General features: G+C 43.7%; 2 protein-coding genes across 3 annotated transcripts; one reads left to right on the forward strand and one right to left on the reverse strand.

Annotated features, from left to right (window-relative positions):
* Positions 1-38,138: 38,138 nt before the first annotated feature.
* DNAJB9 (DnaJ heat shock protein family (Hsp40) member B9) lies at positions 38,139-48,687 on the reverse strand. The gene is made up of 3 exons (XM_014601100.3): positions 48,562-48,687; positions 43,413-43,640; positions 38,139-41,319 (listed from the first exon to the last, which is right to left on the reverse strand). The coding sequence occupies exons 2-3, from the start codon at positions 43,627-43,629 to the stop codon at positions 40,886-40,888; spliced, it is 651 nt and encodes a 216-aa protein (XP_014456586.1). The 5' UTR covers positions 43,630-43,640; positions 48,562-48,687; the 3' UTR covers positions 38,139-40,885.
* An 80-nt stretch (positions 48,688-48,767) lies between these two features.
* On the forward strand, positions 48,768-60,629 carry THAP5 (THAP domain containing 5). 2 transcript variants are annotated; one of them, XM_059725987.1, is made up of 4 exons: positions 48,861-48,939; positions 49,404-49,588; positions 50,823-51,012; positions 59,133-60,629. In XM_059725987.1, the coding sequence occupies exons 3-4, from the start codon at positions 50,869-50,871 to the stop codon at positions 60,087-60,089; spliced, it is 1,101 nt and encodes a 366-aa protein (XP_059581970.1). In that variant the 5' UTR covers positions 48,861-48,939; positions 49,404-49,588; positions 50,823-50,868; the 3' UTR covers positions 60,090-60,629. The 2 variants fall into 2 exon arrangements, with proteins under 2 accessions (XP_006263757.1, XP_059581970.1); XM_006263695.4 differs by lacking the exon at positions 49,404-49,588 and having other exon boundaries at positions 48,768-48,939.
* The last annotated feature ends 6,536 nt before the right edge of the window (positions 60,630-67,165 follow it).

Consider the following 67,165-nt stretch of genomic DNA (forward strand, 5'->3'; position numbering starts at 1 on the left):
CAGGCAGAAGCGGCAAGCCCACCACAAGTGTATGCAAGTGCAAAAGAGCATCACCCAAAACCTGACATGTAGGCCTCAAAGGAGAATTGTGTTCACAAGCAGTATCACAAAATTGATATTTTTGTTGTTATTCAATATGTTATCTAGGGCAAGACCAGAAAGACAACTCGGTTCATCTCATCCAACCTCCTGCGTTATGCTGAACTTACTTCTACATCATTCACACTGCTTTCTTGATAATTAACTTTTTCTTAAGCTTCTGAAGCAATGGCATTTTGGTCATGGCTTCAACAATTCATATTCTTTTCTAATGAGCGGGTTTACAATTAGCTTATACTTCCACCATGTAGAAACTATATGGATGAAGGACATGTGCTTCATAATTTGCTATCATTTTCTTCGTGTCTGTGACAGGGGGCCATCTTGAGGCCAGTCTCATCATTGGCCCACCCACCTGTCTAGGTCAGTCTGCCCACCTGACTCACTGGCCACACCTTTTGTTGGAATTGAATAGTTGTTCCTAGGTGGGAGGCTGCCCATTTAATGCCCTGATGCCAAGGGCATAATATACAGCTCCAACCTCCCCTTTACCATGTCCCATGCCTCACACATGGCATCCAAAAATCACTTTCTACTCCCCTGGCCCCTTAGCTGGGCCACGCTCAGCCTCTGGCCCACATTTGGCCTCAGGTGTCCTCAGATGTACCTTGGCTGGATGCCCCCTCACTGAGGCCTCTACTCCAGCCAGACTATGAGCAGTCCTTCAGGCCCCCATGGATGCTACTGTACATGGCCTCCCACTTTCACTCCACCCCCTCACTGAGGCCACTACTCTGCCCCCTCACTGGGGCTTCTGGGCCCTATGCCTCATAGATTCATAGATTCTAGGGTTGGAAGGGACCTCAGTGGGCCATCTAGTCTGACCCCCGCCCCCAAGCAGGCAAGAAAAGGGTCACCAAACCTGGGATCATGTGATCCCAGCCAGGTGCCTGTCCAGTCTCCTCTTGAAGACCCCTAAGGATGGGGCGAGCACCACCTCCCTTGGAAGCCCATTCCAGATCCCGAGCGCCCTGACCATGAAGAACTTTTTTCTAATGTCCAGTCTAAGCCTACTCTCCAGTAGCTTATGGCCATTGTTCCTTGTTGTTCTAGGGGGTGCCCTGGTAAACAGATTGTTGCCTACTTCATTTTGCTCTCCCCTTATGAATTTGTACGCCACCACAAGGTCACCTCTCAGCCTTCTCTTAGAGAACCTGAAGAGATTAAGGTCCCTTAGCCTTTCCTTGTAGGGCCTTCCCTGCAGGCCTCCAATCAGACAAGTGGCTCTTCTTTGGACCCTCTCCAGGTTGTCCGTATCCTGCTTGAACTGCAGCATCCAGAACTTGACACAATACTCCAGCTGCGGCCTGACTAGTGCCACGCAGAGAGGGAGAATCACTTCCCTGGAGCTGTTTGTGAAGCACCTACAGATGCACAAGGTACAATTGGCTCTGCCGACTACTTCATCACATTGATGACTCATGTTCATCCTGGAGTCAACCGTGACTCCAAGATCTCTTTCTGCCTCAGTGGTGCTGAGAAGGTTACCCCGCAGCCTATAAGTATGATGGCAGTTCTTTCTCCCTAGATGCAGCACCTTGCACTTGTCCTTATTTAATTGCATCCTGTTGCTCTCTGCCCACTTCCCCAACCTGTCTAGTCAGCCTGGATCTGGTTCCTCCTCTCCACGGTGTTAGCTTCCCCACATATTTTTGTGTCATCTATGAATTTGGACAGGGTGCTTCCCACCCCAACATCCAGGTCTCTGATGAAGATGTTGAACAGCACTGGCCCCAGAACTGAGCCCTGAGGGACTCCACTGCACACATCTTTCCAGGTTGACACTGACTCATCCACCATCACTCTCTGAACATGACCCTTGAACCAGTTTGCTACCCAGTCCACCATATAATCATCCAAGGCAAATCTCCTCAGTTTATTTATAAGGATGGTATGGGATACCATGTCAAAGGCCTTCTTGAAGTCCAGATAAATAACATCCACCTTGACTCCTGTATCTAAATATTTGGTGGCCTTGTTGTAAAAAGAAACTAGATTAGTCAGGCAAGACCTGCCTGCTATACACCCATGTTGGTTACCCCTCTGCATCACATTAGCCAGCAGGCTCCCACAGATGTGTTCTTTGATAATTTTTTCGAGGATTTTCCCAGGGATAGAGGTAGGGTTGACTGGTCTATAGTTCCCCGGATCCTCCTTCTTCCCTTTCTTAAAGATTGGGATGACATTGGCCTTCTTCCAATCCTCCAGGACCTTACCTGAGCACCATGAGTGCTCATATATCCTTGCTAGTGGTTCAGCTATGACACTCATTAATTCCTTCAATACCCATAGGTGGAGTCCCTCCAGTCCCAGTGACTTGAACACATCCAATCCCTCCAAGTGTCTTTTTACCATGTTGGCAGTGACTGTCGGTCAGCTAATGTTCCCCTTGTTGGTGTCCATGATGTACATTGAGGGTTCATCTAGGTTCCTATTTAAGAAGACAGAGGCAAAAAACTCATTGAAGAGCTCTGCCTTGTCCCTGTTATCTGTCACTAAGCTCCCCTGCCCATCCTCTAGGGGTCCTATGCTACCCTGCACCCTCTTTTTGCTCCCAATGTACCTAAAGGAGGGCTTTTTATTGTCCTTAATCCCTGCAGCTAGCCTGAGTTCTAGAGCTGCCTTGGCCTTCCTGACTGACTCCCTGCAGGTGCAGGCCAAGGAAGTGTACTCCTCCTTGCTAGCTACCCCCTGCTTCCACTTCCTGTATGCTTCTTTTTTTGCCCTTAAGGTATCCTGGATTAGCTAAAAGGGCTTCCTGGCCTCTTTGCCCCCTTTCCTTTGCCATGGGATTGTCTCACTCTGAGCCCAAAAAATGGTATCCTTGAGGAATGACCACCCATCCTGGACCCCCAGAGCATCTAGGCTCTTGGTTCCTAGTACCCTGCTAACCAATTCCCTGAGCCTATTGAAGTCAGCCTTTTTAAAGTTTAGCACCTGTGTTCTGCTAGGTATAATGCCCACCCTTCTCTGGATAGTGAATGTTATCATTTGGTGATCATTGTCCCCTAAGTTGTCTTGAATCTGCAGGTCCCCCACCAGATCATCCCCTGTGGCCAACACCAAGTCAAGCAAGGCATTACCCCTGGCCTCCTTGGGCTTCAGGTGTCTGTCAATGTGCCTGGACCCCTAGCTCAGCCTACAGCCCACTCAGACCTCAGGTGTCTGTTGATATGCCTGGACCCTGATCTGTTCCCTTTGAGGGGTTACCCACCAGGTGGTGGGGGCTGAGGCTGTATGGCACCCCACCTTTCACTGGGAAGGCACAGGTGTGGAATTTCCTGGAGACTGTCCCGCCACAGGTATCCCCACCACACCATCCAACCCAAGCAGGGTGCAGTTTCAGGTCTTACCCAGGACCAGGAACCTCCTCCATCTGCATAGTGCCTACATTGGCCTCCAGGTGTTCCAGGAGCAGCAGATTTCTATCTGACCAATGGTACTTCATCAGCATCTCTGTAGCAACTACTGGCTCTGCTCTCAGGGCCTGGTCTGCCCAACCCTCCACCAATCAGGCAGCCTCCTCACTACCATGCGACTGCCCGATTGGGTCTGCTCCCACCTGCAGACTGGTTTGCACCCTGCTCAAGTCCTTAAAGTGGAAGGTACCCAAAGTTGCTCTGCCACAATGTCCCAGTTATGAAGTCATACAAACAATTCTGTCATGTATGTTCATAATTTATCATAGTTACCCCCATGTAAGTGGTATATATTCATCCATCATGGATCGGACTGTCACCTACATCAGCTGGTTTCCACCCAGTAATTAATCTCCAGATCCCAGTACCTTACTATTCCAGCTCCCTGTTCATATCTAAGCAGCCACCTCCTTTCCCAAATCAATTCTCCAGAGATATATTTCTTTCCTCCCCTCAAATGCAGAATTTTCCCTTGAAAAATACACTAACCAGAGATTCAGGGTGGGCAAAGATCCAACACCCCTGGAAGTTTTAAGGTCCAGTTTCTTGAAGTGAAGAGGTGAGAAAAGCCCCTTTTGAGCACACAGCTAGAGAGAGAAGAAACTTACCTGCCCCGCTGGAGCTGACAACACAGATGGCAGCCACCACAGGAGCCCTGCTTTATTAGCAGCTGTTCCCTCCAGATTGGCCCTCTCCACAGCTGTGCCAGTACTTCTGGCCTGCCACCAGGACCAGAAGAGGAGCAGGATGGACGTGGGGGTGGAACACAATGCTGGGAGCATTGGACTGGAGATAAGACCTGGGAAGATAGGGAGAAGGCTGATTTTCAGCTTAAGAGTTCAGGGGAGCTCCGATCATCCAGGACACCACCACTGAGCCTGCACCAGCAAAAGCTGCAAGAGGAGTGTTCAAGAAGCCACACTGGGAGAACGAGATGGCAACACACCAACCAAGGTTTTTTGTTTCAGTTTCTCTTTACTTTTTATTTCTGGCAATGAGTGCCTATTAAGCTGGGTCCTGCCTCCTGGAAAAGAGAAGGAAAAGTCCACAACAGTCCTGGGCAGGAGGGACATGAGTGGGAGAAATTGGCTCCCTTACTCAAATGGAGCCAAGTTAATAAGGGCCAGCAAATGAGCCCATTTCCCATGGGGAACTGGTCAAGTGCTATACAAGCACTGAAGACAGATGCAAAAGTCTGCAAAGCTGAGGTAAATACCCAAGTGCAGGTGAAATTGGCTGGATAATCTTCTATGTTTCTTTTGGAGTTTCTCTTATTCAAGAGGGCTGGGCCATGGGGAATCACCTGGAGCCCTCAAGACTGACTTGTCTTGTTGCTGGAGGTCACAGCCAGCAGTCACAATGGCCCTAGGGCCAAGAAACTTACCTGAGTTTTAGTTTCCTTACTTTGTGTTGTTCTTCCTTTTGTTTCCATTTACCAAGCTTCGACAGAACGAGTCTCAAACTAGATTAGCCACTATATCCTTGAGTCAGGCACATAGGTGGTGGAAGTGGGGGGCTAATGGGACTTAGCCCCACGAATGCCGGGCAGTGGTAGGGCCACAAGGCAGCCCAGCTGCGGTCTTCCTGCAGCTGCAGCAGGGGTCAGGAGGTGCATGCAGGTAATAGTGAGGGAGGGAGTGGGGCTAGGGCTGGGGGAGGGGCAGGGACTTGGGGTGGGACTGAACCCCAAGTAGTTCATCCAGGGGATGTGGCTCCTGCTGCTATGCATGCCCGAGGAGGCATGGGGGGGGGGGGGTGCATGTCCCAGATCTGCACAGGGCAGGGCGGGTTGCCACTGTGGGCTGGGGCTGGGCTCTTCCCAGCAGGGGTGGAGGCAGGGAGGTCAAGGGCAGTGCTGGGAAGGGGCTGCAGCCACCCCAAGATTTGCCATAACCCACCCTACTCTGTTCCCATTGCTGCTGCCACCTTCCCAGAGCATGGCCCTGGCCCCAGCACTGCACTGGCCCCAGCTTGCAGTGGCAGCCCACCCTACCCTGCACAGATCAGGGTCATGCACCCCCATACCTCCCAGGACATGTGCAATGGTGGAAGCTGCTGCCCCTTCCCATGCCCCCAGACAAGCCATGGCTCTGTCCCATGCCTCACATCACTCTGGCTGTGTAGGGCCTGGTGGGGTGGGTGTGGGGGTCCCAGGCACTCTAACCCCTTCAGCCTGGAGGATCGTCCCACTCCAGCCCCCAGCTCTGGGCCCCCCCGGGTGGTGCATGGCCAGGGCCAGGCCTGGGATGGCATAGCCGGAGCAGCGAGGCAGCCAGGGCCAGTGTAGCCAGGGCTGGGAGGCATCTGGGGCCAGTGCAGCATGGTGTGGTGACAGGCAATGCCACTCCCCCCTGTGGCCCTTTCCCCTCCCCCCACAGACTTTCCTGTGGAGGGGGGCATGTGTGCAGGGGTGTATGCATGCTCAGCCCCCCCCAATTTTTTTTTTCTTCCACCACCTATGGTCCAGCATGAGAAGACCACCGGCCTAAGGAATCAGAGAGAAGGAGGAGATCATGAACGATGCATGCCCCCAGGGGCTGGGAGGTGGGAGCATGATGGTGGTAAGTGGGGAGCTCCCGCAGATGCCACCAGTGCTGTTGGTGGTGGGGGCAGGGAGGGGTGGCAAGCACCGACCAGGGTCAGTGACCACCCACAAATGCTGCCGGCAGTGACGGTGGCAGCCAGTGGTGATTGCTGACTGCCCACAGATGCCACTGGTGTTGTCGGAGGCGAAGGAGGGGTGGCAAGCAGTGACCGCCCACCTTTTCGTACCGGGTGCACCACCACACTTAAGGGGTGCACATGCACCCACTATGTGTCACCAATGAAGGAGATTACCCATAGAGAGCCAAGGATATAACTCATGCTTTAACAACTTTCCTGTGGGGGGCACAGGAACTTTGGCAGGCTGTAGGGGAGGCAGAGAAAAAATCAGATCTGGCACACCTGGGACAACTCACAGCAGATTAAATCACCTCCCAAGAAAGAAATCTTCAACAACAAGATGTAGCAGGCAAGAATCGGGTGACCATTGCTAAGGGTTAGAACTGGGCATGTCCACATGCCCATGGCCCAGCCTCACAGCCCTATCCCATACTATGCCAACACTTGAAAACCTCCAGGTTTTTAAACAGAACCTGTATTCTTTCAGAAAGGAAGATTGTGAAACAACACTTGCTTGCCTAAAAGGTTACAATGTATGTTAAAGTGATTTCATTTTTATATGGAAAAAACTATTTAAAAATCAGTTTAGATTTCTTTTTAAAAGATGTCTGTCTCTCATTTCTGGACAGTTAGAAACATTGGAAATAGTTCTGGCTTCATAGGAGAAAAGGATACAAAGTGTCATACAATTTAAAACAAAAAATCCCATACCTCTAACCACTTCTAGATTTCTTATAAATACACATATTATGAAGAATATGTGATTGATTGTATAATAGCAATGAACAAGTTATCTTTGCTCTTATCTAGGATGATTTCTATAAATTATGCAAATCTTATAAAATCCACATACCATACTTTCATACCCTTCCTAGATATAACCTATTTTTCATGAACCAGCAAAATTCTCAATTTACTTCTCTAGTATTTTAGCTCCTTTACTTTTTTTATATCACCCTGGTATAAATATCATGTTTCTTGATAATACACACACCATTCTGTCTCTGTTCTCTGCATATCACTGAATAAATAAATCCTAATCTTGTTTTGCTATTAAGTTTTAAATGCAAAATGGTACTTAGCATACACTTTACAGCTGTATTGCCACAGTAAATTTTTTTCTACTTATAAATAAAAACTTTGCAAAGATTCATAAACTCTTGAGCCTGCAGCTGTTCATTTCACATAAGGTGATGTTCCCTTTTTAATTCCAGCTGTCTTCACCTTTTTGTCTGTTTAATGCCACAGTTTCTGCAAATGTTAAATTCAAATCACTTCCTGATTCTGAAGGAAGGAGGTGGGAGGAGGATGCTTATGTTTGAAAATCTGCGAACAGATCATCCACTAACAAAATTAGTCATTGACTACAAACAGACCTGGAACAACTTACACTAATGCAGTTGCCGGCCCTGGATTTGTACTAAGTGTTCTACTCAGTGTTCATTACTACTCAGGCAATATTTTCATTGGCCTGACAGTTTTTGTGAAAAAAAAAAGAAGACTGCACCATAGAATAAGGCCCTAATTATAATTCAGTTTTACTTCATTTGGTGTATATTTTTGCAAATGTTACCTAAACAACCCTGCCATAGGCTGATTTCTATGTACATTTTCTCTCTGAGTTCTAGTTATGAGATTTCCACTTGGAGCAAACCAGAATTACTCTGTGTACTATGACAGAAGTAGTTGTTACAGCAACAGGCAACGTATGATACAGAATACCTTGGGCCAAATTCTGCTATCAGTTCTCCCACTGCAGTTGAATCAGTTCACTAGAGAGATTTAAAACCTTGGGACATGAATCAAACAAAGGTTATTAAAATGTCAAATTGAAGCAGCTGAACAGAAAGATGAAGAAGGGTTTTGATGTTTTTGAAAGTATCTAAAGTGCTATTGAAGTCAATAGGGTTGCCTTGGTGTGATTTACAGCACTGTGATCCAATGTACACGGCATTACAAAAATAGCACCAATATTTATACCATTTAAATATATATTTTATGGTACAGTTACTTGTGTTTCTTGTGTATAGGTTCCTTGAATCTTATCAGAGGTTCTTTGAGGACTTGGACTGAAACAATTCTCTTTTTCTTCCAGCATTTCACCAAGTATATTGCTATGTATAACTTATAATAGCCCAAATTTTCACACAGGCAGCAGTATAATCTTCTTACTTGTTCAATGCACCAACTGAATTTCTTAGTCAATCCTATACCCTAAAGCCTAAAATAATAACCTTTTTTCTACCACTTTTCCAATGAAAAGACAAGCAGGACTGTCTAACAAGAGATACTGAAAGCTGTGTTGATCAAGGTAACTACTTTTCAGGAATGTCTGATACTTATTTAATTTTTAGATGCAGTATGTGCATAAACTATGCAAGTTGTATTAATGAAGATCATCTCATGTTAAGAAGTTCTCTAATTTGCACAGTTATTAAGTATAATGGGATTTGCTTGAAAAATTCTGGCACTAGGAAGGAAAGTACATGTGGTAAATCCTATTATAGCCAAAGGTATGGGTTGCTTTTTCATGTTTATTTTTTAATCCGTCTTTGGCAAGAACAATAAGACTTTCATTGGGGGTGAGGGGGGGGTCTTGATTGCCATTTTAACAATTCCAATTTGATACAGTATTTCAAAGGAGAAGAGGGCATCTTTTTAAGTCCTTTTTAACTGCTTTCAAATCTAACATCAAGAAGGTCTAAAGAAAAATAGGAATACTGATCATATCAACTAATTCCAGACAACAGACCAATCAATTTGTATCTCTCAACTTAAAGAACACAGCAGGCTGATTTTCCAACTGTCTGCACTCCTCAAACTCATTCTCATTATGAAACAAACTCCCAATGTTAATGCTTTCTGTTCCATTACCACTGACATATTAAAAATCAGTACACTAAAAAAAAAGATTTACAACCTTGGGATATGAATCAAATATGGGTTATTAGAATGTCAAATCAAAGAAGCTTAACAGACAGATGAAGGTGGGTTTTGATGTTTCTGAAATGACATCTCAAGCACTGTTCATTGGAATGAAAGAAGCAGTCTGAAGTAAAACTGCAAAGATTTTAAGCTTCAAGTCACAGTCATTAGTAGCCATTTTACTTTTTTTTTAATTTTTGGTTTGTTTTGGGGTTTTTTTGTGGTTATCTTGGGACATTGCATCCCCCAGTAAAAACTGACAAACAAAAAACTTACCCCATGGAAGGCCAAGAATATGAGTTCTTCTCACAGTGTCCCTTCAAAGGTAGACATTCATAACCTGGACTCAATAGAAAGTGACACTTAATTTGGCAGTCCCTGGTCTTTGGCACCCAAAAGAATAAAAATTCTTCGTAGTATGAGACATATAGTTGGAGGGGATTCACTTCATTGACAAGTCATAAGCAGCCTAGGTCTTTGGCACAGGATTCAATTTCCAATTTCCTGTTCTGCAGTTATTATATATCAACTACTTCTGTTTCACACAGTATTTTTTAGTCAAAATGTAGGCTAACGCACCTGAAAACACCACTCTGTAAATTCAGATAAATAGAAGTGCAGCATATATAAAAGTAAAACTTCACTGTGAAATGTAAAGCGGCATTTTAGACATCACAATACCGGCAAATCAGCTGGGGATTCAAAGAAATTGAGTTAAGCACATAGGCCCCTGATACAGCCAGGGGATTCTGAAAGGCTGTTCAGAGAGCCTGGATGCTGAACAGAAGCTGTCCAGAGTTAACCAACAGGAAATTTTGAGTACAGTGTTGAGTCTAAATTCCTACCCTCTCCAAATCTTTGGCACCTGAATCAAGGTTGCAAAGTAGTTGCTCTATCCATTTAGGACCAAAGGATGCAATCCTCTTCTGAGGTAAGGGTGTTCACCTTTAGTATAAAAGGATACTGTATTGACTCAAATCCAAGATTGTGTGGGAGGGTTTCCTCCCATCAACATAGGAAAAAAGCCTTGTCTTAGATTCTAGTACCAGTCCAGACCAGTTGGCAGCTGCGACTGGCACCAGAGCTGAAGCTGCAGATGCCAGCTGCCCTGAGCCACGGCTGGAGCCAGAGCTGCCATCACCAATGCTGGCTGGTGAAGGTCAGGAACATGGCTGGAGCCACCACCACTACCTAGAGTGGTCATCATAGATGACAGTCCAGTTGTCCTCTGTCCTCTATTGATACGAAATCCAACGCCTTTATGTCTCTCTTGAAGAGAAAAATAGAGGACATAAAGGCATCATGTTTTATATCAATAGAGGACAAAGTAGCAGAAAAACAGAATGCCCTCTATGATGGCCACCCTACCACTACCTGCTCAGGGCTGGGGCTGGGGCCAGAGCCACCACGTAGGGTAAGCAGCAATGGGGGGGAAGGGCAGGAACTGTGGGAAGCAAGTGGCAGGGAAATCAGCAGGAAGGGCAAGTGGCCAGAGGGAAGAGACACTGGAGGGGGCAGGTGGCAGTGAAGGCAGGTACCCTAGGGAGAAGGGAAAGGGGTGGAGGGACAAATGGCTGGTGGGCAGGCACATAGGGGGTGCACAAATTGGGAGGGGAAAAGAGGATAAGTGGCAAGAGAACCAAGGTGCAGGAGGTACAAGGGACAAGGGTCTGACCACCTGCCCCCCCCCCCCCCCCCCGCTTTCCTTGCCGCTTTCCCCCCTGCTGGTCTCCATGCCACAGTGGGTGATGGGGGGAGAGGGATTTAAGATGACCCTCCTTTCTATACATGGAAAATTATAACTAATTTATAATTTCCCATGTTTAGAATCTAATTATTGTGGAATCATCTTAAATTCACAGTTGTCTTGGATTCACATAAATACAGTAATAGTACAGCACTCACTTAGAAGTGAGAAATCTATGTTCTGCCCCTCTCTCAGTTTGAAGTGACTAAAACCAGTGTCTCCCACTTCCCAGAAGGTTGCCCTGACCACCAGAACAGTCTGGGTGGGAATACCCTCTATTCCCACTGAGGTTGGGCCACTACAGCCACCTTGTACATTCAAATCATCAGATATCTGGATGTGGAAAATTCCTAAAAAACATGCACAAACTCTGTATTTGTTCACTCTATCATTATGTAACATTTTTCACCTAGATATATGAAATTTTTTTAGACTCATTTCTTTCTAAAATGATTTTCAGAATAGCTTTAGCCCTAAAAACAGCAATGCCATAAAAGAACAATGGACATGAGTGGCTTTGTAAGAGATGCTAGCAAGAGTGGCTAAAATAAAAACTACTTATTCTTGTATCACAATAATTCCTAGAGCCACCAATGAGGGATCAGGGCACTGGGCACAATAATGAAAAATGTGCCCTGCTTACTTTCTTACCATGTTATAAAAGAGGTTAATAACAGAGAGATAAGGCAATGTAACAGTGAAATAAACATTATTAGTGTAATAACCAGGAGAAAACTGTTCCATTCTTTGTCCCATTGTCCAAATACCTCTTCTATCCAGTATTAGTAGATTCTGCACCACAGTAATGAAGGCTAATAATCCTACACGCTCAATCTTCACACAGAAACTTATCTCCTGTGTGGTTTAAAGTATAAAGTTTATAGCAGATATATTCTACGCAAGGGGCTGTGATATCCCATTGCAGAAGGAATGAACTCACTTTAATTGGTTTTCCATTACATTCTTTGCATCAGTGACCAATTAAGATATAACAGCTCTTAAGAGGAAGCTACGCTACATACTGTTATAGCACATACTATATGATAGGATCACAGTATTATTGCACCAAAACTAGCTTTTTATCATTAGATTTAAACTATTGAATTTTTAATTGGAACTAGAGACACAGAAGGAGTTTTAGCACCATTTATACTTCAAGCCAAAGTGGGAGCAAATAGCTTCAGATTAGAGTTCCTGCTCCATAAAGAAAAGTTATTGAAAAAAGGTTTAGGTTACTGTGGTTATTTAAGAATCCATTTTATGGGAGGACATATAGAATACTCGGTACAATAAAAAGGTTTTAGATGGAAAGAAAATATTCCACAAGGCACTCTCACTTGTAATATCCTATGTTAGGAAGTATTTCTGTATTTCATTGTTCTTATGCAGCCATTTTAATGATTATCTGTGTACATTTGTTTAATTGTAACACCATCTGAGTGGCATGGTTTTCCTAGAACATGAGAATCAAGAAGTAACCAAAATAGCTTTTAGCCGAGGCATCATTTTTGAGTGGGCTTCACCAAGAATGGGCACGGTCAGAGGAAGAAAAGGATGATGCTATTCACGGAAAGCTGCAGAAAGTAAGTTTCTTGAGACACTGACCTTGCCTTTTCTTTTTTTTTCTTTCAAAAGGTGGGGGAGGGGAGGGCCAGGCATTACCTGCCATATTTTGAGTAATATTGGAAACAAGAAATAATAATGGTAGTACTGCTAACAATCTGCTTGGAATTGCAGGCATACTAGTCAAGGAACAACAATAAATAAGGTTATGTCCAAGTGAGACTCTCCTCTCTCTCCTTCTTTAGAACAGCAGTCATCATTACATCACAAGCCTACACAAAGAAATGGGTCTTGATGGAAGAGTTCCAAGTGAATCCCATTCTTGCAGGGTCCACCATGGTTGCTCCCAGTACTCCAAGGATGCATGGGAAAGAGAAAGGGCTAAAAGGTGGGTATCCACCAATGAAAAAGATTGCCATTCCTAAGCAGAAAGTTATACTGTGGCAGGGAACGCTACATTACCAGGAACCATTCTGTGGTTAATGTGCTTATAAATTAGATGATGAAGCTGTTTGCTGTTTCTTTTTAATTGTAACTGGAGACACTCCAGGAATTTGTTACTAGTTAAGTAGCAAGCCTCAGCGAGGTACTAATGTCCTCCAAACCTAAACATTTCCAGACTGGAGTTCAGCCCTTATTCTATAAAACGCTACTTCTCTGATTAGTGTTTAGAATAGCCTTTCCTCTAGGGTAGCGCAGCTCCTTACGGCCTCTGTCTAGAAAGCACAAACAGTAGCGAACTGAAGCTTAACCTATCAAGGGTTTTGAAGATTCAGACCAGGATATCATATCTGAACATGAGTTGCATGGAGTAATAGTGCATAGCACTGATGTGATATGTACTATCCATACTCTTTATTGCTCAGGAAGCAGGTTCTTTCTGTTATACAGCTATAAACATTGCAAGAAACATTAAGTTCTTGTAGGTAACAACATTGAGGACTGAAAGTGGCAAAGTCCATATTTAAGACAAAGGAACACCTCGAATAGCTGGAGGCTGGTAAAAACATTTCTTTCAACTTTAAGCTGTACCATAACGAAATATGCAATGAGAGCCCCGGAGTAAGTCCTCTTTGTATGAAAGCAGCACATCTACATCTGTGGTTTGTAAGAGTCTAGCTACAACAGCGGCAAGACCCTTAGTGCAGACATACTTCAATAACAGAATGCAGAGCATCAGCTAGCCACATCATGGAGACCCAAAAGAGTAGAACAGTTTGTTATCAGAGAAAAGTAACTTACAAATAGCAATGATAAAGAACACTATAACATATTATGCCCTTTATACAGCTCAAGATGTTAAGTAGGTTAATTTTAAACTTTTTATATGAAGAGATGCAAATGCCCTTTCAGTGACCCAAAACACACACCACCTGCTGTAGGGTTGTGTTTCTTCAGGATTACCACCTGCTTCTTTAAAAAAAAAAAGTGTCTGTTTACATTTAACTTGGTTTCTAAAGATTCTGTAATCTTTTTTAGGATGCAGCTCTCCATATAAAATCTGCATAGAGTTGTGTGACCTTTTCCTCCAAACTAGAAAGAAATGGAGTGTATGAATTCTCTAGTGCAATTAAGTCAAGCTATAAGAGAACATAAGTATGTATACAAATCTGGTACAGATGATGCTAAACTAAAATTCCATATGCAGGCTCTGCAAATGTTGACAGTGACAACGAGGAACCAAACTTCAAGAGAGACCCTCTACAGCTAGGGACAGACATTACACACAAACTGGATTAAATGATCAGAAACTGGTTTAAACCTGTAATAGAACAGATGTTCAGTGCACATAAACCAGTTTGAAAATGGATGAAATGGGTTTGAGATAAACCTGATTGAACGTAGTATCAGACTTAACTGATTTGGGTCAAACTGATTTATGCAATGTCTGTCCCAGACCCCTTCCTGGTTTAAGTTCAGTCAGACTCCCTTAGCATCCCGGCATGCTCTCTTGGCTGGACAGGGCTCTCCACCCCACAGCAGAGCTGGTCCCTCCCCTCTGCTCCCTGGCTGCAGCTCCAGCAGAGACTTGCAGGCACAGCAACATCTACCTGGCTTCCTCCTACTCTCTTCCTCCCCTCACTGCTCCCTGCTAATCAGGGATCCCCCACCCACTCTGCCTAACACAGACACACAGCTTTAGATGGCAGACCACATGCTGGCTATGGTCTGTGCTATGGCAGACAGCAGTGTCGGCTGAGGGCTTTTTGGAGCTACTCAAAGCTCAGTTGGTAATGTCCCTTGTTCCTTCTTTGTTTAAGAAGAGCTTAAACTAATGAGAGAGGCTGTTTTCTGATGGGGTGATAAATGGTGATAACAGAGCTGATAAATGCTCTGTTATCAAGGAGGGGGTGGGCTTCCTTAATCATAAATGCCTGGCCATGCCCCCCTCAGCTCTTCTCAGCTCTGTGGAAGGAAGGGAGGGCTGCTCTAGCACCCCCTGGCTTCTAGCCTGAGCCACTGCAGGGATGCGCCTGCATGTCTGGGATGTCTGTGCACTTACAAAGTGATTCAGCCAAGCCAGGTTAGACTAACCTGAAAACTTTGAATCAATTCAGGCTCAGGCTTTTTGAATGTCTGTCCCTAGCCTACATATATAAGGCAAACTAAAACACTAGATCTGATTACTGACTTCCAAGTGCTCAGTATCCAAATCCAGACTGTGAGTTCTGCAAGTGCTTGGTGGAAAAGATGTGCATCTCCACATTTTAAACCTGATATTCATAGTGAAACAGAGGGGACAAGAACCAATGGCAAAGGAAACCAAAGTAAAAAAGCTTACATTTGACTTACATGATGTGAAATGAATGAGTTTTCCTAAGTCTGAGCTTTGCATTATGGGAAAACTTGTTTTTTGACAAGGAGAAAAGTTATTGCAGCCCACCCTCACAACACCTTTGTTGGCCCAACATACTGCCCAATTCTGTGTGTTTGCGAAGATGTGAAACAACCTCATTCAGGAGGAGCATCTCATGAATACAGCTCACATATCTACTGTGAAGCAGCCAAGCAGAAAGATACTAAAAAAAACGTTTCAGAGTTTACAGTCATATGCAGGTCAAAGGATAAATACATAGCAGACAGGGCGGATTTGGAAGAGACAAACAGAGAGGTTCACCAGTGTGGCACTTGCATGGGCCTATTAACACTTGTGAAGTAACTATGCCAGTTAACCTGCTTCTAAACTACTGACATTTTGTCCCCAAACACAGACACGGACACCTTGCCTTCAGTTCACAGGCAGCACACCCAGAGCAGTAATGACTAGCTGAGATACCTCCTGCTTTACAGGTTTCTTAGCACCTTTTCCATATACTTTCCCAAGGCATCACACAGGGGAGTCTATGCACCTAATCAGAGCTTCAAAGATTTCATTAAACACTTGGTAGTTTAAGTACTTTTAAGAACTTAGCCTTATGGGTCTAATCCAAACCTGCTGAAGTCAATGGAAAGACTCCCAAGACTTTAATTTAAGAAAATATAAAAACACTTTCAAGCAATTAGTACATAATAGGTCTAATAGCTAGTGTAGTTAGGGAACAAAATCACAGGTGTGTAACTGACAAGCAGCTATCAGGAAAGTGTTACTGAATCTTTTCCCCCCTATGGAGTTTTTAGTGTGCACATCAAAACGAAATTTTAAAGGTGTCTAAAGATGTATTTACTGCATATAACACAAAGCAGCAGCTGCAAGAGGTGCTATTTTCCTTTTGGGAACTTTATGGTTTTAAAACAACTTATTTTTATATAATCCTCATTTTTAAAATTCTGTGATCAATTTGCAACCTAGAAGTATGGAGCAGCAATAATATATCAGGCCAACTCTCCTGTATGTATGGGAGTGGTCTTTTTTTAAGTGCACCACTAAGAAATGTAGTGCACTGTAATAGGTACCAAAGTTGTCCAAAACATACAGAAGTGCGCACACACCCATAAAGCAGGGGAATAGAAGACCTCTCCTACTTCTGATGGGCGCCACGGACCCTTCCTCAGAAATCTTCAGGGCCTGGCTCTCCCCCACCACCATCATTACATACAAGGTACTCATCCTTAGTTTCTTCACCTGTAGCGTGTCCTTGCTCTCAGCCCAGCTACTTCCACCTACAACTGGCAGCAGGCAAATGCCTCCTCTCTGGACACTGACCCTGCCCCCATAGGAGCTCATAAGTAATAAAAGCTGAGATAAGGGCGCTGGAAACTGTCTTTTCTGTCTGTCTTATCCACTTAGTACACAATGCTAAGTGGATAATGAAGCATGCATGTGCGTATGCTGGGGGAAAGGGTAATAAATTTTTCCTCTATTGCTGACCCCCCAGTGCCCTGCCCACACTAGAACACCTGCTATGACTCCAATGCAGACAGCAAGTACTGTAGCTGGTAGTGCTAAGGCAATGTGAACTGCAGTCCTACCCTTGTAGTTCAAACTTCCTACAGTGGCATCTGGCTGCTGAAGTTCAGCACTTCAAGCTAAACTGGAAACAAACTTCTTGTAGCCACGTTCATATTGTGCTTATGAGCCGCACCCAAGCATGATATGCTGCTCCAGGCAGGCTGCTTGCTAAACCAGAAGCTATGTAGCTACATCTACGTGACAATATGGGCAACCTAACTGGCATAGTCACTGCCACTTAAAACACTGCAGAAACAACTACACTACTTCCCCTCTGGCTTATGGTAGGTTTACTGAATAGATACAGCCTGCAAAATCATAAGAACCTGGAATAAAAATCCTATGACATCAGTGACAAAAGGATAAGAAAGAGCAGCACAATCCTTCCCCTGGTTTTCTCTTTGGGGCAAATGTAGAGCGGAAAGATTCTTGCTAATCCTATCATTTTTCATTACAAAGATAACTCAAAAACAGACCTTAAAAGTAACAATGGATATAATTTGATGTAGAAATCTAGCAGACATTCCACTATTTGTTGCTGCAGTGTGTGCTATTGCATGCAATCCTTTCATTGTAAGACGTTTCATAACAGCTACCGTAGTAAAATGCTTGCTTACAAGGTTTAGTGTACTGTCTCCATCCAGTGGAGAAATTGTAGAGTAACTTTTTTCTGACATTTAAATTTTTTTCACATTTACATAAAGTGTGAAAGACTTCTCTGTGGTTATCTTGTACTGACTCTAATTTGCAGATGTGTAATTGCATAACTAAATGAATACATCATTTACTGACACTTAAACATACACATTCCATGTTATAAACCATGCTACTTTACATTATAACAGGAACAGTAAGTACCTAGTTGCAGATGCATATCAATTCCAAACCTCCTTTCAACACTCCCATGTTCAGTCCTTACACCTTGCCATTATGCATGACAATTTTCTGACCCAGATGGTTCTCTCCTCTTAACCTTTTACAATTTGCAGAAAAAAAGTATTCAGTTATTTTGGAGCACTGGGAGATTTTAAAATAAAAAGGTCAAAAATCTCTCTATTATAAGAGACATTTTTAAAAAGCAGCTTTGGCACTAAAAGCATTAGTGATTGAAAGCTAAAATAACCCTCCTAAGAAGTGCTTTCGAGTACTATGGTCCTGTTGATGTGTTATTACTTCTGTCTGGTAGCAGCCCCAATGTGTTATGTTTTGCACAGACTCAAAAGGCTGCATAAGCCTCACCCTTGGCAACTGGGCGAGACATGTAAAGCATGCTAAATAACTGTCAAAAGCCTGAAAATGGGTAATTTTCAATATTTAGAGCAAAAGTAAGTTTCCTTCTGAGTAGAACTGAGGCTAATTTAGACACCTGGACTTACACTTCTGACTAAACCAGTCTGCTGCTGAATCCCATTCAAGGGTACCTTGGCATCACCACCGGCAGGGGAAACTGCTCTGTGCACCTCATGAGGAGCCCAATCAGAAAGCAGCTATGGCAGGAGCTGGCACTCCTTCCTAGTCCAACCCTTAATGCTCTTCCAGCAAACAGAGGCATACAGGACAGTTTCACCTGGCAGCAGCAGGAAATAAATCATCCAGGTGGAACTGTCCTGCAGGCCTCTATTTCCAGGAGAAGCATGTGAAATGGTGCTGGGAAGGGCTGCTGCATGAGCCAGCACTGCATTAGAGGACATAAATCAGTTCATCTGATCCCCTATCTTTGGGCCACTGTAATGAATAACTAGGTTTATTGGAAAAACTTAATGATTAGGAGGGGGAGGGGCTTCCATATAAGGAGAGACTAAAGAGGTCAGGCCTATTCAGTTTAGAAAAGAGATGCTTGAGGGGGGACATGATAAAGAATTACAAAATAGTAAATGGTGAAGAGCATTAAATAGGGATCTATTATTGACTCTCTCTCTCAGTGCAAGAGCTTGAGGTCAAGGGGTTATAAAATGAAACCAGTAGGTAGTAAATTTGAAATTAACAAAAGGAAGTTCTCTCTCACACACATGTAATTAAACTGTAGAGCTCATTGCCACAGGATGTTGTGGAAGTTGACAGTTTAGCCAGATTCAAAAAGGGACTGGACAAATTCTTAAAGAAAAGATGTATCAGTAGCTATTGAGCATGGGAGTTAGAGATATAGGCTCTGAATCAGAACTTCCTAGACTTTAAATGCTGGAAGTTGCAAGTGAGAGAGGAACAATGGAAAAAAACTCTGGTCATACCCAGTTCACTTCCCCTTTCAGCATCCCCTCTCTGCCACTGTGTGACACAGGATACCGAGCAACAAAACAGCAGTTCTTATGTTCCTATGTTCAGGCTGGAGTGCCAGTTCCTGCCGCGGCTGCTCCCCAATACGGTTCTGTACGAGGCTCATGAGACTGTTTCACCTGACGGCAGTACCCTGGAGGAGCACCACCGATGTAAGCAGAGGCAGTGGCTTGAATAGGTTGAGAACTGCTGGATTAGACTGTAATGCCAAGACTATGGAGGAATCTTTTTTTCTTCTAAAGGAAAATGTTCACACTTATGTTTTCCTCATTCAGGTTTAAGTAGTGCCTTAAGATTGCAAATAAGATAGAAAGGCTGCATCCACACAGGAAGTACACTAGGAAGGAAATGGATGTAGAGATCCTCCCTGGACTCCTCTGTTGCAAGTGGAAGAAGGAAGAATTCTTTGCAAACTGTTACCACACTCTTGGTGCCGTAGCAATGGAGGTGGAGGGGGCAAGTGGGGCGATCACCCCGGGCACCAAAGCAAAAAGGCGCCAACAGGCACTGCCCAGCTCAAGCGGGTCACGGGACAGAGCTGCAAGCAGCTCTTTGGGGGTGTGCAGGGGATGGGGGAAGAACAGCAGGCTGCTGCTGTGTGTGCTCCTGGGCAAGCATGGGGGGGCATGTGCGAGGTGAGGGCAGGCTGCCACTGCAGGCTTTGCCCCAGCACCAAACTTAGTTACTACAGTACTGCCCACTCTTGCCTTTATATCTGAGGCTGGCATACGCCTCCACCTACTCCCTATTCATTTGCTATGAAAGAGAAGAATACAGGCTGCAATGCCTGTCTCCCAAACTGCAAACTGGAACTTGTCTATGTACAGCAAGGTTCTGCACAACAGTGGTGCCTGCTGGCACAAATAGTTTCTTTTGTCTACACCTTACCCTCCTTTCCCTCAAGCTATAGTTGGCAGTAAAATAACTGCTCTAGGACCCCTCACCAGGAGTCTTTCCTATGACAGGGGAAGTTCTGTGCTGCCCCTGTTTGGTCACACACAAGCTGGGCAGTACAGCACCACACTAAACGATGTATCTGGGGGTAAGCGGGCAAGTGAACTGAGCATAATGGTATTCCCCTGGGAAACAATGCAGGGGAGTCCTGCACTGCTTCTGCCCAGCCACAGGAGCCGTGCAGTTCAGTGCCATGCCAGTGTATCTGGGGGGCAGAGAACGAATAGAGTAAGCAGGATGGTGCTTCCTGCTCTCCCCTGGTCTACTGTAGTTGGCATACCCTCACTGCCACCCTCTTTTCTCCTCCCTCCTCTGCCCCAGGTGTTCAATGAGCTCCCTATGCCACTGATAGATGTCTTGCTCAAGTTAAAGAGAACTCATTCCTCAGCTTGGGTTATCATGCACACCCCAGCAGACATAGATAGCTATGCCAACAAACTCCCCAACATAAAAGCCACTATGGCAACAGAGGAGTGTTTTGTTTCGTTTTTTATCAATGCATCTCTACTGAGGCAAGGTAGCTAGCAACAGAAACTCTCCTTCTGCTGACAAAAACTGCACCTCCAGTAGTGACATTGCTATACCAACTGAGGATCTGTAATACAGACAAACAAGTTATAGGAACTATTAATTGCAGTAGAAATGAAAAATGTTCCATGTGGCCTTAGTCCTTCTTTATAAAAGAGCCCAGAGAGATGGCAAACTTTATCTTCCAGCAAATCAACTTGAAGTCTCCTCTCTAAAATAGTTCTCACATCATTCAGTTCTTGATTTCCCCCACCTTTCTCTAGATGTTAGTCTTTAGTTTCTAGAGTTTCAATAGTAGCTTTAAACACAACAGTCTAAAAATACAGAAAACAAAAATACGGTTTTAGCTTTTCAGAGAAAATAAATCAGTTGTTCTGATCCCCTATCTATGGGTCACTCTAATGCAAGCCAAAATCTGGTTTGATCCTTTGATGGTACCAAAAAATAAAGTCATTCCTATCCCCTCTCCTTGATTTTCCTTAAACATGGCTCTGGCACAGCTGAGAATTTAAGTGTTTTGTGTTTTGAAGTGGTCACTGAAACCTGCAGAAACAATGCACTGTACATGGTCTACATTTTCTAGGTGTCAGGGACTTTGATCAAGCAAGCCTGCCTGAGCAAAGCACTTGAGTTACCACACCTTCCCCCGATCCCTGGCTAAATGAGACTGCTCCAATTCTCTGCAACCAGACTGGCCGCTTACTTCATAGCTTTGAAACTGGTAAAAGTTGGCAGCATATATAATCTTTGCAGCTCTTAAAGATATGTGTCAGTGAGCTATCAATCAGTGTTCCCTTTGGCAGCTCAGTCATGCCTTCAGCAAGGCAGTTTGTAAAACTGTGGAGCCATAAAGAAGTCAAAGACATGTAGACTTCTGACTTCCTCCTCCAGGTCAGCTCCTGAGGTGGGGAAGATTAGAGGTTGAATGAGACCCTTAAATAAACTTTTTCCCTTCAAATAACTTAGTTTAGTCCAAAGAGGCTATTTGCATAAGTAAAGTTATATATATATGGGGGTGTATATATATAAGATATAGAGGATCCTATAAGAGAACCAGCAGCTTCTTTGGGAAAAGGTTTCCCTTAGGACCAGCTTATTGGGAAACAAGAGCTCCTGTGGGATGATTACCAGTACAGCATCTACCACAAGGAGGCACCAGCAAATACCGAGGCTAATTGGTTCACACCTTTAACCAGCTAATTAACTATTCCCTTTTTAACCTCTGTCAAAAATATCCCTCCTTTATCTATGAATTAGGTATCAGTTATGACATACTGGTAGATAATTTCCAAATCCCCTCAGGTTTTCAAGCAATTCACACATCTCTTGGGCTCATCAACCCAATAATTAGGGATCTACCTAGTTTGCAGGGGCTGGCCCCCCCCCAATTTCATGGGGAGAATACAGGCCTGGACTGCCATTTTGCAGGTGAAGTGCAGCAGCCCCCTGCATGCCTCTGGTTAGCTGAGGGGCCCTGCCTCTTGCTGCTGATTGCTTACAGGGGCTGCCTGCCATGTGGCCCCACCCATAACTGCTAATTGGCTGCAAGGACCGTCCATCACGCAGCCATGCCCCTCACCACCAATTGGCAGAGAGGGCTGGGGCCACATGACAACCAGGAGCAAGGGGTGGGGCAGCCACCTTGCCTGCAGCCCTTTAAGCAGGCAGCCCCCACTTCCCACCCCACCGGGGTGCCACAGCATACCATGGACTGTTGGCTCCCTCTAAGGAGCCAGTGTTTTCTTTTCCATGAGTTTTTTTCTTTTTTTTTCCCCCTGCAGATTCCACATGCATTGCCCAGATGTCACGGGCAATGCTGGATTTCACAGAATATGTGAAATCACAAATTTGCTAGGTCCCTACCAATAAGGCCTGGCATCTCTCCACCATACATGGCAGCACATAGCCACTCTTGGACACCCAAAATCTATCTGTGCCCTGATCATTAAGTCAGTTTCCTTCAATATCTCAACTAGCTTTGACCAGAGTGTAAAAGAAGAGGAGCTAATTGCCTCTTGGCTGCCTTGGTTGCTATGGCAACTCAGATTTTCCTCACCACTTAGCAGTGTAGCTTCAGGCCCACCTTTATCACAGATACAAAATTTGACACTTCTGGCACATTCCTTTGCTCACTGTAGCATGTCTTTCCATCTATGCCAACAGAGAGCTTCCTCAATACTGCGGCTCAGCCACTTGCTTTGGAATAAAAGTACAGTATAATGCCTGAGGATCCAGTCATTAAGGCCCAGCTCCTCAGATCCATAAATCTGGCTTTTCAAAACTAATGTACTTACAATGCTAAGAGACAGTACTATCTGCATATTTTTGAGACAGAGTGGTTGAAGGCATATAAAAGCATCTTAATGACTAATACATTGATTAACTAAAGAAGCTTCAGGGTATCTTAACAATTAACCTCTGCAAATTAACTAAAATTGATTCTACGCATGTAAAAATTCATTGACCAAGATCAGTTTCGTTGGTTAAAGGGGCAAAAGAAGATACTGTAATTAAAACCAATATTGTTTCTTCATGGTACACTAATTTCCCAAGACAGAAAAGAATGGAAAGTGTACATAGTTTCTGATTTTGAAGAATACTGTCCTCTGCACATAGCAAACATATAGTAACAAGTTATAAGATGACAAATAGAAATAAGCTAGGCTAGAAAAGAGATATTTTGGACAAGTTCTTAGAATATGTCCAAGTATTTTTAATTCTTATCTGATTTTGTTACTTCCTATTTGCCACAGATTTGATTAATTACCTGTGAAGAGAATAGGTTTGTCAGTCTAGACTGAGGAGAATCACAAATATGGGCATCAAAGAAAAGAAAAGCAAAGAAAGGAACATTAATGCATCTAGTGACAATCTGAATCTCACCTGTGCAAAAAAAAGATTTACTGTGAAGAGCAGCTGTACCAAATTAGAACTAGGGAAAATAGTGAACAGCATGTTAGACCTTAGTTGATGTGATATGATTGAAAATAAAACAATAATATTATTGAGGACTAGATTCATATGGCGTCACATCTCAAAACAGAGGGATAATGCCATTCTGATAAGCATGCACTTGAACATGGCACTTATTTTTGGACAACAAATGGGACAGAAACTTATTTAACAAGCTGGAGGAAGATCAGGGTAGAGCAAGAGAACAAATTATTAGCAGGTAGAGAGATATAAATATAGTTTGTCTGAAGAAATACAAGCATTTGCAAATATTTGAAAAAAGTAAAGATCAAAGGAGCACTATTATTTAACATAATATACAACTAATATTAACTACAAATGCACCAGTGCTTTCAAGTTTAGCGATATTCTGACATTTGTTATGAAACCGACAGGCAAAAACCTGCACAATAGAAATTCCTATTTACCATTAATTGACTAAGTCTATATGAACCTAAAAATCAAACTCTATCATTGCAAAATTGCTAGTGCCTGGTTTATGCTCCAGCTTTCTTCATGAAAAGCTATTCATGAAACCCTTATTCACAGCTGTAAAAATGTGAGATTCTTTGCTCCATAAGATGCAGCAATACTTACAAGAACCAAAAGAAAAATTATAAAACAAACATCAAGAGAAGAATCCCAATAAATTTCTAAGGGAACAAACGTCCAATAATGCAAAAAATAAATAAATAAATAAATAAATGGAGCCCTCTCTCACAGAAAATGGTGGAAGCCTTTTTGCTTGTTTACTGGAATCTGAAACAGAATAAAGCCTTCAAAAGCATTCTGTAGGGAACAAGCCTGCTTTTTCAGGAAGGTTTACTAAATGACTAATGGGTTTTTTCATGCCTAATTTCTGTACTTATTTGCCTTGGGAATGCAGCATTATAGCTTTAGAATAAATGCAGTCACTACAGGATGTTTCATTGTGTTCTATATGATGGAGTAAAATTACTGATGTGTAATGCAAGATTTCTCTGGACCTCTCTTTTCCCCTGGCTAGAGCTCAGGTAATCAAATTTATGATCCTTTTTTTAACAGACTGTTTGTTGTTCTTGGGAGGTGTGACAGCTGTTCTTTTACAGTACTTAAGGAGTGTAAAGTGACAGTTAGCCACACACTGGAAATAAGAGACATGTCTTCTGGATACAGCAGACATAAATAATGCATATCTGCATGATTTCTGCAACTTGTAAACACATTAATGTGGTCATACTCCCTCTTTCAAATTTACAGTTCTTGGCATCTCAGTACTTTGTTATGTTAGCAATAAGAGGTTTCAGGACAGCTGTACTATGATTACCTGTTTTTCATATTGACCTATTCCAGAAGTGGGCAATTATTTTGGCCCGAGGGCCACTTAAGGAGTTTTAGTGAGCTGTTGTGAGCTAGATCAGCACCCCTCCTCCCCATCCCTGGCCCAGGCCCCAGCAGCTGGGATGGGGCTGCAGGCAGGCAGGCAGGGGCATCCAGGCATAGGACAGGAAGGCAGGCCAGGGTTGGGATCGGGATCATGGGGCAGTGACAGCACAGGGCCGGGCCTAGGGCAGAGCCACAATTCACTACATACACATCTCTGCAACAGGCACTGGTTCTGCAGGCAGGGGTGTACGGGGAGCAGATGGTGGTTCTGTCCTGGGCCCCAGCCCTGCACCATCACTGCCCAGTGATCCTGGAGACCAGCTGGGACCCACATGGGGAGTGCATGTGGCCAGGTGGACATGATGGGGCCATAAGTGGGTGGGGAGCCACAAACAGCAGCAGGACAGATGGGCAGGGCCAGAGATCAGGATCATAGGGCAGTAACAGCCCGCTCTTTGGCGAGAGAGGCAGTGAGCTGCTGGGAAGAGATGGCCTCCACCTCTCTCCCCTAGGGAGGAGGCTCTTCTCAGCCAGACTGGCTGACCTGCTCCACCGGGCTTTAAACTAAGCCCGCTAAGGGATGGGGGGACTACCGCCACTGCTGGCCCACTGAGCAATCCTTGCAAAGCCAGCAGGTCAAGGCACTTAAGGGAGCCCACCCCTGCCCTAGCCCTGGTAAAATCTGTGGGCAAGGAAGGAGCCCCCCAGGGGGCACTTGCCTGCCTGTACACAAATGCCAGGAGCTTGGGGTATAAGCAGGAGGAGCTCATCCTCCTGCTCAGTGCAAACAATTATGATGTCATAGGGATCACAGAGACCTGGTGGGACTCCACCCATAACCGGACCACAGGTATAGATGGCTGTACCCTGTACAGGAGGGATCATGTAGAGAAAAGGGGCAGGGGTGTAGCTCTCTATGTTAAGGAAAGCTACACGTCCCTGCAAGCCGATATTGGTGACCAGGGTGGACGACTGGAGACCCTCTGGGTTAAAATCCGTGGGGAACACGGCACAGGGGACACAATGGTGGGAGTCTACTACAGAGCTCCCACCCAAAGTCCTGAGCTTGACCAGGAGTTTGCCTGGGAACTGGCTAAGGTGGCATGCTCCAGGACCATGGTTGTCATGGGCGACTTCAATTACCCGGACATCTCGTGGGAGGATCGCTCAGCAAAATCTGAGCGGTCGCAAAGCTTCCTCTCGTGCGTGGATGACCTCTACCTGACTCAAGAAGCCTATGGGCCAACGAGAAGCAAAGCGCTGCTCGACCTGGTATTGGCTACTGGGGATGACCTAGTCGGCGACCTAGTGATCGATGGGAAGCTGGGTGACAGCGACCACAAGCTGATCACCTTCACCATCCGCCGAAAAGCTGGCAAGTCAGTCAGCAACACAGAAGTCCTTGACTTCAGGAAAGCCGACTTTGACAAGCTCAGGCGGCTTGTCAGTGAGGCCCTAAGGGACCATGACCACAGGGAGAGGGGAGTTCAAGAAGAGTGGTTGCTCCTCAAGGGAGCGATCCTCAATGCACAAGCTAAGTCTATTCCAACTCGGAGGAAAGGCAGCAAGAGGGCACAGCAGCCCCCCTGGCTCTCCAGGGACCTAGCAGACCTCCTGAGGCTAAAAAGAAAGGCCTATAAAGGATGGAGGACGGGAGTCACCTCCAAGGAGGATTATTCTGCACTGGTCTGGTCCTGTAGGGAGCAGATCAGGAAAGCCAAGGCTGCAACTGAACTCCAACTAGCTTTGAGCATCAAGGACAATAAAAAGTCCTTTTTCAGATATGTGGGGAGCCAGAGGAAAAGCAGGGGCAACATTGGACCCCTGCTGAACCAGATGGGGCAACTGACAACTGACGCCCAGGAAAAAGCCAACCTATTAAATAGGTACTTTGCGTCAGTCTTTCATCAGTCCCACGGGACACCCATGCCCGCTACGGGACAGGGAAGTCCGGGTGAGGGTGATCCCCTGCCCTCCATTAATGCTGACTTTGTGAAGGAACATCTTGAGAAGCTGGATACCTTCAAGTCAGCCGGCCCTGACAATCTTCACCCCAGGGTACTCAAGGAGCTGGCGAGCATCATAGCCCAGCCTCTAGCATGGATCTTTGAAAACTCTCGGCGCTCTGGTGTAGTGTCTGAAGACTGGAAGAAGGCCAATGTGGTGCCTATCTTCAAGAAAGGGAGGAAAGTGGATCCAGCTAACTATAGGCCCATTAGCCTGACTTCTATCCCAGGGAAGATCTTAGAAAAGTTTATTAAAGAGGCCATCCTTAATGGACTGGCCGACGTCAACATCTTAAGGGATAGCCAGCACGGGTTTGTTGCGGGTAGGTCTTGCTTGACCAATCTCATTTCCTTCTACGACCAGGTGACCTATCACCTGGACAAGGGAGAAGAGATTGATGTCATATTTTGACTTCAAAAAAAGCCTTCGATCTGGTTTCCCATGATCACCTCTTGGAGATACTGGCCAATTGTCGCCTTGGGTCCTCCACGATCCACTGGCTGCAAAATTGGCTCAGACCCAGAGGGTAGTAATTGATGGAAGTCACTCATCATGGTACCCTGTGACCAGTGGGGTCCCCCAAGGCTCTGGCCTTGGACCCATACTGGTCAACATCTTCATTAATGATGTGGACGCTGGAGTCAGAAGTGGACTGGCCAAGTTCGCCGATGACACCAAACTTTGGGGCAAAGCATCCACACCAGAAGACAGGCGGATGATCCAGGCTGACCTGGATAGGCTCAGCAAGTGGGAGGACGAGAATCTGATGGTATTCAATGCCGATAAATGCAAGGTTTTCCACCTTGGGAAGAAAAACCCACAGCATCCTTATAGGCTCGGCAGTGCTATGTTGGCTAGCACTAAGGAAGAAAGAGACTTGGGGGTTATCATTGACCACAAGATGAACATGAGCCTGCAGTGCGATGCTGCGGCTAGTATAGCAACCAAAATGCTGGCTTGCATCCATAGATGCTTCTCAAGCAAATCCCGGGACGTCATTCTCCCCTTGTACTCGGCCTTAGTGAAGCTGCAGCTGGGGTACTGCATCCAGTTTTGGGCTCCACAATTCAAAAAGGATGTGGAGAAGCTTGAGAGAGTCCAGAGAAGAGCCACATGCATGATCAGAGGTCAGGGAAGCAGACCCTACGATGACAGGCTGAGAGCCCTGGGGCTCTTTAGCCTGGAAAAGTGCAGGCTCAGGGGTGATCTGAGGGCCACCTATAAGTTTATCAGGGGCGACCACCAGTATCTGGGGGAACGTTTGTTCACCAGAGCGCCCCAAGGGATGACGGCTAGGTCGAATGGTCATAAACTACTACAAGACCGTTTCAGGCTGGACATGAGGAAGAATTTCTTTACTGTCCGAGCCCCCAAGGTCTGGAACAGCCTGCCACCGGAGGTGGTTCAAGCGCCTACAATGAACACCTTCAAGAGCAAACTGGATGCTTATCTTGCTAGGATCCTATGACCCCAGCTGACTTCCTGCCCTTTGGGCAGGGGGCTGGACTCGATGATCTTCCAAGGTCCCTTCCAGCCCTAGTATCTATGAAATCTATGAACATTAGCTACAAAGAACCAACTCACAGGATCATAATAAATTCTAATTTATTGTACAGGATATGAAATGGGGCTGGACTCAATGATCTTCCGAGGTCCCTTCCAGCCCTAATGTCTATGTCTATGAAATAAAGTCATAAATGCAAACTTTGAGTTATGAAGGGTACTGACGACCCTAACACACACTGACACACGCATAATTGCTGCAATAGTAGTGTAGCACTGATGTTGGTTTGTACCTATTTGGGGGGCTGGAGTTTGCTGTCAATCATCAGCTTCCTCCAGAGCAATGTTTTCTCCAGAAGGTGGTCACCTGCTTGTCCTTCTGTCTCGGTAGGTTGGGTGCTGGATGAGGAGTGCCACTGAGGGTCATGCTTTACTGCATTTTATCCCTTTCTGGCAGACTCGTGTGATCCCCCAGCATCATCTCAGCTGCCCAATACGGAGGTCACTGTCCCACGTGGGTCTTGGAGTAGTGCATAACAGCTGTCAGCCACAGTCACTGGGGTTCCGCCCAGTAGTGCAGTTTCAGGCGTCCACCCTTGACTGGATTGATTCAATGGCTGTGTCCTTACAGGTTCCAGATAGCTTGATTAGCTTAAAATGGCTTGTAGAGTTTTGTAATAAGTTCCTCTGGCTAGGCTATTGTCAACTAGCAGCCAGAGACTCTTGCGTTGTCCTACTGACTCTTGCATACTAGCATTCACTCAAGGGACCAGCCCAATATAGCAGATTTTATCACTTTACAATTGCAATTTCAATGCAGTTTTTTTAACAATGGTCCAGGGTGTAACTTCATTCTACAGGGAGTGCATTCCTTAAGGGTTTAAAAATATAAGATATAAAATGTTGTAGGGGGAGGGAGGTGCAATGACATCCTCAACCAGAAGGCTTTGTCACAGGAGGCACAGCCCTGCACCTGGGGTGGGGAGGGAGCCGGGAACAGGGAACAATACAAAATGCCATGGTAAAGATAAAACGGATGAAATATAAAAATGCACTGCAAGAAATATATAAAATTGCAATGTGAGGTAGTGAGGATCAAAGGTTACTGGGGACAGTGACTGAGTTAGGTTAACACCAGGATTTATTTACAGTCTTTGAAGTGGATATTTTAGTTCTTTTGTTTTCTTTAGTGACACTTAGCTCAATCAATACATAGGTGGTTTGTAGGTTTGTTCTACAGAAAGCCACTTCAGCTTTCTGGCTTGCTCTGAGCCTTGCCACACCCATGCAATGAGTGTGCTAGGTCTCTGCCAATACTCCGAAGGAAAAAGAAATGCACAAAGTAGGGGATGCAGGCAAGAATGAGCTTTTTGTTACATCAGCATGGGGCCAGCGGCAGGGCCACGATCCATTCCCCACATACCTCTGTCCACAGAATCGGCACCCATCACAGGAGCATGCAGGGAGCAGATTGTGGCACTACCCCAGGCCCTTGGCCTGCACTGTCACTGCCCTGCAATCCCAGCCCTGCCCACCCATCCCACTCTAGGACTTGACTCCCCACCCGCAGCTCCAAACCATCTGCCCAGCCATGCGCCATGCTCACACAGGTCCCAACCCCACCAGGTGGGTGCAGGGCAGATGGGCCAGAGTTTCCAGGCAGGGCTGGCCTGGGCAGGGCCAACGGACCCACTGTGGGTAGGACAAAATACTTTGGCAGGCTGGATGTGGCCTGTGGTTCTTTTAATATATTAGAGGTGTGTGTATGGGAGGAAAAGTTTACATTATCATCAGTGTAATTAAGTTCAGGCATTGTACTTACCCCCTTTCTGCTCATATTTTAAAGTCACATCCAGTGCACATATATCAAAGCCAAAATTAGTCAGCTAAAATTATGTTCTTATGTGGATATTTTGCATAGCAGCCACCTGGCTAGGATTTGTGTGTTACAATGAGTCCAATAAGCGTGATGATGAGTACACAAATCAGCTGGGAGTCAAAGCACAACGCTAGAAACTAAGAAACCTAGGTGCTTAGCCTGACTACCACTGATTACTTGTGTAACCACAGGTAAAATGCACTTGATTGGTATCCTCTGCAGGGATAATGCTGTTAGCTCTTTTGGCCTGAGTGTTGAGCAATTTTCAGGTTTCAGCAGGCCCTTCAAGTTAATAGAATAAAGTTGAATCCGGTATGCAACCCTGTTTATTGACAAAGTCCCATTTCCCTTCACTTGGAAGCAATCAGACAACAAGAAAGTTTCCTTATTTCACAGCTCCAGGCCCCCTTTTAGCCAGAAATCTAATCCGAAACATTCCCATTAGGCTTTTTCTCAAGGTCATGTTCTGTGCTTCTGTGGCTATAACTGAGTTGTATCTGCTTGTCTCAAAACTACACACTATTTACACCTACTTTACAGGAATGCTTCAAGACTAACAGTAATCCAGCTAAATCAAAGATGTGTGCATTTTGCAGTAGTGCATACAAAAAAAAGGTTGAGACAACCCATGAAGGATATCATCCTTTTATGCACCACTCATCTCTCCAGGTGAGAATGCTGCTGGGGCTAACACTGGCCCTACAAGAATGGGGAGAAAGAAAGGGAGCTGGGGTGAGACAGGGGAGAAGGAAGTAAGTGAATGCACTGAAACAGTTTCTGCATTTTGAAAGCTTTTGCAAGGTATTTTCTATTTGCACAATGGAGAAACTAAATTGCTACAAAAGATTTTAACTGCAGCCACTGCTGAATGGGAAAAAGAGGGATAATGGAGACTGAATACTACGCAAAACAGAAGGCAAAAGAGAAAAATAGAAAGGGATCAGGGGAGACAGTCAGTTTCTTATTTTTATTAGCAAACACCCGTGAAGGAATCTTAGTGTTGCATTCCATTCTCTGCAGGAACATTTCATCTAGATTCGCCTTCCAAAAGAAATCTGGACCAATCAGACATGTCAGATTACACTGAACCTCCTTGGGCTGATACCCACTGGAGGCACTTCTTTAAGCCTGATTCTTGTTACACAATAATTGGCTTAGCAACATGCTGACTGCCATGTTTGTACAAAGTGTACACCACTACACTGCTCATGTAGTACAGAGGGGGACAGACCCCTACACTCTCCTAGGCTAGGTTACACATCCAAAACGTAAGCATTGATACTAAGAACCAAAGTAGAGCAACTCATTCATTTTCCAGATTAACTGCGGAACTTGGCCCTGTGAGAGTTTATTCATGAAGCTCACAGTTAGACCTCAAGTAACATATTTATCTCTAAGGCATGGCAAAGAATAAAAAATGTGCACCTCACTTTAGTCAGGGAACACTGACACAAAACAAGCATTTCAGCTCCACACTGTATTTCTGCAAAGCCCATTGCACAAGCAATTTACTTCTCTTGTATAGCAGATCATTTAGTGTTGCTTCTTCCCAGAGTGCATAATGCACCACCTATTATTAGATCAATAGATATCAACATAAATTCAAAGCAAACATCTTGCAAATGCCAGATACTGATGCATAAGCTTGTGGAACCTTACTTACCCACCTCCCTCCATCTCCATTCAGCTACCACACACACGTGTGCACAGGGTGATGACAGCTGATGGCAGTATGAGCAAAAAGATTTGCTAGATTCATTTTTTCTCCTCATCCAAAAGGTATGGTTCTGCTAGTTAAAGTGGTGCCTGAAGAGGAGGTTTTAGGAGTCTGGTATGAAAATTTAACCTACAGATGCATATTGGAACATGTTGAATACATAACATTCGATTAATCTGTACAATTCTCACAAGAAAGCTAAGGAAGTATGGGTTGGATGAATGGACTGTAAGGTGGATAGAAAAGTGGCTGGATCAGCAGGCTTAGAGGGTAGTAATCAATGGTTCAATGCCTAGTTGGCAGCCAGTGTCAAGTGGAGTGCCCCAGGAGGTTGGTCCTGGGACCATTTTGTTCAATATCTTGATCAGTGACCTAGAAGACAAGATGGAGTGCACCCTCAGCAAGTTTGCAGATGACACCAAGCTGTTGGAATATGCAGATGACAACAAGCTGTAGACCTAGGATTCAGAGACCTTGACAAATTGGAGGATTGGACCAAACAAAATCTCCTGAAGTTCGACAAGGAAAAGTACAAAGTCCTGCACTTAGGACAGAAGAATCCCATCCGCTGGTACAGGCTGGGGACTAACTGGCTAAGCAGCAGTTCTACAGAATAGGACCTGGGATTATAGTGAACAATAAGCCAAATACAAGCTAACAGTGTGCCCTTGTTGCCAAGAAAAGCAACTGCATGCTGGGCTGCATGAGTAGAAGTTTTGCAAATACATCAAGGGAAGTGATTCTTCCCCTCTATTCAGCACAAGTGAGACCTTGTCTGGAGTCATGTGTCCATTCCCCCTTTCCCCCCACCAAAATGATGTGGACAAATGAGAGAAAGTACAGTGGAGGACAACAAAAATGGTTAAGGGGCCAGGCCACAGGACTTCTGAGGAAAGGCTGAGGGAACTGGGCTTAGTCTGGAGATGAGAAGACCAAGGGGGAATTTAATAGCAGCCTTTAACTACTTGAAGGGGGGTTCAAAAGAGGATGGAGCTAAACTGTTCACAGTGGTGGCAGATGACAAAACAAGGAGCAACTGTCTCAAGTAGCAGCAAGGGAAGTTGAAGCTATATATTAGGAAAAACTCTCTCACCAGGAGAGTAGTAGAGCACTGGAACAGGTTACCCAGAGAAGTTGTGATAAGACTCAGCTAGACAAAGCCTTGAGTTGGATGATATAGTTGGGGATGGCCGTTTTGAGGAGGGGCTTAGACAAAATTACTTCTTGAGGTCCCCTCCAACTCTAATTTTCTATGAAAATGGACCACTCGGTTTCAGTAATCAAGTCTGCTATTATCATTTGTACCATACACACTACAGACAGGTTAGCTTACAGGAACTCTACACAAAAGGCAGCAAAAATTCTTGCTGAGACATCATCAGCCAGTCATTGTCTTTGAAATTCAGATTAGAATTAGAACAAAATATACAAGAACAATGTAAATGAGAGGGGAGAGACCAACTGAATGAATTGTTGGGCTTAAACAAATGTCTATTGAAGTTATTCCATCAATATGGCTCCAAGGAAGCCAGATCCAAGAAGCAATCATGATCAGGATGATCCTACAAATATAAACTTGAAGTTAGAATGACATGGAGCCCTGTTGACCAGATATGGTACACAAGTCTGTTCAACTGGTTCTTTGGAAGATGGGGCTCAGCTCTGTAACGGCGCAGATGGTTTTGGATAAACAATGTTCCAGAAAGTCTAAAATCAAAGTTATAATACTATAAAAATGCTCACTTAACAATACAGCCAGAAAACAGTGCGAGTGTTATACTTAAGTGTATACACTGTGTAGACCACAAAACATTTATGGAAAAAAAAGTTACTAGTAACATTTGAAATTTTAGCTGAGAGTTCCTGGTTACCAACTTCTTGCAGAGCCAACTCTTAGCGAGACCATATCTTTCACTTTTTATAAAGTATGACCTTAACTTTATATTTCCCAGCCTCCAATCAGTTTAGGCATGTAAGTTATACTCTACTTTTATCCTCCGATTTCACACATTTATAGTCTCAATTACAAATTGAACTTTTTGTGTAGTAGCACTGGAGTTCATTGTACTGGTGATAGTCCAGGCAGTGTGCGAGTCGAGGCATTTTTGCAATACTTTTTATTGGATATATCTATCCAGATAGAGTTGGGGAGCAAGCTTTCAGGCAGATTAGACCTTGTGCACTTGATGTCCAAAATTCGTCCACCAAGGCCGTGTCCAGACGAGCGCGGATGTTTGATTCCCTGGGGACAAGTAGCAGTGGTGCACTTTGCGTTGCTACTTGTCCCTGAGGAACACCCATGCCACATGAACTTTGGCATGCAAGTTACCTAGGGTTCGGTAGGGGATGCTGGGGCCAGCACTGTTGGCCCTAGCAGCCTTGCCTGGGGTCTTGGGGGCCTCCCAGGATTGCAGCAGCAGTGATTCTGCTGGGTGGGGCCTGAATGACAGCCGCAGCTCCGGGTGGCCCGGCTCCACTTTTCAGTTGCAGACGTTGCCCGTGCATGCACCGCTCTGGTTTTTTTGACCCCTGGATATCCAGTGGTCCAAAAAAACAACCCACAGAAAAAATGGAGCAGTGCACACACAGGCAGCATGCCCTTGCAGCGCAGAGAACACATGACAGTGCGGCAGGTGGCGCTGCAGACATGTTTGCAGCGCCACATACTGCACAGCTGCACTACTCTGGACGCACCCAAGCTGTCCCAACTACAGCCAGTCCAGTCAAAAGGTATCACCAAAGAATTCTCGTCTCTCTTAGTTTTGTGTAGTAATTCAATTTCAACACCGGTTTTTAGATCATCCAGGTAGAGGGAACAATTAGAGGAAAAAAGGGGAAAATAACTTTAATAAGTCTGAATAATTTTTAAAACACATTCACAAAATAATGCATCAGTCAAAAGTGCACAAGGGGCATTCCACTTTAATTTCTACACTTTTCCCCCTCCCCCCCAAAATTGAGATTATACTTAGTCATTTAACACTTCACCCAAAGAAAATTAAAGCTTCATGTTCTCTACTGTGCCCAAGATTTGAAGCATGTCATTTTAAACCACTTTTCAGTGGCATCCAAACACACAACTGGGGACATCAAGGATGGAGTTACAAGCTTAACTTAGAACTGTGCATCAGTCTTAGATCAGTAGTGACTGATGGTCAATTAAATCTCACACCTGTTCAATGGCCTATGTAAAATGAGTTGGTCTCAGTGCCTTCCCAGAAGACAGCTGTCCCTGTTACAGAAATCACAGCAGTTAGCATGAATTGGCACCCTTCTTGGCAGTCTGAACAGAGAAGTCGAGCTCTGACTTGTGATTGGAGATAAACGACCCTCTCAGCTCTCTGGTTTCTCTAGGGCAGAAGTGATGCACACAGATGGGGAAATTAAGGACAGCTTGCAGTAATTCAGTCTATTTCCCTACACAAAAAAAGTCACAAGAAATTTTCGTCTTAGGAAACACTGCCAAAAATTATTTTTAGTCAAGACAAGTCAAAATGCAATGAAAAAAAACCAGACAGAGAATATTAAATTGCTTGCATGTCCTATTTACTACTTAAGATTTGATTCTGAATGCTGAAAAATTGTTTAGGTTTCAGGAAGTATCAGGCACTATTATTCCTGCTGACATTACTTTCCTTTGCACATAGTGAGGGGTTGCTCCTCACCTCCAGCAATTAGAGTAGAATGCATAAAATCCCAAGCAGAACAAGGGACAGCTCCTCAGTCATGCAAATCAGCAGTTTCACTGAAGTCAGTATTTGAATTAGTTTACACAAGAAGAGGATCTTCACATAAAAATCTCCAATAAAAAAAGCCTAAGAGACTAACTGTCATTGATTCAGAAAGCATCCCAAATATTTAGTATGGGGCACAGATCAACATTTACAAATATATTTATCCAAAACCCAAACCCAAGAACCTCAACAAAAGCAAAAGGTAACGGAGCTGTGAAAACTTCCCTACAAGCTATTTACCCTTTCCACTGGAACCTACTACTGGTAGACCTGTCCACTCAGAATTACAGCACAGGGTGCAGGATGCAAACATATTAGAACGTATCTCCCAAAGGAATGTTGTTTCCAGCAGGAAAGGAGCCAGGTGGTGAGACCAAGAGATAGCTGTCAAAGGTGTAAGAGTGTAACAGAATATCGGCTGTAGAAGGATGAAGCATGGATTGTCTGCAGCTTAGACTCTATAGCTTGTGTGTGTGACCCCTTAATTCCAAGAGGTTCTTCTAAACCCCACAGCTATAAAGAATCCACACCAGGGATACTTTGAAGCAACTCAGTGATGTTCACTTCTTTTTCTTACCACCTCAGGTAATTCCACAGGAAGCGTACATTGCCTGCTGTGTTCAAACAAATATAAAATGCAGTATAACTATTTCCAGGTAGCTTTCTGTTAGATGTTGCATTTAAAACTACATGGATCCAAAAATATAAATTCCTGTGACTATTAACATAATGGTAGTATCATTAAATCTACAGTATCTCCATCTCTGCTAGATAGCACTTGTGTTCAATAGTAAAAATGGAAATGAATTGTGAGACTAAAGAACTAACTATGCATTTAAAGCCTTAAAGTTATTTATGTTATTAATGCATAAAGAATAATATGAACCCTCCCAAAAAAAGTTTTCACCCACACAGCAAACTGATAGGTTTTGTTCCATCTTTTGATAGAAAATAGACACCAGGGATGAAAAAGCTTAACCACAGGATAAGAACTACAGAAATGTTCCAGGTTTTGTAAGGTTATATCACAACTTCTGTTACAGAGCCTGATACAAAAACACTACACAAAGGGAAAAAATGTGTAAGAAAAGAACTCCAAGTGAGATGCAAAACAATTTGCAGTTCTGAAAGGCACAGGACTAAAGAAGTCCTGCCGATTGAGAAGGTAAGACAGGTCTGCCCACATGGGTTCAGTGAAAAGCGTGCACAACATTCACATACAGTTCAGTTAGCTTAGATAAAGTCTACCCTGCCTTCTACCTCTAGTCTTTTAAATATCTTAGTCAACTAGAAAAGGTTTGTTTTAAAAGAAAGGTATCTTTTGAAGCTGGCAAGACCAAGTACGCCATCAGTTGTTTCACAAATTAATTTAAAAGTTAAGAACAGGTTAAAAGTTAAGAACACATTACACTTCGTAGTCAATGCAGCTTGAAGCATCCTCAAAAAAACAAAGGCTCCTATAGATGTGCAGGGAGCTTGCTCTGACACACAGTAATTCCAGCACAGAAAAGACTCAATAAATCAAGTCTGCTGGAATGTAGAAATTAACGCACTACAGCAACCTCCAGTGTTACATGCATCAGCGCCCCCATGCTGAAAAATGGCTTTGGGTGCGTTTTTCAGCTTCAGTTTAAAGCGCCCGGCCACCGCTTTTCAGTGCATTATGCTCCAGGCACTTAACTAGCGCAGCTCTTGGAGCTGTACTAATTAAAGCAGCCCCGTGCACCTCTCAGAGCACTCGCCACCCCCCACCCTGCTGCTGACAGCGCTGCGGCTGCCTGCGGGAGCTCCCTGCTCGCTGCTGCCACACTCCCACTGCTGACAGCGCTGCCACCACCTGCAGGGGCTCACCATGCCCCCCCAGCTTCCGGAGGCACACAGCATTCATGCATGCAATTGGCTGAACAAAGACAACTTGCGTTACTGAATTTTAAATTAAGAGGAATGAGTGGCACATTTCAAGCTCATCACAATCTTAAAACAAGGTTAGTTGTTGCTTTTCTAATCCAAGTTAGAAGAAAAAAAAAAAAAAAAAAAAAAAAAAAAAAAAAAAAAAAAAAGGATAACGGATAAAAATGCTTCCTGTTCAAGAGACTTGGATTAACTGCTATATCCAGCTGTCTTCGGAACAGTGGCGACGCATAGGGGTGCAGGTGCACCCCCTGACAGGCCACACTCCCCAGCCAGGCAACGGGCAAGCGGAAGCACCAGTGCCACCCTGCAAGCACCGGCCGGGGAGTGGGAATACCGCAGATGTTTCTTGGTTGGCGCAATCAGTGCTGGGGGGAAGGGGGGGGGCACATGCCCCCCTGATTAAGGTGGCATCAGTTGCCCATGCTTCAGAAGAGGTCAACCAACCCTGTGAAACTTTGTTGCAAGTCTGGTCAGAAACAATAGAACCTGAACTCCTTATGAGGGTATTTTGCAAGAAGGATTTTATTTATTTTTAAGAAAAACACAGAGTAATGTTATAAACTATTTGATCTTACCAAGTAAGCTGTCCCAAGCTCTCACCTGAAGAGTTCTTGCAGTCTTCATTACAGAAAGCCCACTGGCATACAACCTAAATATAAAAGGAAGGGCATGCCATTCCTCATTAATATTTATTAATACGTATTCTCCTCCAAATGATAAACAGGCATCTCACAGAAGATGTTAAGACTTTTGAGCTTGATGCTGTGGGACAACTTAAAGTTCACTCAAGTGGTACATAATTGTTTACTTAAGTTTATCATAATACCAAACAGGTACTTAAGTGAACAGCATCCATCCATATGACTGATATTTGTGTGGAGCATATTATGAAAACGTTCTGAAATCTGCATGAAACATACAGGTAAGTATACTGCACATTAAAATCTACTTGCACAAAAAACCAGCAGCACATTCTTCCTATCTTAATAATATTGCACATTCTGATAAGGTTGCACAAATTACTGACTTTTCATAAAGACAGAATGAGGTATTAGTCAATTTATAAATAAAGAGGCAAAGATTGATAGGAAAAGCACTTAACATAACATAAAATCCATTTTCAGTATTTAGATAAGTAAAAATTGAATAAAGGATAGTATGTTGTGGTGAAACTGTGACCAAGCAATATCAAAAGAATAACTGAAGGGTTAAGTCTCTTCCCTATAGCAACAAGTTCAGTTCAGGACTTTAAACAGACCTAATCTATTTAGAATACTACACAAGTGAGTGAAACAAGTGAATGCTAATGTTATCAATTTGAAAGGCAAGTTCTCAACAAAATGGAAAATAGTACATTTTTGAAAGTCAGTTAAATCAGAATGGTGATTTTTAGGTGATGGCCATCTTACTCTGATATACTGGATGGGGATGATGTAGCCCATACGAGCTTCAAAAGGCCTACATTAACAGTCTCAAGAAACTCAAAAGAAAACTTTGTGGGTTCACATTTAGATCCGTTGGGTATGACATCAGAATACCAATGTTTTCCTTTGCAAGCTACATCAGTCTATGGGTTTTTTAACATACTGACAAGTTGACAACTTTAGCATGATGTCACCTCCATAGCAAACTCAAATGCCATGTAAAGCAAATGCCAGAAATGTAAATTTAATTTTTTGTCATCTATTCACTTGGAGAAAAGTTTACCTATCAACTGAAAATTCTTGTCATCTGGCTCAGAGTAATAAACCTGAAGTCATTCTGAATGCAATGCTTGCAGATTTACAATTTTGCACACAATGCTTGGAATTTTCTAGTCATATCTGTTATACAGACCTAACTTTTCCTTTAATTTACATTTACTAGAGCAGTGGCACTCAACCTTCTGGTCCCACAGGCCAGACAAGTAGCATGAGGTTGGTCTATAGGCTGAATCCTATGGACAGACTCAGTCTGTAGACCAGATCCAGTGTGGAGCTGGCACCTGTGGTCCATCTGAGTGTGCAACACTGTACTGGATCCAGTCATGATGCAACACTGCACAGTCTGGCAGAGGGCTGTATCACCTGACCTGTGGGTTTCCACAGGTGTCCAGAAATTTGACAGAAGGGAGCAGGAACAGCAGTGTTAACTGCAGTGGCTTTGGAAACCACAATAATTAATGCTGCAACTTTCCCCCTGCTGCCAAGTTTTTGGACCCATAGGGGGTCCCATGGGCCAGATGACATGGCCCCATGAGTTGGATGCAGCCTGTAGGCCAGAGGTTGAGCACCACTCTACTAAAGCATTAAGAGGAGTATTAAGAGTTTAAAATGAAGACTAAATGTATTTTCATTAACCTCTCTTACACATGGAGATACAACAAACAGATGTGTACTGCAATACATTTTTTTCAAATCTATTTAGAAATTGGCCTGAATCCTGAAAAAACAACCAAACAAAAAGTCTGCACCTTCACAACTTTATGTACATGAATAGTTCCAGAGAAAGCAGTGGGATTACTCACATACACATATGTGAAACTGTGCTCAAACAAGTATTTAGAGGATTAAAGGCCACACAGAAGACATTCAGAACTACAAATGAACTTGTACGTTCCAGACAGTGCTTCGCTTAACTGAAGCGCAAAGTTGGAGAATCTCAAGATACTCCCTTTTCTTCATAATCCCATTTAAAAATAAAAATGAATGAAAATCATATAGCTGAGAACTCTGCAGTGCTCCTAGATTATGCAAATTAAATGCAGATGAGTTAGTTTCCACTGCTATATTGTGTGTGAATTATACATGTAGTATCACACAATTTAAACCCACAGCAGCTAAATACTGAAAGTTAAAGTGAAGGGTACAATTAAAAATGGCATTTTAAGTTTAACACTTTAGAATAAAGTAGTTTAACCTCATCTGTAGCTGTTCATGCACCAATAAACTAAAAAAAAGTGGGCCTACAAGACTGGATAGCCAAAAAACAATCATTCACAAACTCCTCATATGTTAAAAATTATCAATATTATTTAAGTGTAGTAAACACTTATATTGTGTTTTCAGGTGGGATTTATTCTTTCTTGGTTACAAGAATTAGTTTACCTACAGCTTCTTTAAAGCTACGTTAAGTACTTTAAATAGCTTAATCGGTTTTAGACAGCTCATAAAAAAAATGTTCCATATCAGCACAAAACCAGAAAAGTCATCAAGGTGATGAAATGGAAGGAGAGATAGTAAAAGGAAGAAGGGGGGGGGGAAAAATAAGGGTTACTGTCCAGAACAGTCTGTATATGTAGTAACCATGTTTCCTCGACGCTGAGTGACAGTCCTACAATGCTTGCTAGATCCATGGAATCTGCTATCAGTTCGTACAGTGTGTCGGTGTGCATTGTCAAAGCCACTGAAGGAAAACATTTTTTCCATATCTTCAAACACATCATCAAACAGTCCACCTCCAAAGGAAAATTCGTGGAATGAACGTCTTTGCCTACTGTGAGCCTCCCGATGACCCCGGAAGTGATTTTCAAAGTGCTTCTTCGACCGGGAGTTCTGACTTTGACCAAATATGTCAAAATCTTTGAACAAGTCATCAAAGTTGAAATTAAACGATTGTTGGAAGGGGCTGCCATTATTTCCTTGTCCTCCATGGCCAAGTTGGTCATATTCTTTTCGCTTGTTCTCATCTGATAAAGTTTCATAGGCTGCAGAAGTATGTCAATGAGAAAATAGTTATGTGTAAGATATTTATCTTTCAAAAACAATGATATTTGCTCCCCTCTGTATGCAATGGCCTTAAGTGGTACTGTCATCAAACATTCACATAATTTTAACATTAAGATAAAATGAAGTGGTCTACACTGTTATGGCAGGGGGGAAGAGGAGAAGTGTCCTGTAATTTTAGACATGTTCTATTCTGGGAGAACATTTCTAAATGGCAACGCAGACTAAGAAACAACTTCAAAGTTAAGTAGAAATCTCCCTCCTCCTCCAACCCCTCCCCCCAAAATGTAAACTATTAGATGTGCTCCCTATCACAGGAACACCTACCCTGTAACAGGATTTCAGATGAACTTTCATCTGTTAGAAGGAACAAGATAGGTTGCAGGCATATGGCAGGACCACTTCCATAAGCCAAACAGCATTCAATACAGAACAGCAGAGAAACAAGAGATATGAGAGAGGGAGGTGGGGCACCAAACACAAGAAATACCCAGCATAAACAAGTTTATGGCAAACTTTTGTTTTTCAATGGAAATCATTTCAAATGGAATCAAACTGCTACCTGGTCTCTGATCCAGAACCACAGCTGATAAAAAAAAAAAACCAAAAACACCTTAACTTGTCTATCAGCATTTCTACCTCAGAACAAAACATGCTGGATGCCAACTTCAGGTATTTTAATAATTTTTTCTACTACTTATTTAAAAGCCTTACAATTAGTCTGCATTTACTATCTGAATATCTCCTATGGTTCACTTTCCTGGAGAAGAGTGGTCCCATATCATTATTAGAAATAGCCTCTGTAGTCCATTTTCACCATCGAGGGGTGATATAATTGCAATCAGCAGTGAAGAATCTGCTTCTCCTTCCAATTATATTACTAACTGAACACTCATGATCATAGCTACCTCTCACAATCAATATGCTGAATAGGAAAGGAAAAATACAACTAATTGTCTCAGTGAGGCCCTCAATATTATTTGAATTAGTTAGAAGGACTATGCTATCAATCCAATTAGAAGGAAGCCTGTAGTTTAGGGGGAGAGGGCAGTGTTACTTCCCATTACTTGCTAATGGATCATTTTTCTGCATAATACTTTCAGCCTGTTTTCTATACTACATTACTTTCAACTTTACCAGGCCACTACAAATATACATCTAGAAATAAGAATTTGTTATAGCATCTGGAAAACAAAGACAGGAACTTCATATCAACATCATCTTAGAACTCTAACGGCCTTGCAAAAAGTAGCACAATGAAATTTGAATTAAATTTTATTGTAAAAATTACTATTTCTTTTATGGTATTGTTCTATTGCAACACTGAAAACACTTACATAATATCAGTGCATAAAACTTTTCCCAGTTAAAATCATGTTCCCTTGCCCTCATTTTAATTCAGACAGCATTAGCCACCGCTATATCAAAAGCCACCAAACCAAGAAATTAATGTATTGTGTAACATAGGAGTAAGTCTTTTACAATACTAAAAACTATGTGTCTAGTCACAGATAGCAGCCACCAAAATAATGGCAGAGCTCAGCTGAGAAAACAGAACAGTAACTGGGGTTATGATTTTCAAATTAGACTGTTCAAGTTACTAAAGACAAAGAATGATTTCTGGTTCTAGTCAATTGACAATCATACTTTTGGTCCTGTTGTAAAATGCTTCCTTCCCCAAGGGCTGCATTTTGACAGGCTGCAAAGGAATGTGTCCCAAGGACCCTCAAGAGATACGCCAGGGATTTAAGTCCCAGCTGCACCATTTTAGTCAGGCAGTTCTGTCCTCTCAATGTGGGGTTGAGGAACAGGCCAACAACCTAGGGTATACTACATTTTGGATATGTTCATTCTGATGACCAGCATTACAGATACAGTAGAACATAGTGCATGCCCTAAAATATTTGTTTATGCAAGGATGCAGGAAAGATGCACACTATAGGATTAAAGGACAACCACAACTTCTTTCTGCCAAGCAAGGTAAGTTGTAACCTGCAATTAACAGAGTATTTAAATCAACTTTGTATAGGCCCACAGAGATGTATAAACCAAGTATTTTTATGGATTATATTACCTTCTGCAATTTCCCTGAATTTTGCTTCTGCACCAGGACTCTTATTTTTGTCTGGATGGTACTTCATGGCCAGTTTATGAAATGCCTTCTTGATCTGGCGATCAGATGCATTTTTTGGAACTCCCAAGATATCATAATAGTTTTCTGTAGCCAATATTAATTCAGTTATCATTAAAATGCAGAGTGCGAATGTGAAGACAGACTGTGTGGTAGCCATTTCTAAAGATCCTAGAAAGACAAAAAAGAAACCTTAGTTGATCAAACTGCAATTCTGCTATGTTTATGAACAGGAACCATGCAATCTGTTAGCATTTAAGATGGGTTTAGTAGGGCTTTATTTTTGCTTCCGTTATCCTACCTTAGTCTTGCAGACTGAGAATTTCGAAAGTTTGAGTGATCTTTAATTATAGCCACACTTGCCTCTCACCTGTAACTTACTAACACTCAGTTTGTTCTTTCTGTGATATTTCACATTTCCTGTTTAAACTGTCTGCAGTCCTTCCCACGGCTGCTAGGATACACTTCTATCCTACAGTTTGCTATTGTGACTGTAGCTTATGTAGATAACTTTCAACTAGATAGCTCAATGCTCAAATATTGTCAGCTGTGGTAACACAGACCTTACCGCCTGCAAAATCCACCTGGGAGAATTGAAGAAATTCTGGGAAAAAAAGAATACTATTCAGTATGAGCAAGTACAAAGCACTCCATTTAGGAAGGAGTTATCAGCTATGCCAGAGGTGTCAGACCATTTGGCCCTCTGGGCCAGATGAAGGTTGATGGGCTGATCTGCAGGCTGGATCAGCACACGGGGTCCAGCATACAAGGGTTCCAGGGGCTGCAGGGTGCCAAATATAGCATGCAGGGCAGAGGACAGCACATATCCAATAGAGAACATGGGGTCCTCAGAGAGACCCACAAGCCAGATGAGACAGCTCCATGGGCCAGCTCCAGCCCACAGACTGTATGTTTGACACCACTGGGCCACACAATTAACAAAACGAGGAACAGTAGTCTAAACAGCAGTTCTGCAGAAAGAATGTGGAGGTTTTAGTGCATCTAAACTGAATGAGACAATGTTATAGTATTAAAATAAAATCATCATACTGAGTTGTACAAAGAAAAGTACCATAAATTAAACATGAAATAACCTTTCTACTCTATTCAGCTCTGAAAAGCCAGAACACCACACCCAGTTTACACCAGACGTAGAGAGAGATGTGGACTGACTGAAGAGCCATGAAAAGAGCAAAGGTGACTACACATCTAGAAAATATGATCTGGGAAGAAAAAAAGTGAAAGAACCTTGCCTCTTTAGCCCACAGAAAAAGACTAAGGGGAAACATAATAAGCAGTCTTCAAATAGGTAACAGGTCACTTTTACCTGCAAAGAAGGTCATAAATCATTTTCCATGTCCACTGGAGATAGGTTGACAAATAATTAGATTAATTTAGGTAGGGGAGGCCACAGTTAGACATTAGTAACAATGCCAATTGTAAGGACACTTAAACATTAGAAAAGATTACCTAGGAAGGTTGTGGAGTCTCTATTATTGTAGGTTTTTGAAAAACATATTATACAAAACTCTGTCAGGATCAGTTTGTATCCAAATAATCCCACTTTGCGGAGGGGAAAATGGACAAGATGACCTACTGAAGTCCCTTTCGGTCTTATTTTCTCCACCTGACCTAACCAGCACTTGTTCCTCTGCAATAATCTCCACTGGGCACAATCCAGTTAAGTAATGCATGTTTTCTTTTCTTGAAAAACCATGTTTAATTGTTTTTTAATTTTAAAAATTTAAACTAAAAGTTTAAGAGGTCTAATATGCCTCATAAAGAGGACTTACCCAGTAAATATAACTAAGTTATAAATCAAATATCACTATAACCATACAGCTAAATTGAACACTCAGTGTCACTCTTTTTAAAGGTAAAGTTTAAATAGAATAGCCTATTTGATTAATTTTTACCAGAATCTCTCTCTACTAAATTTGGGAACAAGACAGTGTTAGCGTATGGGCAACGTAAGTCTGTAGACTACAACATATGCCAACAACAATTACATATGAAGCATATTGTAAGATATGTTCAAAACATAATAGTGGTCCTTTCCAGTATAAAAATGGTACTTGGAAACTTCTCGGTGTCTAAGGGGTAATCATTAAAAGTACTGGAATGTAGAATCCCCAAAGAGAGTTCAACATCTTCCAGCCAACAGAACAGCTAGGAATTCCACTAACCATGTCCTGTTTTAGGGAGGCAAGGTTCTTTGAACAGATGTGATTAGACCAACTGAGTAGTTGGGAAAGAGTTCTTAGCAAGCTTTCAGGCAAAGTCACCCTTGTTCAGACATAGGAAGTCTCTGCTGTTCTGAGACTCCAAGTAATGAGAGAAGCAAAAAGAGTGACAGGTTGTCAGTGACAATGTAAATAGGGAGAAATTAGGAAAGGCTGGGGGGAGTGGGGGGAAGGTGAGTAAAGGAGACTCTACAGTGGTAGTAACTCAAGGTGGAAAAGAGGTTGTCTGTGAAAACGGAAATAACTGAAAATTAGGAAGACAAAAAGTAGGGGAGGGAAGGGGAGAAAGGAATATGTAAAAGGTCAGGTCTGGCAGGTACCTGGTAAATCACGTCAGGCAGGTTGTAATGCGTCATACATCCAATGTCTATATTGAGTCCCTGATTTTTTGTATCCCTGTTTTAGGGATTTTTTTTCTGAATAAGTAGGAAATTGCATCATCTGGGGATCAGTGCAATTCAGATAGGAAAGAATACTTCCCCTGAATAAGGAGTTAATGTTCTAGAGGCGATACTTTGTAATTTTAGACCAACATGGCTACAACCTTTATCCCCTGAATAAGTGAGCCTTCCTATGCATGCAACTTCGAAGGTAGCAAATATTCTGGGACAAGACTGACCCCAAAGCATGTATTCATGAGCTGTTTAAACTTGTTTTGCTATTAATCAATGTTATTTTACAAGTGGAGCCTGTAGCTTTAAAAGGAAATGCAAATGCAAATCCCAAATCTAATGATCAGACAACACCTTACACACTGTTTAAATTATAATTAAATAGGGGTCTCAAAAAAACCAGACCTTAAATTATCTAGAAAGATAGCTAATTACATTCAGCTGCTACCAATGTCGAAAGCATGTGTTCAATATTGATTTGCATGCTCTGTCCTGACTGCATGCATTACCCAATCCTTCCGAGACTGGATACATACACATGACCTCCTAAGTATTTGTTTGGCCAGCAGCCTGCAAAATACCACTGTTCTAAGAGTCTCAAAACTGAAATGTATTTTGATCAGTGTATTTAGTTGCCAAATGTACAATTCCCCCTAGAATGTTTCTAGCTACTAAATATATATTCTAATACGTATACAAGAAACTTCTGAGATCCTTTTCCAGATGTACTTTCTTACTAGTTTGCCAAGTCTCAAATGTTACCATTTCAACCCTGAATACTATTCCCAGGTAAACTTAACTGTGCCTTTATAGTTCTCTTCCTATTTACTGTTACAGATATGGACTTGCCGTTTAATGATACCACCATGAAGCCAAGAACACTTTTCAGTAAGCGCCTAACCCCTTAGCCCTATTTGCCATCTATCACTGTGGTGGCCAACTTTTTTGACAGGTGTGCCACAAGTTAAGGCCCCGTGTGTGCTCTGAGGTTTGCCTGATAAAGTTTGTGCCCTTGGGTGCAGGAATGGAGGCAAGGGGACTCAAGTTTCAGTGAAGAGCATGATGGGGGCAGAAAACTGCTGTGAGAGGATGTATCACTGTCAAGAGCCATGTTAAACCTTCTCTGACCCCATAATCACTGCGACTGCTTACAGACCTTAAAAAAAAATCCCCTAGCACTTCACTTTAAACTTAGCATGTTCCTGTGCTGAACCAAGCACATGTCCAGAAGAGGCACCATCTTAGTTGGACATAGCTCACTCAACATCTGTAGATTCAATCAGCTATTAGATAAAAGAGCCAAAAAGCCCTGCTGAAGCACCAGATCTGAACAGATGCTGCAGAGGCAAGTCAAATGAACACGCTGCTTCTTTTGGTCAAAGACTGGGCTTTTCTGTTCGTTTCTTTAGCATCCATAAGCAGCCTGGGTTTTTATATGGCAAGGATAAAGCCCTGCATTTGACAGTAGCTGCAGGGCCAGGGAAGAATTAAACTGACTCAGGAAGTGACACCCGATACCTCATCTGTCAGCGGTATCCTGCCCTTGCTCTCCTGTTGCTGGAGGATCAATCCCTCCAGTCCAGCAAAGGGAGGTCCCTTTTCTGAGAACCTAGATCCCATACACAGCAGTTGCCTGTGCCATCTGTGGCACCCATTACTAGCGTGGGCATCCTAAAGCCTAATTTACTTCTATATCACATCTATCCATCTTCCTATCACTATTAGCCCCGCAAGGTTCATACAGTCCTTTATCTGACCTCACAGCATGCTCAGGGCCTTTCACCATTTGCTCATCTCACATTTCCTTTCTTTCAGTTTGCAAACTGAAAGCAAAGGAGCGAGTTTCACTTTCTGGCCTGGGGGGCTTAACTAGCGACTTGCTGTCGCACTTGGCCAAAGGCCACACACGGTTATTTTCCGTTTATAAGAAAAAGAGTACTTCAGAGACCAACTCAAATAGCTGGAAAAAAATTCTTCTTTACGAGCTTTCGGGCACAAACACCCTTTGTCAGCCTGACTAAGGGTGCTCGCACCCAAAAGCCTGCACAGAAGAATTTTTTCGGACTGTTCAAGTTGATCTAATAAAAAACACTGCAGTGTCTGCCGGTGTCCTGAGACCAACACAGCCAAAAACGACCAACCCCCACCCCACGAGTACCGCATAGGTTGGTCCAGAGGGGACCCTTCAATGTAAGGGGCTTTTCAAAATTCTGAACACGAGGCCGAACAGCAGTCTTTTAAAGAAAGAGACCATACTGTGGGTTTTAAGGAAGCCGCGGAGGCCGGGCGGGCTCTGCACTGCGCGGGGCAAGCCGCCAGCGGAGGCTCTGAACAAGGCGAGGGAGAAGCGAGCTCCGGAACCCGCCGGGGAGCGCCCGGGCTCCGGCTCCGGCTCCACCGCACCCGGCCCCGGCCCCGGCCCCGGCCCCGGCCCCGGCCCCGGCCCTGCGCTCTCACCTGCCGCCGCGCGCGCGCCGCACCCTCCGTCTCACCGCGGGAGCTGGGGCCGCCGGGCCAAGAGCGAGTGCGACACGCAGCGCTCCGCCATTGGCCGCCCGCCGCACGTGACGCCGCCGCCCCAGCGCACGTGGAAGGCTGTTGTTACCCGCTGCCGCTCTGACGCTACTTCCGGGCGGTTGGCAGAGGGAAGCGGAAGTGGGGTGGCCGCGGTGGGGGAGGGGCTCGGGCCGGCCGGGCCGGGCAGCCCCGCGAGGCGCGTCCCTGGCGCTCCCCCTCCCGCCTGTCCCCCGTCATGCCCCGATACTGCGCAGCCTCCTGCTGCAAGAACCGGGGCGGCCAGAGCGCCAGGGACCAGCGCAAGCTCAGCTTCTACCCGTGAGTGCGGCCGGGCGCGGAGCACTGCCCCTTCCCCGCGGCCTCCGGTTCCGTCGTCACTCCAAGCCCTGGAGTCCGACGTCACTCCGAGCTGGACGTGGCTCCCAGCCCTGGAGTCTGACGTCACTCTGCACCCTGGAGCCTGAGTCACTCCAAAGCCTGGACTGCTGGCAGCAGGGCAGGGGCAGTTCTCAACCCGGGAACGTCATTTCCCCAGGCTGGGTCAGGGGATGCCGGAAGGCCCCGGGGTCACAGGAGGCAGGAGTGCTCCCTGGGGATCCCACCCTGGCCGTCCTGAGCCGGGAGCGAGTTGGGGCCTGGGGGAGCGGTCAGGTCCTTTCCCTTCAGAGCCAGGAGAGGCTGCCCCTCCTTACTCCCCTGCAGTCTCCTCAGGGCATCCTGTAGACCAGGGAGGGGGAGGACAGCCACTTGAAGTCAGTGAGGCAACACAAATCTCTTTCAAGTCTCCTCCTGACCTGAAGCTGCCCCAGGTGTGGACAGGAGAAGCCTTGCTGGAGCCCAGGAGCCCCGTGGAGGCTGTGCCCGACTCCTTTCCTTAGAGGCCAGGGAGACAGCCACTGGGACGTCAGCCCAGGGAGGGGCTGAGAAGGCCTCCAGCCTGCCCTCAAGAGGTTCTCTCCCATTCTTTGTACGTGCAGCAAGGTGTACGCAGCATTTGTTCAATGCATCCTTGGTTGTCATAGGTATACAGGGCAATCTGGTGTTACATGGAAGGGTCACAGTGAGGGGCGGAGAACATGCTGCCCATGGTCTTCCATGAAGCTTTGCCTCGAAACTGTTCAAGCTGCTGTCAGACAGACCTGTGGGAATCTCTTTAAGTGAGGTGTGGCGCTGCCCTGTATAACACCCTGGAGAGAGCACACAGTCAGGGCATAGGTTGGAGGGTGAGATGTAGAGAATCATACAGAAGTTGGGCTGGAAAGTACCTTCAGAGGTCATTGAGTTCAACCCCTTGCCTGAGGGAGGACCATCCCTAGATAAACAATCCCGTACAAACTATAATCTAAACTCTACATAAAACTACTGTCAGCCCTGACAAAATATAGATCTAACACCCCAGCCTATCACAGGTAAAGCAGGGGAACAACAGCAGCCAATATCTTGCTTCTATGAAATATTATCAACCTACACTTAAAAGGTCCCAGGTAGAGGGCCACACTCCCCAACTACAAAGGGAAGTCAAAACCATGCACATACCAATCTGATAATGAGGTAAAATTCCTTCCTGACTCCATACAGCAATGCTGACCCCAAATATGGCCAGGTAGCTGCTTAACCCAAAATGCACATTTCAGACCCAGGGGTGCCTACACATGTGTAGCAAGGCTACTCTGACATGCTGTAATTACAGTGCATCGGAGCAGGGTCAGTTAACTGAGTCTGCTGGAGTGTGGTAATTACTGTGTTCCAGTGTCACATGCATCAGCATCCCAATGCTGAAAAATGGCAGCAGGGGTGCTTTAACTAAAGCTCATTGAACAATCTTTAGTTAAAGCACCCCTGCTGCCATTTTTCAGCATAGGGACGCTGATACACATGACACTCCAGGCACTTTAATTAGAGTGGCACTCTAATTAAACCCCCTCAATGCACACTTCATCTTCCTGTGTTGTTTTGCTACCATCTTCTTCATGTCCTCAAACCCTCGTTCCTTGCATCTTAACATTGAACCTCCTGCCTTCTTGTATACCAAAAAAAAAATTGTGCACGTTTACTATTAGGCATGTAGCTTTGACACTTTGGAGTTAAGGTGGTGGCTCAAGTGTGATAGCAGTTATATGCTGCAGTTGAAAATAAGTTTCATGTAGAGCTGGGAAGTCTGAGAAGTCTAAACTGATTTTGTGCTGATATTTTTAAACAAGGTTTCCGCTTCATGATAAAGAAAGACTTGAGAAATGGTTGCGGAATATGAAGCGTGATGCATGGACTCCCAGTAAGCATCAGCTCCTGTGCAGTGACCACTTTACCCCTGACTCCCTCGATGTGCGTTGGGGTATACGATACTTGAAACAAACTGCAGTACCGACTATTTTCTCTTCACCAGATGATCAGGTAAGGTGTCACTTCAATATATCTTAATATTTGTATAATTTTCACATACATTCTTAATATCCACAGAAATAAAATTTTGAATATGTATATATTCTGAAAAATAGACTTTTGATTCTTTACAGTAGTATTTTACAGTGATAGGAGAGGCATACAAAAACTGTGACAAGAGGTATGCAAAATTCCCTCATGTAAAACCAGTTAGATAGGAGAAAAGTCCATTTTTACTGGAAATCTTCAAAGTGTTTCTGTTAGGCCATTTCTGTCCAAATAATAATGCTTCTTTTTACAACTGCTATTTTGTTTCAAGTAACGTGATTTTGTTATCTTGTTGTCAACAGATGTAATTTTATGGTATTAACTACTGACTTTTACAGATTTTTAATTTCAAACTGTACCTCTTCCCTTCCTTGATGTCTTTCTTCACTTCCTTACACTTTCTAATGTAAACGTCCCTGAAGGACGAGAGCCTAAGCACAACTTTTAAAATATTTCTATTTTAATTATGTATTTTATTCATGCATCTCTCTGATGTGATCATATTATATTATATGCTGCATACAGCAGTTTCTACATAGTTTATACTTTTGCACAAATATACCATGTTCCTTCAAATATGTGATAAACCTGAATTTAAGACGCACTCAAATTTTACGATTCAGTTTAAGAATAAAGTAAAACATCAAATAAAGGCTCATTTACAAAAATACAAATTCTGCAGCATAGATAAGAAATTTTGTGTTGGGAATTTTACGACTTAAACTCAAATTTAAGACGTAAGCCATTTTTAGAAGAAATATTGATTTTTTTTCTTTTAAGTGTCATACTCAGAGGAATACAGTAATAGCCAATCCTCCCATTAAAATTTTGTAATACAAATTGCCTTCTAATACATTTCTTATATGCTCAAAGCATCATATGTTGTACAGTGCTAGGTGCTGTCTAATGACTGATGTGCATTATGTTCAGTAATAGCCAAGGAGTAAAGACTGACTTGACATTTCACATAAACTGATATCTGCTTTTACCTTTCTTTTTTTAATCCCAGCTAGTTTAAAATTCATAGATTCTCTATCTTTTGACCCAAATTTGTCAAAAAAGACACTTTCTACCCTAATCTTGTGCACTGTGTTACAATTGGCCAAATAAAGATACCATGTTGCACAAATATGTGATAATGATTTTTAGTATATAAGTTTAGCTGGAGACTATAAAAGTTTACTACCTTTTCCAAATCATCCAGTAAAGAACAATATTGGAGGCAGAGAAAAGAACTGGATAAACTTTTAAACTCAGTTGATGTTTAGTTCTATTAACTGAAATCTGTGGCTAATTACCTTATTTATACAGTCCTCATTGCTACTCATTTGCATTTTCACAGACCTGCATTTTGCATATTGGCTTCTATTCCATCCAGGAGAACACAAACCAAGAACAGACTCTCCCTACGCTCAAAGAAGGGTGTTTGCGCCCAAGAGCTTGCAAAGAACAATTTTTCCAACTATTTAGTTGGTTTAATAAAATATATCACATTTACCTAAAGAACCTTGTCTGCCTGTGTCCTTAGACCAACATGGCTACAACCAACAGCCCCAAAACAGAGTTAGAGAAAGACATTCCTGAATTTCAAGTGAACTTGATGCAAGCAGATTTTGCCTCTTCCAGACTAAAAGTAATTACAGTGAGTTTCTAAAAAATATGGGAAGAAAATCTAGCAGCTGATGAAAAGCTAACAGCAACGTATTGGGTATGACGAGAGAGTCTTTATGTAATGATTATTTTTATTATTTTATTAACATAATTGCTGGGAGCCCTGCTCACCGTTGTGCTAGGCACTCTAAAAATGCAAATAAAAATAGTAGCAATAATTTGCTTATTTCTTAAATGTTTAACCAGCTTAGTTATCCTAGCTGCTGTATTCTTTCATGTTTATGGAGGGGGCGCAGACTCTTCAGAAGAAATTCTGACTCTCCAGTTAGATAGAGGCTGTGATGTTATGCTTGCTTTCCTTGTTCTGTTGAAGAGCAGAATGGAGGATATTTGGTTTTTCCAACACTTCTGGGTCTGGCGATTGCTAGGGGTGTGCAAAACGAGCCCTATTCACTTTGGATTTGGCCTGAATCGGGGACAGTGATTCGATCTGTTGGTTCGGATGACTGTCCCTGATTCGATTTGGCTGAATCCAAATCCGACAATTGGACGCTGATTCAGCAAATCAGCGATTCAGACACAGGCACAGCTTTAAAAGTTCACCTATGTAACTTGAGGTAGCAGCATGGCTCATGATCGCTGCAGTGCTGGGGTGCATGGAGCATCCTACAGCAGTGCGGGGGGCTTGCCAGTGTGTTTGGCAGTGAGCCCAGAAGTGGGCCAGAAGTACTTCTGGTCCTCTGCTGGGCAGCGCACTGGGGGGCCCCCCCCTTATCCACCCGTCTCAGCAGTCAACCACAGGGGGACCCTGGGTGCCCCCCCAGACCCAGGCCACACCAATCACCAAGCCAGGGGGACCCCCTAGCACGCTCCCCACTGGACCCGGAAGTGCTTCTGGTCTACTTCCGGGTCTGCTGCCAAGCATGCTGGGTATCCCCCCATGCATCTGTGGGACGCTACATTTGCCCCAACACTGCAGCATTCAGAGCCCCTGCTACCTAGAGGTATATAGAACAAAAACATTTAAAGCTGTATCTACATCTGAATCACCGAATCGATTTGGAGGATTCTTAATTGATTCAGAGAGATTAAAGGGTCCTCTGACTCAGTTCGGAGATTCGGCCACCGCATCAGGCTGAATCTCTGCCAAATCAAATCAGGGAGTGAAGCTTCACACAGCCCTAGTGATAGCCACATGGGGGCAAGAAGAATTTTTTCCCCCACATTTGCTACAGGTCTTGTGGGGGGTGACATTCTATCCATCTATCTATCTCTCTCCCTACATACATGTACACACACATATACAGGCAGTCCTTGGGCTTATGACGCAATGGGTTCCTGAAAACCGCATCGTAAGTTGAAACGTTGTAACTTGGAACCAATTTTCCCATAGGAACAATGTTATAAATGGGGAATTGGTTCTTTTACAATGCTGGATATAGTTACGTCCAGCTGGTAAGTGGTGTCGGGGAAAGGAAGGTACGGGGGGAGGGGGGGCCTGGGGCTGCGGCAAGTTGCTTGTCTGGCAGCTCCCACACCTCATCTGGGAGGGCATGGGGGGTGGGTCATGTGCCCCCAGATCTGCACGGGCGGGGCTGGGCCTGCATCGGGCGGGGCTGGGAGCGGGGGCTATGCCCTGCTGCTGCTCACCCAGCCAGGGTGGGGAGAGTGTGGAACGGGGCCGTTGTCCTGCCTCCAGACAAGTGGTGTGTAGCGGCAGGAGCCACCCCCGCTCCTAGATGAGCCACAGCTGGGCAAGCGGTGGCAGGGCATGGGGGGCGGGGGCAGGTGTCCCTGGATCAGGGTGAGCGGCAAGGTGGGGAGCGGAGCAGAGGCTGGGGGGGGGTCATAGCCTCCCCATAGGCCTTGTCGCCCACCCAGAGTGCAGCCTGGTGCAGTCCCGGCCCCACCTGCCCCAGCCTGATCTGGGGGGCACACGCTTCCCCCTCCCTGCAATGCCCTGCTTCTGCTCACCCAGCTGGGGCAGGGTGGTCACAGGACAGAGCTGTAGCTCATCTGGGAGGTGGGGGCAGCTCCCGCCTCTGTGTGTTACTTCTCCAGAGGCAGCACAGTGGCCCCATCCCACGCATGCCCCAGCTGAGCGAGCAGCATTGGGGCGTAGCCCCTGCTCCCAGCACAGCCTGGTGCAGCCCCAGCCCCACCCACTCCATCCCGCCCCGCATTGATCTGGGGGCACATGCCACCTCCCGGGGTGGGAGCCTCTGGATGAGCAACTTGCCCCAGCCCCTCCCTCACCTCAGGGGGCTTTGATCTGCCCCCCCCCACCTCTTCCCTTCCCCCTCCTTTCACCACACCACAATGCTGTATCCAGCGTCGTGAAGTCGAAACCCACATCAGAAGGTCGAAACAAGGTGTCAGTTTATAAGCGTCTTACGTGGCATTCATTGTAACTCAGTCGTAAGTCGAGGACTGTCTATGTAACATATATACACACACATATATAACAAACACACGTACACATACATATATATTTTTATTTTTTGCCTTTATTTTTATAGAGTTATTTTATTTATATATATAGAGAGAGAGAGAGAGACCCATCTCATATATATCCATATCTACCTAAATATATATCTATATCTAGAGAGAGAGAGCTATCTCTAGATATAGATATATATATGTGTATCCGTGTATGTGTGTGTGTTCATTGCAGCCAAAGCTGTGGAATTTCACTGGGTTGTGCCACTGCTTCTGCTGGGGCTAAAACCTGGAAGTCTTGCCTGCCCACTCAAGGTCAAACCAGTCTCCACATTAAGCATCAAGAACAAATGTCACCCCATGGCCAATTGGTATGGACTATGAAGCTTTTGTCTTTTCTCTGTAGTAGGCAACAGAGTCCTTTTGGAGCTCTCAAATGCATGTTAACAACCTTTACAACAGAGGGACACTGACAGCTGTCATCCCCCTGCTTTACCTGTGGTGTTAGGGTACTTTTGATGTCTCTGGGCAATATGCCTTGAAGTTGTGTGACATGCTTGATCTGTGTTAGAAATAAGTTAGACAAGAACTTGTATGTGGATGGTTTGGCAGAGTGTTGGATCTAATTCTTTATATGGGGAGGAATAGAGTAACTTCAGTAGGAGTTTAAGCTTCCCTCTTTGTTCTGAGGTCCATAGTCCTGTTGCAAGACTTCTTATAGAAAAGATATTGCATGGGTAACTGCAGTATAGTGATGCTGCCAAAAATGTAGTGAGGCACCCTTAATTTTTGTCAAGGAAGTAATACTTTTAGCAGTTTCTACATAAAACTTTCTGCTTTGAGATGACAAAAGAGGGTAGGGGAGAAAGTATCAGTTTTGATTCCTCCCTCTTAGCAAGGAAATAAAGGGCAATACTGATATCACCATTCAAGGCCCACTCCCTATGGATATTTCATACTTCCCCATCTCCAGCATCTCATGGAGGCTTATTTCACTGAATTTATCATACGTCTGTTCCTTCGACTAATGCCAAGCCAGATCTTTTCATATTCCTACTTGCTAGTCTTGAAGGGATCCAGTCACTGAGTATCCAGGCACGTGTCTGCTAGCTCCAGGCCAATGAGTTGCCCAGGAAGCAGTCTCCTGTGATACAGTGCAGGAATGATCAGTAAATGGGGAATAATTCACCTTTAATTCTGGAGGTGGAGGTGTCCCTATGAATATGTCCTCTACCCAGCATAGGCCGAAGAGGCTCTTCAGGAGGGTGGTAAGCAATCAGGATTTCTTTCAGTTTTTTGAATATATGAGGTGGACCAAGAAGCACTGATGGGGTACCAGCATCTTTGACTGTTTGAGTAAGTCATGGGCATAAGAGGTAATCCTAATTCTCTCCTAGAGACATGAAATGATTCCTTAGAACATATCCTAAACTTAATTTCAACTTATGTGAAAACTATAATAGAGTAAGATGATTAAGATCACCTGCAAAGAAAAACCACCTACCTTCCTATTCATTTCAAACTCACTGAGCTTCTAGCTTGTTTTTAAGCTTGTTATGGCAAAGAAAAGGACTAAAATGTTGTTAATTGAGGCACAAGTTTTTCTTTATAGTATTCTGTGGCTAGAACTAGCAAAAGAGCTTGAGCAAGCATCTTCAAGCTAAGTATTCTGTTGGGAGGTCATTTGTAACTTCAAGGAGAACGTGACATCAGATCTTTTGAAGTGTGATAACATTACTGAAGATTCCTGTGTGTTGTATGCTTGAAGGGTAGCTCCAAATATCAGATTTAAACAATGTTAGTTCATCTTGCATGGGTATCTACTATTCAATCAGTCAAGTACTAATGAGTAGTCTTCATCCCATGCTAAAGAGATTTTATGTTTGAGTTTTTCATCCTTCAAGCAGTGTGACAGCTCTCCTGGCACTCTTGAGGTGCTACAGCTAGCCATGGATTGGGCCTACTCATCTGCCTCTGCATAGAAGTATTCCTCAAACTTTCAATAGCTGAGCACACACTTTTATAGAATTGCCCACACGCTTCACTCTTACACCCAAAAAGGTGTGTATATTTTTCTGAAAGGATATGAAGGGGGGCTGTACCTCGGGGGGTAAGGGCAGTCCCCACTGCTGAGATTGTTCCTGCAGGGTCTCATACACTGCTGATCATTCCTATGGCCCTTCCTATCAGCATAGAGAGTGCAGAGGAGTGGAGGGGATGAACAGGGCTGCAAAGTGCAGCGTGTTTGGCCACTCGCAGCAGAAGGCACTGCTGGGAGCAAGTGGGGCAGGGAAGAGGAGCAGGTGCCACTGGAGTATCTAGAACATGTGCAGGGTGCTGGATGGATGGATGAAGTGAACATTCACCTCCATGCGGAGGGATCACAGCACACCCCAATTGGACTTTCAGCACTAGCATGCTGTGGCACACTTTGGGAATCACTGCTGCATAGAAACAAACTCAGGGACTTTGTAAAGTTCCTGTTGTAGCCCCTCCATCCAGGCAAGAATTCTGGCCTCTTGCCCTCCTTCTCCTTCCAGCCCAGCGGGGGTTCTGAGACGACTCAAGGACAGAGTTTCTGGAAAATGGAGCTTTCTCCTTTATTTAGTGAATCTTTATTTCTGTGAACAGAAAAGGAAGGACTGAGCAGTTCAGTCAGGCAATCTCCCTCACATGCTGGTAGAACAGAGAAAAAGAAATACCCTGTTCTCCTGAAATCCCTAGGACTGATAGATGATTAGGTAGCCACTGTCAGGGTGATAAAACTACAGGTAAGGGGATTCATCTTATTGTTTTACATACATATTTCAGTCTATTATATTTTTAGTCTAGTTATACTCTTGCAGTGTTGGTTCACCTATTTCATGCATCGCTGAAGCCCTTGCCAATTCTGATAAGATACAGGGAATACACTGAGCAGCTTGATTAGTCAGGGGTCTGGCATATCTGAACTATGCAAATCTTTATAAATGCTTATTTGGAATTATCTTTTTTCACGTGCATCATTTTTTCATCCTGCTATTATGCTATGTTAGCACTTGCCTGCCTTATTTTTATATTTAGCTAGCAACATTTAACTTGCTTGCTTCTCTTTTCTTGTTCTGTTATTGTTCTCAGTCTGCTGACCTACAACTTCTACAGCTTCCCTCTTAAAAAATCAAACAGTGGAAAAACGAACTCTTCATCATTAACATATTTTATATTGGCAACCTATAAAAGAGCTTATTTAGAGTCTAGTACTAAATCCAGTCTTGGGAAAATTTGGTTTGTGTAGATGGGGAAAAGAAGCCTTTCCATTTGTTAAACTTGGATAAGTATTTCCTTGGTTAAATATTTTTCACCTTTATGAAATTCAACATTTCACACCTTTTCTTGTTTTTCTGTTCAAAAGTTACCTGTGTGGATGTGCGCATGCACATACATGCACCCACACAGTTCATTGCAAGTCTGCTTGTACATTGCAAGTTTTGTTTCTGTTCTGTCAATATACTAAATTTAATTTAAAAAGGATCATCAGACCTCTGGTAGCATTCAGCTGAAAGGTATCAGTAGCTTTTTCTACCCCAGTGTCATTGCTTTGATTGGCAAAAGTGGTATACCTGCTTGTCATGAATTTAAATTCACTAACTTGTTTGGCAGACTTTAATTTGAATTCACTAACTGTACTAGGCAAAACTAACAAGTTTTTGTCAATTAGAAAACCAGCCATTTTTCTAACAGGAGCTTTGGTTGGATTTTTTTTTTTTAAATGAACAATTACAAACATTTAGTAAACTTTAAGGTATTTATTTGTATTAATACCAGAGAATGCCTCAAATGATGATGATTAAAGTTACAAAAACACTTTCTTCTGGAGATAAATACATGCACTGTTGTCATGTTACTGATTTAATTTTTGAATAATACTCTAAAACATGTAATAATTACGAAAAAATCTTAGTAATCCAAGAACACATTTTTAGGAGGAGGAAACTTCTATGCATTCTGTTATACTAGAGTGACTTCCTAGTTAAAAGGTATCATTTCTTCTCCAGGAAAAAGATTCTTCTCAGCACAGCCCACAGATAGAAAGATTGATTAAAAACAAAACCAACTTGAGCAAAGAGATGGATAATGTGACTGCATCTCCTGAACCTTGTGCACCAAAGAAAAATATTGCAATTACAGAAAGTCTAGATGAAAAAGCAGAAGCAATTTGCTCAGCCTTGAGCAAACCTCTACAGAAAAAGAAAGTTCACCTTCAGAATACAGAAAACGTGCAAGAAGACAACATCTCTCTCAACTCAACTGAACATATTCACCAAACCAAACCTGTTCTGATGGCAGCGACAGTCCAGAACATAGAAGCTAGCATTGCTCATGCCTCTATAGAGAATCCATTAAGTTGTACAGCTACAGTTTTGCAAGTCGCAGATCCTGAATACTTGGATTCATCTTTAAAATTTCAAAACACAGTTAGAACAGTTGCTGATTATCCAACTGAACACCCCAACTCACATATGGCAGGCTGTTCTGTGGAAGTACAGCCATCAAGTGAAAACGCAGTTTTATTCAGTACAATCACACAAACTATTGAACAGCTTAATGGAAATGAAGAATCTGTTATTGCTATCATTGTACCAGCTGAGAGTTCAAAAGAGTCTGAGATGGTAAATACTTCTTTCATGCCTATTAAACAGGAGTTCATTGACATGGAAGAAATAGAAACTGAAAAATCTGTATATATAAGCAATTATGGGGGAACTGAAGTATTACAAACTGAGCATTCTTATTGCAAACAAGACATAGACAGAGATCATCTTTGGCAAAAAATTGCAAAGCTGCATTCTAAGATAACACTCCTTGAAATGCAGGAGATAAAAACTTTAGGCAGGCTCAGGTCCCTGGAAGCTCTTATTGGACAGCTAAAGCAGGAAAATCTTCTTTCAGAAGAAAAGCTCAAGATTGTAGAAAACTGCTTCACAACATTTGAAGTGACTATGATACAATAAAAGCTTTAAATGGCATTGCTTCATCTTGGCATTTCTCAGCCTCTTTGACTATCCTTCTGTATAAAGTAACCTTAGTTTCTATGATATTTTAATGATAAAATTCAAAAGTACTTGTGTAACAGGTTCTTAAGAGTTATGTCACCCACTCAACCAAAGCCTAGTGATAAGCTGTTGCCCACAAACATGAGTCATAGCCAAACAAATTTAAAATGAAATTATTTGAAATACAAAGTGGAATAAAAATGAGGGAAACTTTCCCAGATGCAAGCTTATCTGAAATATGTACGCCTTAGTTTAGACAACTGTGCAAGTTAAGTTGTAAGCACAGCTGTGTAGGACAAACAATAATACAGGAGTAACTCAACTTGCCCCATTCTTCACACCGGTAGAAACTGGTTAGAGTTACTGCTTCTTCAGCATGGTTCATTGAGGCCATAGTTGCCATTTATCTCCACTTTCATCATTAATTCTAGTGGCTTTTTGTACAGCTCAACCTGATTAAAATTTATGTTTCTATAATAAATGCAGTTTGTCCTCTCATTTAGTAAGCATATTGTTTCTAATAGTCCTCTCTTCTCCAGTATGAATGTTCTTAATTGAACTTCATCATCAACGGGGTACAGCTATTTTTCAGAAAGCTGGGATATATGTAGCCCAATTCAAATGATGGTGTCTTAGCTTGTAAAAGACAAAGTTTGAAATGTGTGAAATAGGTATTTAGTGGCAAGAAGACTTTTTCAACCCTCTTTTCCAACACAAAGCAGGATTCTTTCATCCTTAAGTTGAGTAATATTTTATTAGTAGATTGAAGAGGAGAAGACTTATTTGTAGAAAAAGCTGTTTGTGAGTAGGGGTGGTACAGCCTGGTTCAGAGTTCTCTTTTTACCTTACTTTTCAGGAATAGACTTCTGAAACTGGGGAGTATTTAACACTGCTTGATTGCTCCGATTCTGATTACAGCACAATGATGAGAAAACAGAAAAAATGCTGAGTTGCTGTTGATCACCCAGGGAAATCATAATTCACATCTAAACTTAGATTTTTAAAGCTATTTAGGGGTTGTTCCACTAAGCATTGTGTTGCTTAACTGACTATGGTTCCTAACTTTCATCTTCAAAAGTGACTTGATTACATTTTCTTGAGTACATTTATGGGAAAGCTTCTTGTTTCAATATCTACAGAGTGAAAATGAAAGGGGGTTGGGCAACTTTGTTAGCCCAGCATATGCAGTTACCTCCTTTCAGTCTTCCTGATTGACTGGGTGATACTTTTATGTCAAATTAAACGTCTTAAATACCTGTAAATTATTGTTGTCTTCCCCCTTCACACCATTTTTCTGTATGTTTCCTACTCAGCTAGGTTTTGAATCATATGTCTCACTATTCTGCTGAAATGTATGCCAGTGAGGCTGCTGCTGTTGACAGAGCTATGTAGCTTTCATGGAGGAGTATCACAGCGCTCTCTTAAGCTTCGCTTGGCTATAGGTTTACTAGGCTGTATGCTCAGATCTCTGTGCGCTCTTAACTTTGTCTCTCAGTAAGTTGCAGTGCTGTCTCTTTCCTGGGCCTCTGGCACATTTCCTGGGAACAAGCTGTCCATGAGGTCCCAGAAATGGATCTTACAGTGCAGTTGGCTTGAGCTCCCAGGAGTACTGCTGACTTCCTAGAAGCCTAAGAAAACTTGTTCCCAGAGCTTTAGCTTTGGATACCTTTTGGTTTGTCAATAATCTTTTCAAGGGCATGTGAAAGGTGAAGCAAACTGACACTCAATTTGTAATCTCATTTACTCTTTCTTTTAGCTGGCCCCCCCAAAATACAAAACCAAGCAAAATAATAATGCCTTCATGTGTTTTCTTCCTTCATTTCCTCACTGCATTTGAGTAAACTGTAAGCTTAGGTAGTAGTTCTAATATTTCATTGCACTTCCTTCCTCTCTCTCTATAATTACAAGTGAGAAACTATCTTTGGTGGGGATACTTTGACCAGCCCTATTCATTCATTAACATTTCCCAATTGGTGCTCTGATCACTGAAAATAGAAATTGAGCAACAGATCTGAAATACTGGTTTGGCTTGGGTAGTTCTGTCTATGGGAGCTCTTATGTGATCAGAGTTCTATCAAGGTTTTGCCACTGTCTATTGTTAGCTTTGTGTTACCACCCATTAGTTCAACATGAACATTAAAGGACAACTGAGCAGGTAAACAAGCCCTATAACTGAAAATGGAATTTGCAGACTGAAATACAGGTGCATAAAATGTACCTCTATCAAACAGAATTAAGGAGAGATTTGTAAACTGACTCCTCAGATCATAAGAAAGCAGTTTTTCTAACTTGTTTTAATTTCTAGTCTTGGTAACATGGTAATACTATAATCCACTATGAAGAGAGATTACTCTGAACACCTGAAACAAACCTTCATGAGTCAGATCCTGTATAGCAGCATGGATCATCAATGGCTTGCAAATGTGGAAAGAAACAATTGTGAGAGTTTGTATAGATGAATGGGAGGCAGGTTGCAGCAGTGCCAGGGACCTGAGAGCACTGAAGCAGCTTTCTAACTAGGAAAGAAAAGTCTTTCAGAAGTACCAGAACTAATCCCATATACCAGTGGTTATGATCATGTCCCTGTGCTAATAGAATCAGCTTTTGCTAGTTGAGTAGTGGTTATTTCAAATGCCAATAAACACAAAACCTTAGGGTTGTGAAGCCTGGGTTAGTCATATGTTGCATGTATGATTAACATTTTCCAGAGCTAGCCAAACTGGTTATTCTGTATTTGGGGAAGAAAAGGAGACAAGGTAGAAGGAAAATATTTGGAGATAATCATAGACCTGTAATGGGCATACCAGAAGGGAACTGCTATGATTGGATGATTTATGCCAGATTTGTTAAGTAGCAAGAAAACAACAATGCACAGCTCTGGTAAGATTACTTCAGGTAGAAGTAGATTAACCAACAGGCCAAGTCATCTTACTAAAGAGGCATTACAAACACTAATTGCATCCTAGAACTTTGTATTAGTTTAACTTGTGTTTTAAAATAATGTGCATCGTAATTGCTACTAATTGTCACTATTGGATTGATATGTTTACCATTTTAAACTGGTATATCAGGCTTAATTGTGAGTTGTTACGTGTGTTTGTTTAGGGAGGGTTTGGGTTTGTTCTTGGGACAAATCAGCTAAAAATACCTTACTAAACATTTTATACTTTGAAGCATGTCCTCTTATTGCATTTATCTTAGCTTTTGGAAATTATGCTTTTTCACAAGATTACACATTCACAATTCGGTTTGAGCCCTGTCCACATTCCATGCAGATGAGATCAGGTGTTTAGATTAGCAACATCTACTGGGCCAGAGGCCCTGGTATGTTTTCCTGTTCCTTCTCTTAGAGACTGTAGGGTGAGGCAGGTCAAATCATCCTCCAGTTCCTTCCATTTGCTGCTCTGCGTTCTGTAATAGTGGTAGAAGTAGTTGTTTTATGGTTAGTCTTTTGCTTCTTTGACAGAAATAATTGTCATATTTAGCAGTGAAATCCCCAGGGTACAGAACTTGTCCATGGGAAGCCACAATGTCACTTAACAAGAGAACCCCAGGTGTCCTTCTTGTTTGAGAGGGGCATATTCCTTGGCAATTTTACTTGTGTTATTCCTTCTGTAAGGAAGGGACTACAGACTAGGGTTCCTTGTTCCCTTGAAAGTGTTCTACCCACAGGGCTCCAGTTGTGTTTTAACCCCACTGATTGCGTGCTGCACAATGATAAAATCATGCAGTGAGAACCTACAGCCTGGTGGTTAGGATGCTCATCTGGGATGTGGGATCTGTAGGTCTGAACTCTTCCTGGCTGGGGAGGAGAATTTAAAACTGATGTTCCATCTTTTTGTGTGAGTGCCTCAACTGTTAGGCTGTTATGTAAAAGGGTGGCACTATCTTCCCCTCTGGCTGTTTTTAAAAGAAAAGATGGAACTCTATTCTGTTCTTTGAAAGAATGGTTTTCTTCCTAGCTGTGGATCTCAAATAGACAGAGGAACTCAAGTCCTAGGGAGTGTAGGATTTCAGTTGCACCCAGGTCCTTGGTGTTTGCTGTTGGTTAGCTCTTATTTACTCCCAACTCACTGTGCTGTATTGTTTTGCCTCCCATTGAGGTGCATAACTCCTCATGTACTGCATAGGGAGCCTAGGGGCCTAATTTAAAATTTTGGATTCCAAAGATCAGGATTTTAAATATTACCTTTAACACCTATCTTCTAGGTCTCTCAGTCCTTTATTGGACCTGACTATTACTGACTTTTTTTATATTGCTATTATATTTTATGCTCTTTTCTATTGCTTTCATTGGACTGGATTTCTGGTCTCCAACAATATAAGTTATGAGCTGCCCAAATTAACTCACAGTATTAGAGTTCAAGCAAACTCTGCCTCCAGGTTGACGAATATCCCTATTTCTGAGACTTGTAAGCAGCTATTAGCAGACATTAGTCCTGAGCTTAATCTGTCAAAATGGATGCCCACTTTGGTAGACTAGTCCTGCCTTTGTTTTTTTAAGTAGGATTGCCATTATTATCTGAAAGCCAGCAGATAACTTTGTGTTAAGTCACCAAGAGTAGAATCCATGTGGACAATCACTGCAAGAAGGAATGGTTACTTACTTTACAATAACTGTTGCTCTTCAAGATGCATTGTCTGTATTGATTCTATAATTCACCCTCCTTCCCTGTACCTACATCATCCTATTTTTCTGTAGTTCTGTACTGGAAAAGGACTTGAAGGACTTCTGATCCCACTCTACACACCATGCCCTCTGACACTGGAAGTGCAAGGACATCTAGTGTGTAACTGCTGGCCAGATAATCTGATCTTGCCCAAATGTAGGTCACCAAAAATGAACTCTGCATAAACAGCACATTTCAGAAGGCTACATAGTTGTTGGGATGAGGGATCAGAGCCAAATTGTGCCTGTGAGAGGGGAGGCAGGAGCCCCCCCAGCATGGCCCGGACCCCTGATCAGTGTGTGTGCCCTGACACTTACAAGCAGCAGCTGGGAGGAGAAGAGGCACGGATGCAGACAGATGCAGGCTCAGCAGTTTCGCAGCTGCCTGAGCCTGCATATCGGGGAGGGCTGGGGGCATGGCTCCCGAGCAGCACGGGCTGCTCAGAAGACAGCAGGGGAACCATCTGGCGGTGAGCTGGGGAGAGAGGAGGAGAGCACCAGCTGGGAGATGCCCACTCTGGAGCTGGAAGACTCCAGCTCCAGCCACCTGGGGAAGGAGCCAGCCATCCACCAGGGGACCTCGAGGGGCGAGACAGAAGGCAGGGAGCCCCGTGGAAGGGCAGCAACCAGGAGGGATGCTGCTGGGGAGCGGCAGGGCTTCAACCAGGAGCCCAGGCACTATGGCTGAGGGCAGACCCTCAAGCCCACAGCCATCCTCAGACAGCCCCAGAGGGGGCAGAGCACGGAGGAACGCGAGCCCCCAGAAGGGGGAGAGAGGTGACACTGGTGAGAAGGACCAGGACAATGGGGCCGGGCTCCAGGGCAGGGATGCCAGAAGAGCTGGTAGGAATGGGGTACAAGGTCACCCCCAGTACCCACACCTACTAGAGGAGAGGGGATGCATAAGTTCCCTGAGGGGATGAAAGGGGCCCCGAGAGAGAGACGATCTCGGAAGCTCCACCAGCAGGAGCCGGTGTTTGCAGTTGAGATACAGTTGACCCCGGCTGGGGCAAGTTTATTTCTTAGAAGGGGGGAAACCAGCCCGAAGACAAGGGGTGGACCCCTGAAGGTAAATGGCCAGGAAGACCCAGCCCTTTCAAGGCGGGCAGCGTGGGGAAGACCTGCAGGGAGCCGCATCTACCCAGGCCGAGGACTTGGTAAGGGTGGGGTAAAGGGGAGGTTTGGAGCCCTATGAAGACACCCTCAGGGTTGAGACCCCTGTGGGCCCCCAACAGGGAACTGCCTCCCCAACAACAACATTGAAGATGTGGCAGGCGAGAAAGGGGCAGCGCCAAGACCATCTAGGTGGCACCGGAATAGGGCTTCACCCTGATGTCGCTGGGGGACAGGGCACCGACAAAGAGGTCCCCAAAGCCTTACAACACCTACCGGCAACAGTGCTGTACTTTATCAGATCCTGGACTCCCTTGCATAAGCAAGGTGAAAGCCAGGTGCCCAACAATCAACTGATCATCAGTCCTGCAGGCACCACACCAGAGCAAGTTCTGTATCCCACTGTGATTCCCTGATCCATCTGGCCAGGGATGTTTAGCACAGGGTTTAAATTCCCTGGTGGGAGGAAGCATTTGCTCCCCTGCGCTGGGATGCCATGCCAGAGATGATCAGCATGAGATTTAAAGTCCCCAGTGGGGGAAGCCTGACTGACAGCTGATTGTCAACTATCAGTCACATGTTAAGTGACAAGTGCCTATACAAATGTGCCATAAACGTGTTCTACTTAAGAAGTGGATTATGTTTATGGGTCGTTTCTGATTTTATGGCACCTTAGGTTGGGTGCACACGTAACACACTTTCTTTTTATGCCACTATTAATACATTACATTAATTTTGGCATAAACATAATGTTTAAGTGGCAGAGGGATCCTATCACTCTTTAAACTTTCCCTAATATTGTTTGGAGTACTGAACTATGTCTAGTTCAAATTATGAAGTGGGTCTTCAAATTAACAGTGATCAGTAAAACATTCACAAAGGACTCCTTGATACCAAATTTAATTCATCTGAATAATATTCCCTGCAGGATCATTGGCTGTTTTTGCTTTCAAAGTTCTTTATTATTGTCCCTTCGGAGAATAACCAGTTCTCTCTTAAACAGTGTTAAAGAGCTTGCTTTGCAAAACATCTTTATTGTCCTTTTAGAGTTAATGTACTATAAACGAACTATCTGGTTTTTAGAAAACCTAGAAATAATGTGTTCATTTTTATTTCTATTGGAAATCCCTGAGTAGTTATCTGAGAAGTCTGTAACCAAATCTGTTAATCTCCATCCTGCCAAACCAAGAGTAGGAAGAGATACTGAATCCTCCACCAATCTGTACATGCAACTTGCACACGTACTAATAGC

The sequence above is a fragment of the Alligator mississippiensis genome, chromosome 4, assembly GCF_030867095.1.
Source record: "Alligator mississippiensis isolate rAllMis1 chromosome 4, rAllMis1, whole genome shotgun sequence".
In the NCBI taxonomy this organism is placed as follows: Eukaryota; Metazoa; Chordata; order Crocodylia; family Alligatoridae; genus Alligator; species Alligator mississippiensis.

What these genes read in the sequence shown, in the direction of transcription:
- DNAJB9 (XM_014601100.3), bottom strand. Translation starts at nt 43,629, where the DNA reads ATGGCTACCACACAGTCTGTCTTCACATTCGCACTCTGCATTTTAATG. An exon ending in ATTCAGGGAAATTGCAGAAG is followed by an intron (nt 41,320 to 43,412) that starts GTAATATAATCC and finishes ATACTTCTGCAG; the next exon opens with CCTATGAAACTTTATCAGAT.
- THAP5 (XM_006263695.4), top strand. Translation starts at nt 48,857, where the DNA reads ATGCCCCGATACTGCGCAGCCTCCTGCTGCAAGAACCGGGGCGGCCAG. An exon ending in CGCAAGCTCAGCTTCTACCC is followed by an intron (nt 48,940 to 50,822) that starts GTGAGTGCGGCC and finishes TTTTTAAACAAG; the next exon opens with GTTTCCGCTTCATGATAAAG. An exon ending in TCTCTTCACCAGATGATCAG is followed by an intron (nt 51,013 to 59,132) that starts GTAAGGTGTCAC and finishes TTTCTTCTCCAG; the next exon opens with GAAAAAGATTCTTCTCAGCA.